The sequence below is a fragment of the Sphaerodactylus townsendi genome, linkage group LG04, assembly GCF_021028975.2.
Source record: "Sphaerodactylus townsendi isolate TG3544 linkage group LG04, MPM_Stown_v2.3, whole genome shotgun sequence".
In the NCBI taxonomy this organism is placed as follows: Eukaryota; Metazoa; Chordata; class Lepidosauria; order Squamata; family Sphaerodactylidae; genus Sphaerodactylus; species Sphaerodactylus townsendi.
The window spans coordinates 70554038-70626126 of NC_059428.1; the positions used below are offsets into that span (position 1 = coordinate 70554038).

General features: G+C 41.6%; 3 protein-coding genes across 3 annotated transcripts in view; 1 reads left to right on the plus strand and 2 right to left on the minus strand.

The window, feature by feature from the left end:
- Window positions 1-455: 455 nt before the first annotated feature.
- On the minus strand, window positions 456-28546 carry TMPRSS3 (transmembrane serine protease 3). Its single transcript, XM_048494853.1, has 14 exons — window positions 28529-28546; window positions 25749-25901; window positions 23272-23275; window positions 21892-21999; window positions 17153-17269; window positions 13754-13877; window positions 11572-11697; window positions 11035-11078; window positions 10329-10494; window positions 9034-9203; window positions 7505-7600; window positions 6852-6994; window positions 3534-3686; window positions 456-962 (listed from the first exon to the last, which is right to left on the minus strand). The coding sequence occupies exons 1-14, from the start codon at window positions 28544-28546 to the stop codon at window positions 936-938; spliced, it is 1449 nt and encodes a 482-aa protein (XP_048350810.1). The 3' UTR covers window positions 456-935.
- Window positions 28547-32263: 3717 nt separating this feature from the next.
- On the plus strand, window positions 32264-56736 carry UBASH3A (ubiquitin associated and SH3 domain containing A). The gene is made up of 14 exons (XM_048494929.1): window positions 32264-32382; window positions 33948-34001; window positions 35550-35736; window positions 39052-39250; window positions 40265-40434; window positions 42081-42289; window positions 43901-44018; window positions 44813-44921; window positions 45305-45427; window positions 46716-46808; window positions 48512-48656; window positions 53948-54054; window positions 56056-56162; window positions 56554-56736. Exons 1-14 carry the CDS (start codon window positions 32264-32266, stop codon window positions 56689-56691), a joined length of 1878 nt encoding a protein of 625 aa, XP_048350886.1. The 3' UTR covers window positions 56692-56736.
- Window positions 56737-58563: 1827 nt separating this feature from the next.
- The window catches only part of RSPH1 (radial spoke head component 1), a 21054-nt gene continuing 7528 nt past the window's right edge, over window positions 58564-72089 (minus strand). Inside the window, exons 7-9 of the mRNA XM_048492417.1 lie at window positions 66140-66311; window positions 64937-65065; window positions 58564-58943 (exon numbers count right to left, since the gene is read on the minus strand). Coding sequence (XP_048348374.1) covers window positions 58885-58943; window positions 64937-65065; window positions 66140-66311 — 360 coding nt within the window. The 3' untranslated portion in view covers window positions 58564-58884. The remainder of the gene's footprint in view (window positions 58944-64936; window positions 65066-66139; window positions 66312-72089) is intronic.

Genomic DNA, 72089 nt, shown 5'->3' on the forward strand with positions numbered 1-72089 from the left:
TTACAATAACTAAGATATTGGTAGGTCCCGATATATAGAACTTCTGTGATTTCACCATTCAAAATTACAAAATGAGGATTATCAAATTAATTTATCAATTCATTTTTTAATAAAAGCACCTCAAATCTATTAGATACTGACCATAATTTAAAAATCTTATCCTATAAGGTTATATGCCTTTCTGAACCCGTTGATTTCAGCATATTTAGAAGGGTCTACCTCTGCCGAGGACTGCATTGTATACATGTGTGCAAGTGAGCAACACCATGTATAAATACCAATCTGCTGAACAATGTATGCTGCAGAAATCATCACAAGTTTAATGTTTAAACAGAGGCAGGAGGGAAATTGCTGATCTTTGAGGTAAATCATCAGAGTCAGACAGCAATATCTGGCAATTTCATTTGTGTACATGTTCCTTTTCTGTTGTTAGTAAATATTGACTGTGTCAAACCATGCTGAAGTCCAACCATCCTTTGTACTGTGATCTTCCATTTTATTAAAGATTCTTTAGTAGCAAATATCAGAAATCATAGGCACCCAGGATCCAACACCTTTGCTGCATCACTAGCAATTTCCATGAAGGGAGGTTCTTCTTACTTTGGAGTAAGTAGGGCATTCAATAGACTCTACCTCCAAATCTTCCATTTCTTGACAGATCATGAGGGATCTTTTTTTCCCCTCTCAGCATGAAAGAGAAGGGTGGGTTAACAGAAAATGATTCTTGGCATGCAGGTATTTTTATTCCTATGTACTTGGTGAAGGCATCAAGAGAAGGGGAATGTGCTTCATAATGAGATAGGATGCATCACCCAAAGTAATAGGATTAATAGAAAAGATAACTGCAGCCACCTTTCTGTTAGCAAATGCAAAAGGTACATACAATGAATGTTGATGGTTACAAAATATATTTTCAGGAGTTGGTGGAGATGATTCTACCCTCTTCTCTTCCATTCTTCTCTCTATAAATAAAAATCAAATATGTACCTTTTGAGATACCATAATTTCTTCTTAGCAAGAAAACAAAATCATTTACTGTGGAAGTGATTTGGAAATCTGGACTTCAGGAAGAATGTGCCACAAAATTAAGAGAGAACACATGTTAACATTCATTCTGTGATTCCTGAACCAAATGTGGTTTTTAATGCAACACTTAGTCCCCTTCCATACATGCAGAATAATGCACTTTCAATCCACTTCACAATTGTTTGCAAGTAGATTTTGCTATTCCACACAGTAAAATCCAGCTGCAAAGTACATTGAAAGTGCTTTATTCTGCATGTGCAGAAGGGGCCTTAGGACTAATGGAGGGAGAATAACAGCTGCCCTCACACAAATGCTTCTTGAATATCTGGTTTTTCCATCCAGTTTATGTTCAGAGCTAGAATCATACAGAGGTACAAATTGTATGCACTGGCACACATGATTCTCCTTTGTGTAACACATTTTTTTCTAAGGATTACACCAGAACTGTTTTGAGCTACCACCAACATGAAAATATTTCTTTGATAGCAGTGGCTCAAGTGCTGCTACCAGCACAGGCATCAAAATGTTCAGATAAACACATGAAATTCACACAAACAGTGCTGCTACACATGCTCAATGGCTTCTCATGTTCTCAACGTTATCATATTAACAACTGCATTCTGAACAACTCCCAGTGACAACTGTGACTGTTTACTTTGATTACTAGTCATCTGTCTATCAAGAGTTATAGTTGTGTGTGGTTGAATTGCTTTGAACATTGGAAAACTAATGTTAATTTGTTAACTTTTTAATTTTATTAGATTTAATACCCTGTCCTTCCCAGCCAAGGCTTTAAAAAAATAAATTATAAATGATACAAGAGCATTTATAGTTCACTAGATGACTATCATCAAACTTTCATATGGGTGGTGGGGAGCAAGGCTTGGTAGGCACTAGGACCCCAGTGGAGCATTCTACAATAAAGAAGGTCCGGCATGTTGAGTTCTGTGGTGGAGGAATACAAAATCTACTAACATCTTTTTCTGAGTTAGAGTATAAGAGTGCCTGCTTATTCTTTCTTATCAGTTTTATTTCTTTTCTTTTTTTCAGATGGTGACTCCCAAAAGTTAACCATGCACTTCTCTCATGCTAACAAGATCCTCACCTGGTTTCACTTCTGCACCATAAATAAAATACTTCCATGCCATATCAAGTAGCTATCCCTAGGCCCTGCTGGATAAACTAGGCATTTCCACAAGGTCTTTGAATGCCCAGCATTCATTAGATATAGTAGTAGTAGTAGTAATAAGTTTATTATCTTGGCCACAGGCCTCACAATCTCCTCGTACACATTAGATATATAAAATGTCATCTTGGAACTAGCCTTACATGATACCTGCAGCTATTAGCAATCACATAGCCATTGCCACCAAAACTCATGACTAATAAATCATTACGTACAATCTCCTGTGCAAAAATCACACAGGAAATTCTTAAACACAGCCCTGCAAATCATATCTAATTTCTTACTATCTTATCTATAAACAGATATGAAAACATTTGGGTATTGCTATGCTAGAATGCTTGCAACCATTCAGTTCACTTATGTTTAGTTATAGCACTTGCTGTCCTATATAAAAAATATGGCTTGTTTTGCATATTTAGCTCTCATTTGACCTCTTAAAATTGAGGGTTCAGGGATTTTTTTCTTAATAAACTTAGGAGTTAGGCAATAGTTCTCAGGTCAGGCCTACCCAATAGGTAGCATAAGGTAAAGCAGCAGAATTTCTGGGTCTCCTAAATAGCCAGTTTCCCCTTATTCAGAGGTGGGATTCAGGCGGTTCGCACAGGTTCTGCTGAACTGGTAGCTAATTGGCTGGAATTCCAGGGCAGCCACAAATCAGGTTGCACACCTGGACCGGCAGTGCAGCCTCCCCCAAGGACCCAAGGTGGTGCAGCCTTCCCCAAAGGCCGCGCTACCGGCCCAGAGGCACGCAGCCTGATTGGTGGCTGGCTGGCCCCCACAGGGGGTCCTGGCCAGCTGCAGATCAAGCCGTGCACATGGCATGGCCCAATCAAAGGGCTCCCTCAAAGGCTGCGCTGCTGGCCAGGTGGGCCTGGTTGGCCACTGATCAGGCCACGCATGCAGCTGGTACTCCAGCAGGTACTCTAGAAGGCCTCCCCAGAAGACCACACCATGGGCCCAGAGACATGTGGCCTGGTCAGCCCCAAGGCAGCCGCCTGCAACTGCTCCCTTCACTCACCTCCCCTGCCCGACATTGGAAAGGGGCGGGGGCGCAGCAGCCAGGTAAGTGGACAGCAGGGGTTCATGCAGCGGGGGGCGCACGGCGGGGTGCGAACCAGTGGTTTATTTTTTAGAATCCCACCACTGCCCTTATTCCATACAAGTAAATAGAGCTAAAAAGTCTCCCCATTTTCTCCATTCACAAATTTGGAATAAGAAAAGAGGGGTTCAATTCAGAAAATAATTGAGGAAATATAACTCTCCAACTCTGTGCTGAATAACATGAGGAACACAGAGGGAAAGAAAGAGATGGAACACAAACCTCCATTTGTTCATGTATCCAGTCTAGGAATGAGGTGGTGCGACTGTAGACCCCTGGTTTGTTTTCTTCTGCACAGCCGACCCCAAAACTGGTAGTTCCTACCAACTTCCAAGAATGTGTAACTTCACATACCAGTGGTCCCCCACTATCTCCCTGAAATATGCAAGGAAAAGGAGTATTCGCCAGTGTCTCGAAAAGAAAATTCATCATACAGTGAGCATTAATTAAATCCTCTTGGTAAGTATTTATTAAAGAAGTCATAACATTTTAAAATGACACAAATTTAAGTAGGTAATGGCCTTTTTTCTATGCATGGTAAGACCAAGATATTGTGAAGTGCGAAAGAAAGAAAGAAAGAAAGAAAGAAAGAAAGAAAGAAAGAAAGAAAGAAAGAAAGAAAGAAAGAAAGAAAGAAAGAAAGAAAGAAAGAAAGAAAGAAAGAAAGAAAGAAAGAAAGAAAGAAAGAAAGAAAGAAAGACTTGAAATATGATTGGTGATTCCCTTTGAGGAATTTTTGCCTTTATTTTGAACAGCTTGTTTTTTCAATTTGTGCATTTTACTATGTTACTGCACCAAGGCAGGGTCAACCACAGCATATTATGTATCATAGCCAGTAGACAATACATTTCACATTCCAAAATGACACATTCCTGCTTGTTCTACTAACCTGTACCCATAATCACCTCTACTATTCTCACCTATACCTTCAGGCAGGTAAATTTTCATTTTATAACAAAAATCATTATTTAAGTGAATATTCTTTAAATACCCAAGAGTACTTAAAGAACTAGCTGGGGAACTGGCAGAGCTAATATCCATTATTGTCGAGGCCTCTTGGGGATTGGATGATATGCCAGATGACTGGATAAAAGGGAAATATGCTGCTTTTTTAAAAGAGGAGAAAGAATGATCCATAGAACTAGAGGGCAGTCAGTTTCACTTCTGTCCCAGGGGAAATCTTGAAGCAGATTTGAAAAAGGCTGATTTGAAGACATCTAGAGGATAACTTGGTTATAACAAGTAGCCACAAGGATGCCAGCCTCCATGTAGGACTTGGGGATTCCTGAAATTAGAGCTCATCTCCAGACTACAGACATCAGTTCCCCTGAGAAAATGGCTGCTTCGGAGGGTGGACTCTACAACATTGTGCTCCACGGAGGTCCCTGTCTTCCCCTGGTTCCATTCCTAAATCTCCAGGAGTTTCACATCTAAGAAGTCAGCATGGATTTGTTCCTAATAGTCCTGTCAGATTAATCTCATTTCCTTTTTTGATAGGCTTAGATCGTGGGGATGCTACATATATTGTATATTTGGATTTTAGAAAAGGCATTTAATAAGATTCCCCATGATGCTTTGATTGACAAGTTGGAGGACTATGGATTAAATTTTAGGATTGTTATGTGGAGAAGGAGGGATGGAAATGAGTATGTTATTGCCCAATCATGTCAGATCTCAGAAACTAAGTAGGGTCAATACTTGGAAAAAAGAACATCAAGGAAAGCTCTGCAGAGGAAGGCAATGGTAAACCTCCTCTGCTTTTCACTTGCTTTTCTGGGATCACCCTAACTTGACACTTGGCACATACATAGATGGATAAGGAATTGGTTGAATAATCGCATTCAAAAAGTGGTAGTCAATGGCTCCTTGTTTGATCAGAGGTTCATGTCTAGTGGTGTGTGTGTCACAGGGCTAGGATTTGGGCTGAGTGCTTTTAAATATTTCATCAGTGATCTAGATGAATGTGTGAAGGGATATGATACCAAATAAGGTGAGATAGTAAATACTCTGGAAAATAAAGATGAAATATAATGAAACTTGAGTACATCGGAAAAATGGACAGGTGTGAACAAGATGTGATTTAATAGAGATGAATGTAAGGTTTTGCATCTGGGTAGCAAACAATTATACACAGTTAGAAAGTACCTATCTGGGTAGTAGTGTGTGTGAATAGGATCTTGGGGTCTTGGTGGACTGCAAATTGAGCATGTGTAGCTAGTGTGATGTAACAGGAAAGAAGACAAATTTGATCTTGGGGTGTATCAGGAGATGCATAGCATCAAGTACATGAGATGTGGTAGTACCATTCTATACTGCACTAGTCAGGCCCCATTTGGAATATTGTGTCCAGTTCTGGAGGCTTTTTTATAGGTACACAGGATCTTTACAGCAGGTGCAGAAGAGAGCAACAAGGATTATTATGGGTTCGGAGACTAAGCTTTAGGAAGAAAGACTTCAGGAATTGGGAATGTTCAGCCTACAGAAAAAGAGGCTGAAAGGGGTCATGATTGCTGTCTTTTAGTATTTGAAAGGTTGTCAGAAGGCAGGGAGCTGTTCCTGTTGCAGAGGGCTGACACATAATAATGGGTTTAAGCTACAGATGGCAAGATTTTGGTGGTATATTAGGAAAAACTTAGGCAGTTCAGTGGTAAAATCAGTTGCCCAGGGATATTGTGAGCTCTCTCTCCTTGGAAGTTTTTAAGCAGAGATTGGATGATAATTTGTCAGGTCACCCTGCATGGTGCAGGAAGTCTTCAGGTCCCTTCCAACTTTTCGATTCCATGATTCTGTGAAAGCCCTGTTAATAGCATAACACATGACCTCATCTTATAGTTAATAATATCTTCCTTCTTTTGCAGTCTCAGGTGATTACCCTGTTCCTGAAGGCCTGCCCATTTCTCCAGGATGGCTCTTGTGTGGGTGCAGGGAGCTATAATAGTAAGAAGTCTGACAGCTCCTTCTATTTCTCTACTGTATCTGTGCACCTTTTTAGGCCTATTTTTGTCTCATTATACTATCCCTTCAAAGCAAAGAAGATTCAAGTTTCATCTAGCAAAAAAGATCACAGAAGCAAATTCCATTGTCTTTACTGATCTTTTATTCAATTATTCCTTCTTGGGGTTTATTATGATAAGACTATCAGTCCACAGAATCTGCATGGAAAAGTCAGTATACATGAGTAAACACATCAACTGAGGCCAAAACAGTTGTTTGCAACCAAACCTCAAAAGCCCCCCAAAGATGTTTTTTTCACCAAAAAGTTTTTCACACCAAAAAGTTTTCAGGAACTAGTTCTATAAGTGCTAGAGGGTAGCTTGTGAGTGCCTTGCTACAGGGTGCTGTGGATATATTAGCATTATCTGGCTTTTCTTTCACAGACACCACAAACTCAGAATAGAATGATCTTCAGTCACAGTGTAGGCGGTATAGACATAATAAATTCAACAGATTTTCTAACACATACTGCAATATAGAGTCACTTAGTTTATTGTTAATCTAATTAATGCACGTTAGGAAATTATAATTAAGCTATGTTCCTACCTGGCAGGAGTCTATGCCACCTTTTAAATAACCTGCACAGAGCATTGAAGAAGCTATAATTCCTCCATAAATCTCTCGTCGGTTGCACACCTTGTTAGAAATCAAAGGGACACCAGCATAATTCATGGCTTCTGAAGTGTCACCTGGTTCAAAACAAATTACATTCCCTGTACAATGTTAACAAAACTACCACGTCTTAGAAAGCATCTCTGTGTAATAGCAGCTGAAACTTATGGAATCATCGCCCCCATTTCATATATCTCTGTTAATGGCAGAAATTCAATAACATTCTTTAAATGTGGATAAGCCATTTATTCCATACAATACCTTACAAAATTAAGACATTATCTGCAAGCATATTTAAGGGTTGCAATATGGAACTGGTATTTATGTTTTCCATCTCACTAAGATCAGTGGCACCAAATATGTTAAGTTTTAAGTGAAGACATGGATTTCCCACAAGCTCCATAATTTGAGGGTATGGAGGTAGGGATGGTTCTGAATAACCATCAACTAGAAATGTGTTTCTGAGTACTGGTCACTCTGAAATCCTTCTTGTTTATAAACCAGCTATAGTGAGTATAACTATTCATACCTGACAGATTTTCAGTTAGTAAAAAGTCAGCATTCATTTCAAAGGCTAAAATACTTGCCTCCTTCTTCTGTAGCACCCCATCCTGATATCCAACACATTTTCCCTTCTGGAAAATATTCTCCAAAATTAGGAAGACAAATTGGCTCTATAAAACCTGTGTAAAAATAAAAAAACCTGCTCTCCAAACTAGCAGTTCATAAATCTAACATTAAAAAGAGAGCAAAATTTAGCTTTTTAGACTGTGTATATTTATGACACTTCCCAGTATACAAATCCTTTAAGGCTGGAGCTTACCTGTAGTGCCAAAGTGTTCTACCAGGAGGACAGAACACAGGGTGGCTTCATATGCTGAATATTGTGGTTGCATGTTGACATAGCATCTCCAGAGAGATATTATGACACCTAGGCCCATTCTGCACCACACAAATAAAATGTTTTGAGACTGAAATATAAAACAATTTCTTCTGGAATTCTGCAAACTTTTTCCTCAAAACATTTGGAAGACATTTTATTTTCCCTCAAAACATTTTATTTTGAAAATGCAAAATAGTGTTTCTTTTTCCACAAGGTATTTTCAAAATGTTCCCTAATTGCTGTGCAGAAAGCAGGAAACATTTTATTTTTCCCACCTGACTTACCAGCTTCCACTTTCATTTTCTCTGCAGCTTGCACCCACCATTTCTTGTTGTTGCAGAGATTCTCCACGCCACTCACCATTTGCTGATGGTTTCCCACAGAGGTTTCCTCTGCTTGCAGGTCATCTGCCTGCAATTTCACTGTGTAAAGTGCATGAATAAAGTTAGTTGGGACCAGTGATTCCTCGCACATGTTGTTTTTCCTTTTTTGTTTTCATTGAGACTTATTTGAAGCTATGCAGACTCAATATGAGAATCTGCAATATGTGGATATTTCAAGTTGTCATAGCTTTGAATATGCCTCATTGGAAAAAAAAAGGAAAAACGAGGGAAGATCGCCAGTCCCAACTAACTTTATTCATGTACTTTATATAGTGAAATCGCAGACAGGTGAGCTGAAAGCAGAGGAAATCTCCGTAGGAAACCTTCAGCAAATGTCCAGTGCAGTGGTGGGATTCAAATAATTTAACAATCGGTTCTGGTAGTGATATTCAAATAATTTAACAACTGTTTGTTTATAAGCACCATCTTAACAACCGGTTCTGCCAAAGTGGTGCGAACCTGCTGAATCCCACCACTGGGCCAGTGGCATGGAGAATCTCTGCAGCAGCACAAAATAGTGGGCACAACAAAATGAAACTAAGAAGCTCCGTCAGGTGGCAGGTGAGAAAAAAAAAGAACCATTTTGTCCTGAAAAGCTTTATTTCTTGTGCTGTGCAGGGGAAAAAACCCCAAAGCGGTTCTTTTTAAAACATCTGTAAGATGTTTTAAATGTTCTGTGTGGAATGTGCCCTAGTCTTATTGCTAAGGCATGAACTCCACCATATGTCACTACAAGTTTCATTCTCAGTTCAAATATATCACAGATCTAGTTCTTTCATTTTTAGTGAGAAGAGTAATCTAACATTAAATACAGAAGAAAAATAAGATACAGTAGGAGATTTTAAATTACCATTAGGTACAAGTGGATTGGCCAGCTTAATGAGCGCTATATCATTCCTCATTGTTTTGGGTTTATAATTTTTATGGTATATAATTTTGTCCACTAAGTATGGATTAACAGGGTTTTCTTCCATTGTTACAAATCCCACTTGCACACTCCAAGCACTAGGAAAATATAAACTGAAACAAATGCATGAGAAGGAGAAAATGTTAGTACCTCTCAGCTTTTAAACTCTCTGCCAAAGCTATATGACACATTTTGGGCCTTGATACCAAATCACCTATGACACAAGCCCTCATGTCCAGCAGTGGCACACATCTACAACTATAATAAAAGTACACATTTCAAGGAATTATGGATAATGTATTGAAATGAGTTCTTTTTTTTAAAGCTATGAGGAGGTATTCTTGAATACCAATTATTACACTTAAATACCTGTTGGTTTGGCTCATGTCCTGTTTGCTGATGTTTCAAAGATCGGTTTGACAGTCGACCCAGTTCATGGCTATTCAAAAGGTTGCTTCACTGTATTTCCTCACACTACATTTCCTCTTTTACAGCCCAATCAGGAGTGGGAGAGGACTTGAAGAACCGCGCCAGTGTGTTTGTCCACTTTACCAGCATAAGGGGCAAATATGCTGGTGGAGAGGGAAAATATGCCATTGGGTGGGAGCTGCTCAGCTTTGCTGTGGCTGACCTGGAAGAGACTGCCATGCCAGAGCTACAACAGCATAAAAGGGGGAGCAGGTGCAGCTGGAGGGAAGCTAAGAGCATTCCTGGGGAGGAGGCGTAGTCTCCTGGCTCCAAAGCTCCTTCAGGCCAGGAAAGTCCCCAACACAGCCCTCTGACTTATGCCACAAAAACACATGCTGTAAGTAACTTTTTTCCTATGGAGTTTTCAGGGTGGCAGTGGGTTACCTTTTTGCCACTGCTTGCTGCATTACTTGGAACTGCATTAGAAGTGGCACAGTTGTGCTGCAGTGGTGCCGTCTCCAGGGGCCACCAAACTGCGGGTAATCAGGGATGCCTTGCAGCATTATATAAGGGGAGGGGATCAGGGATGCCTTGCAGCATTTATGGGGGGGATCAGGGATGTTTTGCAGCATTATATAAGAAAAACAAATACAAATTGAGTCTGCAGAACACAATAGAGAACATATATATAGCCCAGGCATCAAAGTTCAGTACTTTCATTACAGTAAAATGAAACTGTGACAAGAGTTCATCTGAACGTATCATGAATCAAATCCTCTTATGGTAAATCAACCAGATCTGTGATAACATAGCAAGCTAAGAACACTTACTCATAAACACAGTGAGCAGCTGTGACAATCCACCATGAGGTGATGATAGATCCACCACACAAATGATATCCTTGAAACTGAAGGCTGGCCTGCCATGGCCACTGTTGGGGCAGAGATATGTTTCCACCAACAATACGTGGGGAATATCTGAATCTAGTCCCACATTCTATGGAATGAGAAGGTGGAATAATATGGGAGATGCTGTCAGTGTTAACGAAGACTTATACATATGAAATATGCAATTAAAAAATGTTACTCTTAAACTGTAACCTCATTTGAATCAGACAGTACATTATCCTTTCCTCATAGCTCATACAGAATATTTCATATTTACTTCTGGTGAGTATATATATATTCCAAATTTAACTGCTCTCTTTTCCTTCAACTGGCAGAACTCCATAGCCTTTTAAATCTTTTGCAATTTCTGAGATGTCATTACCTGGAAAAAGGCCTTTCTCCAAGATTCTGCCATAGTAAACAGGGTAACGTTTGAGCCATAGCCCACTAGGAAGTACATCTACACAAGATCCTTGCTACAGATGGGAGTGACCATGCTATTGCAAAACTTCAAATTCCATTCACTGAGCTGGTTTTGACACTGAAGAATTTTTCTATGATGCTGAACTTCCAGCTTTCATAATGTTCCTCAACTCTTGTTGCAAAAATGAGATTAGATTTAGCGCCATTATTATTCCAAGGCACTTACCTAAACATTTTAAGACAACCACATTTCCAGAGACACACTCTTCTCTGAAATGAAAAAGACAAAAAGTAAAGTCTGTTGCTTCCCACCTAACACCTGGACATTGGATTGGGTTACAGCCCAAACTTATGCAGGTTTACTCACAACTAAATCTATTATCTATCCTATCTTCAAAATATTCTGTAAGCATAAACTTTATTTCTGTAAAAGTAAAGCAATGAGTTGAACACATAATCTTTAATTTGTACTAATCTATGACATTACCTGAGCCCTTTGGGGGATGGCGGTATATAAATTTGATGAAATAAATAAATAAATAGATGAAATAAATAAATACTTCACCCAATCATTACCAATGAAGACATGGCAATGAAACCCAGGAGTACATATTCTACAAAAAAAAGGCATGAAACAGTGTTTCATTGGCAGATATGTTACATTAGAATCTGCAGTTCCTTGGGAATATTCTGGGGGAAAGCATTCTTTTCCACTGATTAGACCAGAGATATTTATCTCTTTAGAAAAGCATCCAAAACCTACCTCAAGAAAGTTGCATTCTGTGGAGATGTTGCTTGATCAGCAGATAACCAATGACTTGCAGTAACAAAATACCTTTGAAACTCATCTTCAATAGCAGTCACAGAGAGATAACCCGAACTCACAAAGCTGCAAATGAATCCAAATTAAATAACAAATTCCTACAAATATTAGCATTAATTTTATTAATCCTATTCCTATTTGCAATTTCTAGATGACTTGCCCCTGCCAAAGTGTACACTACACTGTTTTAAAAAATTATTATATTATTAAATCAGCGCGATATATTTAAATTCATGGATAAACAAACAAATATCTAATACAACAACTTGGAAATGGAAAGAGAAGGCCTAAATCAGCTGGAATGGGGCAGAACCTGACAAAGAGGCAGGCAGCTCTTGCTGCTCTTTGTAATGCTCATCTCACAGGATATCATGACATGATGCCTTTCCCCATCCCAAAAGCCCTAGTGATGTCAAGAAGGGATGGAGAAACATATAAATTAGCATATAAAGCCCTAAATGGCTTGGGCCCTGCCTACCTAAAGGAACCCCTACACCTGTATGTACCTGCCCAGGCACTGAGGTCACACGGAGAAGCACTCCTTGTGGCATCCCTGTCAGAGATGCAGGGGGTGGAGCACATGGGAGGTCTTTCTCTGTGATTGCCCCTAGGCTTTGGAACAATCTCCCCTCAGAAGTTCTTTGGGCTTCTACCCTTTATGGATTTAGGTGCCTAGTAAAGACTTTCCTCTTCACCCAGGCATTTGGTTAGTATCCTGGATGCCCCCCTCTATAATGCTGCTGGGTGGGGGATGGGAGGTAGGGTTGGGATTTTAACTTTTGTATGTTGTAGCATTTTAATGGAAATGTTTTAATGGGGATGTTTTAATGTTGTATGCTGTAGTATTTTAATGAGGAGGTTTTAGTGTTGTAGCCATCTAGAGATCTTGCATATGGGCTGGCTATACATTTAATAAAGAAATAAAGTATATAATGTTATAAAAATGGGGAAAGAGAGAAATGATTTGGCTCCATTTTGTAATATATATAGCTCTATTCTTAATCCCGAAAGGCTTGCTTAAAGAAAAATAAATGCAATCACCACCTGAGGGGGGGGGGGAGGGTCAAGGGCCTACACAAATACACAGGACAACTGTTTGTGGAATAAAAACTGGCCACCGCTCATTTGATTTGCTGGCTGAGGAAGCAGATGTGCAGCATAAGGGATGAACTTATTCTTTCTGCTGCACCCTTGTTGTCCCCCAGGTCCAAGTGCAGGGGAAACCAGGAGCAGCAAAACCCAGGGAACCATTTGGTCACTGGCCATGGAGCTAAAGAGGAAGTGGCCTGCCTTGCACAACCCTAAATGGCCAGGCAGCTCCAGCTCCACCCCCAGTTGCTTGAATCCACCTGGCCAGGCAATGACCTTGTCCTCAGGGCACCATGCAGTCCTCATCCTTCCCCATTCCCAGGTGGCAATGGCGGGCCTTGGTGAGTTCTGGGCCACATCTTCTCACACTTCTCTTGGAAACTCTTCAGGTTCAAACATTTCACTTATCTCCAGTCTTCAAAGCAGTGTTTTAAGGGACATCCATAGTATGATCTCCAGAAACCAGAGAGGGTGTTGAGACCTTGGGTACCAAATGGGTTAACATCTGAAGTAAGATTGGAGCTACTACACAGCTGGGAAACTCGTATATGAACTCATTACACTACTCCAATTCTCAATGGGACCAGTCTAATTAAGTGTCATCAGAGCCCAGATGGAACCCCTGAGACCTTTCAATCTTGGGCACCTTCCATCTTGTCCATCACTAAACCATCCCATCCTGACAAGCACAAACCATCCCTTCTTCATTTCCACACACATATACCTGGCACACGTGTGTTGCATCAAAAGCATATAATCCATCCAACAAAAGCAGAATTAAAATGCTAACCTAAGTTCTGTAAAGGCAAGTAAGGGATTCAGAATTTTACAGATGAAGACGTCATTGATGTTAATAAGCACTTCATGGTGAAACCCAGCTGGTATCATTGTCATATTTCAACCAGAATGGTGTAATAAAGGGAACTTTACTTATAAGCAACATTCTTGTGCACAATTTTTTTAAAACACCAAAGATTTATTTTAAGTCCCAGTATCATTTAGCAAGGCCTGTATTCCTGTTCCTATGCAGTACCTTGAGAAACCCAAGTATTTACATGTAATGCTCCCATAGTTGCTTTTCCAATCATCTGAACATACAGTCCTCCACATTCCAAAAGCAAACACCTGCAACACAGCCTTCTTGCCACTCAGTCTCACTGTGGGATGCAAAAAAAAAATGTGTTGGTAAGAAGCTAATAGAAGAACCAAATAATTATTGCAGTCTACATGGTGTAAAATGCTGGACTAGGACTGAAATCAAATCCTTACTTGCCATTAATCCATGAGTGACCAAAACCTAACCTACATTATAGGATTGTTGTGAGGATACAAGAAAGGAGAGAAAAACTATACATAGTGTCTTGAGCTCCATGGAGGAAAGATAGGATAAAAATGTTCAGATGTTCTAAATAAATCAATTCGGGCACCGCCCTGTTTATTTGCTCCTTTTTCATGTAACTGAACTGTTTATAGCTACAATTTGAATTATATTTATAACTAGCACTATGCCTGTGACTTCAAATAAATCCTGTTATAGCCTGAATCAATTCTATCTGAACTTTGGATCTAAGCCATCTTCATGCTGAGATTGTGAAAATCTAGCATTTCTAAATAATAAATAATTCCTTGGCCCATTCCAGGATTTTTCTGCACCTTGCATTTACCCCACATTTTAAGGTGTCGTAGATCCAATCATTTTTACACAAACTGTTTGCATGCCTCCCTTTCAAACATTGTTTTTGTTCAGTTTAGTCAGTTTCATCTTGTCCACATAGGAGGCAATTAGTTTGGTACATGGGGCATCATGTCATGAGTGACATGGGAAATGATTACCTTAATTTTTAGCACATAACCTACCTTAGTCTGCCCTGACTGTTCACTAAAACCATGGTACTGTTTTGAAAAACCATTCTTCTTCAAGATTCTCTGATCTGCACTGCTAGCCAAGTACCATTTCTATTGCATGCTGGAGAATCTCTACACTGCAAGTACATTCCGTGCATTCTCTTCAGCCCCTTTCAATTTGGAAAAGTTTGCACTCAAAATGCAAACAATCCACCATTTTGCACCACAAACCGAGGCTAATTTTGCGCAGTAAAAATGCCCCATGCTATATCCGGAAGTGCAACTGCTGCAGCGCTATTTACTCTACTGTTGAATTTGCGCTGCTCTCCATTTCTCTTCCACTTGCACCGCGAAGTCTTCGGCAATGTCTTCTATGCATGTGTGGACAACCTCGAGTCCTGCATTCTGATTGGTTGAATCTTCCCCCCTTCCACACACTCTTTCACCAATTTAGTTTTAAATGACTCCGCACAAAACAGGCACTGAGAATCGGCACCCTCGCCCCCTTGCTAAAATTCCTGCATGTGCGAGGAAATTGTGGTACTCCAACCCCCCCATCTAAACTCTTTGCATGTGCAAGGGAATCACCACCCTCCCATTTGCAGCGCCTTCACATGCCACTTTTTTGCAAGGTTTATCTAGGTTTTTGCAAGTTTTTGCAAGGGTTATCCCTCTGTGTTTTTTTATTCCACTGCAAGAAAGGGGGAAGGTGCCCATTCATTGGAGAGGCAGGCCAGAGTGTTGAGGCAGGAAAAATGGCCTTGTTCTGCTGCCCAGATTTCACAGCAGCAGAAGCCACCAAAGCAACAGAGGGGCATTCAAAAAGGTCCTCAACCTTTGCAGTTCTGGAAAGTCCCAGAACAAAGCCACTGCTGCAGGGTGGCTTTGTGGCGACAGTGCGGCACATATGCTGCAGCATTGGGAGCTGTGGAAAACTCCTCAATGTGCCGGGGAATTCCCCGTGCCAACAATAGGGCATCTTCAGCATGCAAAATCAGCCCATGGTAAAATCCACCATTATGCACCGATGCACCCCCCCAAAAAACCAGAGTTCCAGTCCTCAAGAAAATACTAGGATCTTCACAATTTTAGTCTTTTACTTCAGCAACATTAACTTAGAACTCACTCACCCATTCACACCAGTACTCTATCATTAGTCTCACTTTGATTTTTTTTAAACTGTAAAAGCGGAAAGGGAGGGAGGGAAGGGGGGAAATGGTTGACCAGAGGAAAGAGAAAATATCTGAAAGGGAGGATGGGCTGCTATGAGGAGAAAGGAATGTTCTATGTGAAATTGACAATGTTGATCAAATCCATCCAGCCACTTTGCATTTCTGCCTGAACGTAAACTTCAGAAGTTATATGTGAAATTGGCAAAACTAGTCCAATCCACCTTTAAAATGGAAGGGATGGGGAAGAAAAATAAGCTGAGCACTCACTCATCCATTTGCACCAGTGCTCTATCAATAATCTAACTTTGAAAATTAATTTAGAAAATCCAAGGGGGGAAGTGGAGGGAAGTAGGCAAGGGATGAATGGCTGATTGAAGAAAAGAAGAAGTGGCTGGCAGGAAGAGTAGACAAGGAAGAGGGAACATTCTATGTGAAATGGACCAAACTAATCCAATCTTTGCTTATCTGCTTGTATTGTAACTTCAGGAGCTCTATGTGAAACTGACAGTTGGTCTAATCCACCCTGAAAATTGTGGAGGAGGGCACTGAGAAAATGACTGAAGGAAGTGTTGGGCAACTACACAAGTGCTACAGCTTTGGTGGGGCAGACAAATAAAGACCGAATAATTATGATCACATACTTTAAAGAAAGTTATCTCAGAATCAAATTGAGCAAAACACTAGTAAAAGTGTTCATTAAAAAAACAGGAAAAAAACTTGTAACTGGAAATGTTTCCAGAACCAAATGTGAGGGTGGGGGGAGAGAATGTGGAAGACCGCAGAAAAAAAATGTAGTATTTCCTGGCAGGATACATAGTAACTTATGCGTGTGGCTTCAGACCTGGCTACAGGACACAGATGACTTTCGTCACACTGGTAGATGGTCTGCATCTATAGATCAAACAAAGCATGGCTTTCTAGGTCTTCCTGTTAGACTTTTCAGGGACTTTTGTCACAGTCAAATCATTCCATGTTTTGAATGGCTGGGATCGTCTAATGCATGGGAAACTGATGCTTTTTATGTGGTATTGAATGATTTTTTAAAAAACCCTCCAAATTTGGAAAGGTAGTTGCAAATACTTATATAAAATACTTAAAATCCCTGGACCTGGGAAATCATTATGTACACCTTCTTTTCCCTTGTCATTTTGGGGTTTTTTCCCCTCTCTTTGTCTCTTTAGTTGCATTTATTTCACACGCTACTGCTGAAAATGTATGTTTCTGATGGTGGTGGGATGCCAACTGTGACTCAGAAGAATATTCTCCACCCCATTTTTTTTCTTTTGCACAAGTGCTCTACAGTTACTGTGTAGTTACATGCAGAACGAGAAGAAAAAATAGCATTTTGTGGCAAGATATGCTGTAAATGACTTGTGCAGAAAATGACTAATAATCCATAATCGTAACAAAGTTACCACAGCGATACTCATCCTCTCCATCTTTACAGTTGAAAACACCATCACACCTTGCTGTCTGATCGATACATTTAAAGGATGATCTACACCGAAATCTCCCAATGCAGTTGAAGTATACTGATAGAAGGGAAGAAACAGACTGTGTTAACAGATCAAAACTTTGGTTACCTTGAGTACTCAAAAAATATTATAGAACACATTTCATGTTGGGTGAGTTAATTAAATGGCTGAAAGTTTATCTGTTAATTATTACATAACGCTGTTAAATGTATTAATTAGTATTACTATTCTAAACCAGTAGCTTTGTAAAGCTTAGCTATCTTTTACAACACTGTTAAATAAGGAAGATTTTCTGTCTGGGCATAGTTGGACAGGTCCATTATGCACAAGGTAGAAGAAGAGGTTGGATTTATACCCAACCTTCTCTCCTGTAAGGAGACTCAAAAGGGGTTTACAAACTCCTCTTCCTACCTCTTTCCACAGCAGACACCTTGTGAGATAGATGAGGCAGGTGGGGCTGAGAGAGTTCTGAATGAACTGTGACTAACCCAAGGTTACCCACCAGGAATATAGGGCTTGGGAAACAAATCCGGTTCACCAGGTAAAAGTCTGCCACTCATGTGGAGGAGTGGGGAATCAAACCCATTTCTCCAGACTGGAGTTCACCTGCTCATCAGGGGCAAATGTCCATTGTAGAAAGATTGTATGTTGTTTCTCTGTGAACTCCTTTAAGTAGTCATTTGAAATGAACAGTGGCATATGAGTTCCCTAAATGAATGCATTCATTATTTTATGGGCCCTTTGATCCATGTTTCCTCATTATTGAATAAGGGCCACTTATACTAACTCCTAGCTATTAGTATCATGGAGAGAAGCAATCTGATGTAGGCTGATATATGCAGAGTTCTTCATGCACTAAAACCTCCCATTCACTTTTCCAGTGTGTAGAATTTTCAGCCTGCAGCTTCAGTTTCCTGGCCCCACGGAATTGAAAAACAAGAGGGAAAAAATGGCTTCCCTATAGTGATGCTTGGAGAAATTTCCTCAGTCTCAATAGTTAAGACTATAGAGATTAGGGGAAGTAGCCTAGATGGTCAACCAGAACTGACATTTCATTCTTTCCAATCTCCACCATTCCTAGACATTGCTAGTATTTGCCAAGGCAGTGTGAGACCCCTGGCATGCACTGATTTTGGCTTGATATAGCAACTAAAAACCCAACAAGAGCTTGCAAAAAGATAATACACTATCATACATCCTGGCTTAAAGGCTGACATACTAAGAGCACAGAAGATAGGAAGATAGAGAGGATTCATCTAGTACATTTTTAAGCAATAAGTTAACTATGAGATAATGCAACATATCTTGGAGCTTTGAAGGAGGCAACAGCATGTGACTGGTTCTCTGGGAGCACTTGATTCCCCCCAACCAATAGCAGCATTAGAGCTTATTGCTTGAAAAATTGATCTCAAAAATTTAGATTGTATTCTCTCTAAGTTTAAATTGGGAATTGAAATACAAAACACACCTCCGTAAAGAATTTGGGCCAAAGGTTTTGCAATAAATAATTTAATTGTAGCTTCAACATTATGACCTCCATGGTATTATATTAGCATAAAAGTGATGTATTTTATAACTATTTTAATAATACATTTTATTACTAAATGTTATTAGTATTTAAGAATAGTTATCAGTTTTACACAATCTAGTTTTAAAGTTTTAATGGATTGTCATATTTATTCTTTTGTTCTTTAGTTCTTAAGCCTTAGTTTAGTTCTTTAGTTCTTAAGTCACATATCATATGAATAAGATCTCCTCAGAACACTAATTTTTTGTTATATATTGGAATGTGTATTGTGTTGGTTATTCAGTTTTATGGATGGTCTATGACTGCAATAAATAAACTTCTTCTTTCCCCAAACTGGGAAGATTCTGGTCTACAAAATGTCTGCAGTTCCCTCCTCAAATGGCCTGGAATTGCACGAAACTGAGAAGAGATGTCTGATCACCAGCACCATATGAACCAAATGGCAGCTGGCATGTGACCAGATTCCTATGTGTGCTATACATTTGTACACAATGACCTCCATGTTTGACTTTGGCAGCTGAAAACCAGTGTGAGAAGTGACTTGCTCACAGGCAATAATAATTATTAGATGTGCCCTTGATCAAAATGTCTCAGCAGTCTTCATACTGTGGATTATCTCAGTGTTCTTAAATACCAACCCTCTCTTAAAGATCTCACAATGAGAGATTTATTCTATTTCAATACAAATCAGAATCAAAATCTTTATTATGGTCATAGACCAGTATATATTTAAATATGAAACTATGTTAGAAGGGGTACGGTCAATATAAAAGGATAATATCAAATCTAACTCCTCTATGGTTGTCTCCAATTGAAGCTGTTACTAGAAAAGAAATACATATGAAAGAAAAACGGCCTACTTATAGAAAGTTGCTGAATTCCAAGGTGACAACTTAAACCTTTAACCTATGAACTTAAACCTATGGATGATTTAAAAGAGATTGTTAAAGAATTGGTTCCACTATTATCAACTTCTGGAAACATTTAAAGCTGATTGTTAAGATACGGGCTTTATCACACAAATGACAGACTCTGAATGTAACTTATGTATAAATGATGATAAATTGATTACAAAAATGTATAAGATGTTACTGAAGGTGGTTAAGTTGGCAATGATTAAATGGGTTAGAAATTTTGGTAGCAATATACAGATGGAACAGTGGGAGAAACTGTGGAAGAAGGATTTAACTTCATATCATATTATAACCTGAAGGAAAATTGTTATAAAATGATGTATAGGTGATATTTGATACAACATGGAGTAGGACAAGGGGGAAGTGTGCAAAGCAGTAAGAGGGAGTACAGCGGGTAAGACTAGGCAGGCTGGCTGCGGGCAAAGGGAAGTGGTCCGGAACAAAGCTGTGCCCACTGGCAAATCAGTTGGGCTCTGGCAGCGAAGCAAAATTAAAATCATGCTATAAATGGATTTGCTTGCTGTGGAGAGAGTGGTAAGTGAAAACAGGGCTAGAGGAAATAGGTCCATACAAAAAATCTTGCTGTGGCGGACATTCACCTCCACCACGCAGCGTACACTTTGTGCATAATTGGTCAATATGCTCAAAAATGGAGGGATAAAGAAATATCAGCAAAGGAAGACTGGATTTTGAAAGACACAGAATATTCAGAAAATAGCAGCCATCGAGTCACCGGTGGCAGCCATTGCGGCAGAGGTGAGCAACACGAGGCAAAGAGGAGGGGGACATTCAGCTCATAGGGCGCAGTTGCAGGGAGCTGCAATGATTGGCCCGAGCTGAAAAAGGCGGGAGCAGCAAGACACATAAAAGCGCCACGCCCCGAGCCTCGGCCTTCTTGGCTAGCCGAGGCTCAAGAGCAACGTGACTGTAAAGGATTCAATGGTGTTGATGTTCAGGACAGCCGCCTGGCCTTGACTGAATTCCATAACCCGGGCGATGGGCCAGCATCTGCGGCGGAGACTCTGGCGGAGACCTTATCTCTGCGAGGGAGATGAGGACTCCGTTCCCATGGGAATCCGGGAGGGGGGATGGGATGGACAGAGTTATAACCTGTGCTTCTGGCGGGAGACTTTATTCCTGCCACGTCGTGTACGTGAGCTTTCTAGGATGTCTGAATAAACGGTCTTTTATACCAAAAAGCCTTTTATTTCTGCTTCTATGGAATTCCTTACAGTGACCCACCCACCCTCCCGAGCTGCAATTGTTAATAGTTGACTTTTTGTAATGGTTTATTGCATAACTGTACTTTGTCAAAACCCGGCAGGTTGGCAACAGAATCGCAACATCTGGGGGGAGAAGCCAAGCTGGGTGGCCGGTCTTCTCCATGATTATGCCCTTAACAAAGGGCCGGGGGGTGGGGCGGGCCGGTAAGCAAGCCAGTAGGCTTAGCTGGTGCCCACCACCCCAGCAGGTGGGGGTGGGGCAGGCCGGTAGGCAAGCCAGTAAGCTTAGCTGGTGCCTGCTACCCCCAGCAGGAAGGGTTGACACCAGGGGGTATCCACCCCGGTGGCTCCCGGCTTCCTGCCCAATGCCCCAATGGAGATTGGGGATGGCATGATGTTGCGATCCGTTTGTCTGCCCAGCTTCTTAAGTGTTTGATGTTTGCTAATTAATAAATTGGGCTGCGGCCCAATCTATTTCCAAGCTTTGGTTTGATGTGTTTATTTGCCGGGGAAGGGTCTACACCATCTGCACGCAATGGCAAAATTGACACCTTTAATAAGGGACAATAATATGGAGAGCTTGTTAGAAAACTGGAAACCTTTTATGGAATACCTGATGGAATACCATTCAAACAGAGCAGCAATAGCAGGATTTGCAATTTAAAAGAAAACAGCAGAATGTGCTAATATATTAGCAAAACAAAAAATGGTTTTGATAATGTAATGAATCTAGAATTAACATTTAATCAAAGATGAGATACCTGAAAGTCACTTTAGTCTCTTTGGATGTGAAATGACTTGTATTTTGTTAGGTTTTAATTAGTTTTTTTTCTTTTAGTTGTTGTTGTTGGTATCCATGTATGTTTTGTGTGTCTTTGCATGAGAAAAATAAAAAATATTATACTAAAAAAACCTTTGGCAGCAGAGTGACCCTATTCTCATCAGGAGACTCATGAAAAATTCAAACTTGTGACTGGTAATTTAGAACCTAATAAATTAGTTATTTGTACTCACAAGCCAGGCCAATGGCAGCTGCTATGATCACGGTGAGTAATAAGGCAAGGATAACAGGAAGCAGTCTTAATGGAACTAAAGAATGGCACTGAGGTGTTGAGATCTCTCCTGGAAATCAAACAGAAAAGTGAGAAAGGGCAGCCATACAAAACAAGCTTTCTCACTAGAGACACTGAATAGTATTCATGGTTTCATTTTTTGAGCCTGCTGTACATTCTGATTCATGTTTATGCAATATGTTATACCAGACAGTTCTTTCCAAATAGTATGGCTTTTTCATTGCCCTCCAGCCCCTGCATAACACTGTTTCAAAAGATAATCAGAACCACGAGTAGTCTTAATCATGTTCCTGGCAAAAGCCCAGGGTGTGATCCCAGAATCACATATGCTACCCCCCTCAAACACCATGGCTAACCATCTCTAGGACACCTTGGAGGGAAGGCTGAGGAGAATGGGCAGCAACACCAGTGGGGTGTAGAGAAGGACCAGGAAGGAGCAGATACCCCTCACTTCTTTCATTAGAGCTTCTATCACCTGAGAGGCACTTGGAGGGATCAGCTTGAGAGGGGTCCATAGCAGCTCCGAGGCTGCCATTTTATCCTGGGGGCTGAGGGTGGGGAGGAGGGCAAAGGAAACCAGGCTCTTACCTGGAGGTGACATGCAGCGTGGGACATCTTGTCCACCCAGCTCCTTGTTATGGTCAAGCAAGGGGCTGCCTCTTCTTTTGCAAATAGGCAAGAGCTGCCCTGCTGCTAGAACTTCGCTGTTCTAGCCCTGGATAGGGTGAGCAAAAGCAGTTGCTAGTGCCCTGGATCCAGCTGCCAGAGCCCCTGAATGGGATGGGAACAAGTGGCCATCACTATGATTGGATGTGGCCCAAGCCCTGAACAGGGTGGACATGAGTAACAGGGCCAAAGGAGCCTTCTTTTCCTGCCCCTTTTGGGAATGCAGGGATACGGCAGGTCAGAGGCTGCCCAAGGTGCCCGTCAATCCTGATCAGAACCACTGGGATGCACTTTGACATGTTTTGGCAGGGTGGGAAATGTGCTGCCCAATCCATTATGCTCTGTCAACACCCAAAAATCAACACCAAGAATGCCAAGACCTCCTACATAGTAAAGGGAAGCTGAAAACACTGCCATCTTGCTGCAACAGAGACCTGCCTCTGCTAAACTGGCTTTCAAGGCTTTTGATAGCACCACGCCATAATCTCTCAGGAGCTTTCAGAACATATGAACCAGGCATCATACAGCTTAGTGGACCCCCTCCCCAACCTCACATACCTAGGACCACCTCTGTCATGGCTTCTAGAACATATCTGGGTGTACTCAGAAATACTTCCATCCTAGATTTCACTGAGATATCACCGTGTCTCGTTACTATTCTAGCATGGTGTAACACAGGGAAGTCTACTTCAGTAAATTCACTATCAGTAATATATAGCTAGGGCTGCTTGTGAAAATAATGAATATTGAATATTGAATTTCTGGACTGAATAATGATCAGTCCATACAGAAATTTCTGATAGCCAGTTCATAATCTGCCGTTATATTGAAATATCTGAGAACTTTATCAAACTCAAAATTTCTTAGAGGAATCTTGAAGATCAAAGCGGAAATATGGACTTGTTTTCTCACTATTGAATCCCCTCATTCTGTATTGTTATGTTTTTATGAAAGCCTTGCACAAAAACACCTGACTAAACCATCCTTAAACAATATCAATAATTTGACGTTTATTTCATTGTATTTAAAATAATAGTAGACCACCTTTGCTTATTAATGGTAAAATAATGGTGGACCATCTTTACAAGGCAAAACAACACCATATAAAGCCTCGTAGTCCTGTTTACATAGTGCAGTAAATGCATGTACATCCTGCATATATTTGGGCACATCTGTTTTTAAGAGCCAACAGACATTCATTTTACAAATGAAGCCAGGGACTACTGCTTGGATAATGTGGGGTTTAACTCACACTGAGAGTTGTACATGCATTGAAAGTTACATGAGAATTACTTAATATAACATGAGAATTACATATAAAGAAAAATCAAGTGTATTTTTACATGGATTGCATGCATATTCACTATACCAAAGACAGAGTTATATTAGCAACATTGTGACTAGTAACAGCTTAAAATCACATCATTCCTTCTTAAATTCAGCAGTGCAAAATTAGGGAAAAGGGGGGGGGGCTCCTCAGGATAAAATTACTTGGATGATCTTGGGGGTGGGGGTGGGGGAAGACAGTATAGATAGGCATTGCAAAAACAACCTTCACCTCCATTGCCATTTCAGAGCATTGGAGCCACCACTGAGAAAGCTCTGGAGCAGACAGTAAAAAACCAGCACTCTTTATTGGGAAGAATCAGTGAGGAGAACCTGATGCAAAGACCAGAGCTGGTGCATTGATTTATGTTCATTATGTTTCTCACTGAGTAAGAATAGAAGAGACTTTAATGACTGGCTGAGATTTACTTGTGCTATCTTTCTCCTGCTCAATCAACTCTAATTTTCACTTCAGATAGTGGTACTGCTATTTTATTTATTACTTCATTTTGCCACTGAACTATTATTTTACCACTTAACAACACAGAATCCCACACCGATGTTCAGCAAACACATATGCATGACAATGATGGCACTTCTCTATAGCTTCAAGATGTCAAATTCCAGGTCATTCTGCAAAACTGAGCAAACAGAAATGTACAATAATGTCCAGAATCTAGAAGGACTAAATAACAAAGAAAGAAATAAAGGATCGGTATTATATACACTAAAAAATTTCAAGCAATGCCAGAATATTCCAACCAAAAGCTGCTTAGATAGAGGAACTGAGATCTGATGCTGCCACTGAGACTGAAGATGCTCTCAAATGCGCATTTTAGCACAATCAGGTATAGAAGCAGAGGTGGGATCCAACCAGTTCTCACCACTTCTCTAGAAGTGGTTACTAATTTTTTCTGAGTGCCGAGAAGGGGTTACTAAAGCAACCTCCCTGTTCAATAGGGACTCGAGGTGGCGTGTGTGCGGTGGCAACACTGTTTGAATCCCACCACCATTGGAACCTGTTATTAAAATTTTTGGATCCCACCACTGTATAGAAGGTCTCATGGCGTATCAAAAACAGCCTACCAGCTGTGTGTTGTGGCCTGTGTTAGGAAGACCATTTTTGTTGGCCTTGTTCTCTACTCCCACACTATGTCGCCTTTTTTTTTACCACCCTGTGCTAGCTACTCATACAGAGTTCATAAAACACAATTCTGTGTTCCTTGCAGACTAATAGGAGGCCAAGTGGGAACACCCAGACTGATTTCACTTTAGGCACAAAGGTAAAATGATAGATCAATGAAGATGTTTGGCATGATAAAGAGACATAGTAACCAGTGCAAAGAGACTGAAAAGAGAAACTGATCTATTCATGTACTGAATGCTCCTGAACTATTGTTCTTAACGTTTTTGCTCCATTAAGGTGCCTTTTGGCATAGTGACCAAGCAAAAGAGACATTAGTTTTTTATTATTGAAGCTCTACATTTTATCTGTACCATCTGCCTTCATTTAATTCTCAGAGTACAGAGGACAAAAATTCCTAGATGCAACATTTGAATAAAAGGTATCTTTCTAAAAAAAAATGTTTGTAGGATTTTTATCACTTGGTCTTGTCCATGAAACTTTCCCAAGCCAAATACTTCAGAAGCAAAATAAGATACATTCTGAATTTTTGAGGGCAGAGGAGAACCACATTGGTGCATAGTATATTTGATTGCAAGACATTGTCTATAACTTACAGGGGTTAAAAGAAGCTCAGAGAGACACAGGGCCTATTTTTTGTATCTAATAGTATAAACCCACACATTCTTACCATTTTCATTTTCAGTAGAATCTTCTTTTGCTTCCTGTATGCAGAACAATTTTTTGTAATAAACACACAGGTCTACCTCTGGCAGTTGATCTTCTACAGTGGAAACAATTTCAACAGCTCCAGGACTGGAATCGGTTTCTTCGACCTGACCCAACAAAGAACACACAATCAAAGCACTGCAAGATCGGAGCAAAATAGCTGTCTCCTTGTTCAACAGAGATGATTTTCAGAGCTAGCTTATAGTTCAAAGTACTTGCCTTATGATAAATATAAAACAACCATTACATTTTCATGTGCCTATAGGAAATAGCTCCAGAAAAATCCTAATTGAGTCATGGGATGCTCAAAGACCTGTTAGTTCAGCACATGTCCTGTTCGTTGTTTGTTGGTCAGAAACATGGAGCCAATTTTATGATGTTCATCAACTTCTTCATTATTATGTAGCAAATTGCTCTCCCCCAAATTCCTTCCACAGTACATTACTGCACAATCAGCTTTTCACACATGCACTTTCTCGCACTGTCTAATTGGGTTCTCCTCCGCCCTTGCTGTACTACTGCTCGCTTAGCATGCAATTGTTGAAATAGGTTGTCTGTCATGGGAGGGATTTCCCCCCAGTGTTTTTAAAACTAGGCACCATTCAAAAGATCGACTGTAACCATCTACAACCTTATCTGAATTCCCAGGTTTATTTTTAAGTGCTGTCTATGCAAGATTTCTGTGCCATGCACAAGAAGTGACCTGATAAATAGAACTGAGCCCTTAGAGAGTAGCCAAACTTCACATGGCGGGGGGATGGGGGGGGTTAGCTTGTTAGCTTGTCACATGTGGGCAAGAAATTAACTGAGCCAGCTGATGTTCAAAATTAGTTTTTTTCAAATTATTTGAAATCAGTGGCCTATATCTTAGTCTAACTCAGTGCTGGGTTGTGCCTGGTGTACACACAACACAGACATATTCAAGGCACCAGGCGTAGAGGTATAATGAGCTCATGTGCAGATTCTGACTTGCCTGAGACTGAGTGCATTGGCCCTGCCCCCTACAGACTGCACACATTCAGCACCAATTATACATTGAGCTGTGTGTGCATTTAGATTCAGTCTGTCCCTATAACAGATGCTGCAGCAATCCTAACCACAAAGGTAGAATGTCTACATATACAAGTTGCATGAGTATAGGCTCCATACTCATATTGTGGTAACTGCAAGCAGGTAGAAATGGGAGTAATGCATTCAAATCCCATTTTTCAAAAGCTTCTGGAACTGTTTTTAAGTTGGCAGAGTTCAAAGGGATCAGGACATAATGAATGCTGTTTACTTTTAAGTTGCATTTCTTAGGTTATCAGTACATCTAATTCTCAATTCTACCAAATCTGTGGATACCTAAATCTAAAGACCACCAATCCCTCCAAGGGAGCTGATATCTGAAGATCAGTTGTAATTCTGAGGGGACACCACCTGCAGGCTGGCAACCCTATGGGCACCAGCCATTTTAATATTGTATATAGTATATATATTGTATACAATATTGTATAATATAGTATATAATACTGTATATATAGACGACTCCATGTCATGGAAATGCGCATACTCCTGGACACTGGCTGTATGCCTCCTTGAACACATCACCAATTACATGGTCCGAAAACAATTTGGCATCGCACCCATCAAGGTAAAAATTAGAGAGGCACCTGCGCTTGTACGGCCATGTCCAACAAGCAGCCCCGGACACTATCACCAGCATTACCTATCACATTGAGGTTACTGGTCGGCGGCCATGCAGATGGTCAAAACAACAATGGCAAGATACCATCAATGTGATTCTGAAAATTACAGGCCTGTAACCAGACATCAGTGGGACAACGCTACGAAGAAGATATAGTGATGACAGCAGAAGATCTAGAAAGTCACTGTTGATAATTTCTTCTCTGCTCTCATCTTTAATTCTGTTTGCCTTTTCTCTTCATACATAATTTTTCCTCAGTTCAGTCTGGCTTCTTCCTTCACAGCTAAGCTGTACTCCCAAGGGTCTGAAGACCACTGCTAGGTTCTAGAGAATGTGCAACACCTCTTATTCTCCTTTATCAGTCAGATATAGCAGCAGCCTTTTTTGTCTGATCACTCTTGGGGAGGTTCAGCACCTTCTAGCAAATCTTGGGGGGGGGGGGTCTACCCTCCTTTTCCCCGCCTATTTTTCAGGCTCCTTTTTGCATCTGGCCATGTATGCACTTATGTCATGTATACAGGAATAATGCTTTTCTGTCTGCTTCCCTACCCTACAAATGTGCCTTGTCCCAGTATTTAAAACTGTAGGAAAATTAAATCAGATGGTACATTTCCAGGCACCACTGTGTCCTGATAGTACTATTTTCATAACCCATGCATTGGGATTTTCCATTCTGAAACCAACATTGAGATATATATTATTCTAGGAATATCCTGCTTGAACATCTCCAGTGAAAGAAGAAATAAATTTTGAAAATAAATTCTGTGCTCTGGCACAACTGGCCTTTAGCTTAACCTTTAGATGTTCACAGAGATAACCAGAAATAACAGAAGGGTTGAGGCACACAATCAACTGAATTGCAATACATTTCTCAGACCTTGCCTTCCAGCCATACAAAGAAAACTCTTCAAGTGAGCTCAAAGAGAACTGCCCAGGTTTTTCAAAAGAGAATTACCTCATCCTTGAATGAAACAGCTTTCCACAATACAGCATGCAACTGAGGAGCAGAATGGAAATATTTAACCCCCCTCCAATACTTCTACTTACCTCTTCCAGTGAATCCATTTTTACAAGTACAACTTGTTTCTGTTTTCATTATAAATGTTAGCCAACTAAAAATTCTACAGTCTGTTTCTGAAATATTTTCATTGAGCCATCCAGAATTGTGAGCTGAATCATTGTAGTAGAAGGCATTATTACTGGCGTCAATGTAATTCAACCAGTCTATACGTATCAGGTAGCCTAGAATGGCATCAATCCAAAGGACAAGAAGGTAAAAAGGCAGGAATTCCTTTAATTAACAGTAGTCAGGGAAAGTAATGTAGGTTTTGCAAACATTTTCAAAAAATCTCTACGGAAACTATATGGTGGGCCATTTCTTTGCATTCAAAAAGGTTTACTATTTCTTTGTATTCAAAACTGATCACACTACTTTGGTTAGACGACTTGTCTTCATTTATTCAGAAGGGCCTGCCTGTGGTGTATCAAAAGGCAGCTTAAAAGATGTTTCTTAGATAATGAAACATTTAAGTAACAGAATAGGAACTTTCTTCTAGAAATACTAAAAATAGAGCAGGATGCAGATTTCATCTGCTGTAAACTTAGAAGAGATATTTTCAGATACATATCAAGATCTAGTGAGGGCATTCCATAAATACAAAAAGTTTTCTGTAAAAAAATTTCTGGGGCTGGAGCACAAAGATTATCTTAGAGGGTGAAAATGCTCTGTCCAGTACCTGGGAATGGACATATGATGTTCTGCCTACCAATTAAGATCCTCTTCACAAGTCCTGCCCTTGGTGTTTCTACCTACAGAGTTGAGGTGGTAGAAGCCATAGACAGGGATTTTCAACAGTGGCACCTGACCCTGGAATGTGTATTCTGATGAGATTTGTCTGGTATATACTGCATATTACAGGCCAGGTCAAAACATTTATTCTTTTTACATAAAGCTTTTAACTGAGTGGTTTCATACTGTTTATGTCAGATACTAGCCTGAGGATAATTTTATGGATACCATTTTGACAAGTTTTATGGCTTTTTATGTCTTGTTTTTAATGGCTTATTTTAATAAGCCTCCACAGATAAGCCTCCACAGTTCAAGTGGCAGAGTGGAGAATCAAACTCAGTGTCCCTAAGCATATCTCTAAAGCAAAGACATCATAAACATTCTCTAAATAAGAAAATTCCTTTGAGATGAGTCTGTAGGGTTACTTTCATTTTTTTTTAATTGCATGTGATCTGATGATTCTTCTGTTTCTTCTGTGCCATTTTTGTGCTGTTTTATGCTACTGGAGCAGCAGTGGCATAGTGGTTAAGGGAAGGTGCACTCTAATCTGAAGGAACCAGGTTTGATTCTCCACTCTGCCACTTGAACTGTGGAGGCATCTGGGGGAATTCAGATTAGCCTGTGCACTCTAATACATGCCAGCTGGGTGACCTTGGGCTAGTCATAGTTCTTCTGAGTCTCTCAGCCCCACCTACCTCACAGAGTGTTTGTTGGGGGGGAGGGAAAGGAGATTGTCAGCCCCTTTGAGTCTCCTTACTGGAGAGAAAGAGGGGATATAAATCCAACTCTTTTTCTTCTTCTTATATGTTATACACCCTTTATATATATATATATATATATTATACACCCTTTATATATTTTCCAGTTATATTTTTGCATCAACTGTATTTAAATATATATATAAATATATATATATAAATCTATCAGTGCGTTTTTCTGCTGACAGGTAATCTCCCAAACTACTGGACCGATTGCTTTGAAATTTTCACACGTCGCATTCGTGTGCGGCCAGGTTTCCATACTGTTTCCACACCTCCTGTTGTGTACATGTCACAACTATGCCAGTTATTGTGTACATGCCACACCTGTGACAGTTGGAACCACAGTTCTGTTCAGCAACAGCACCATCTGTTGGCCGTCAAAGCAACACCCTCTGATACAAGGGAAACAACCATGCCTTCCTTGAAAACCATTGCCTTATGGAGTGAAAGGAATGGGTTCCGCCATCTGGACATGGCCCACCCACCCGAGCAGAGGAAGGGGAAGGACCAAACACTCTGAAATTTGAACACAACGTAGCTCATGCCTCCCAGTGTGTTTTACGCTAGATAATTCACCTGCAAGGGAAGGGAGTGAAAGGGACAGGGACCTGGACATTGCCCGCCCACCCTAGCAGAGGATGGGGAACTTTAGGGAGGGACGGGGTGGGTTGCCATGCAAGGGAACGGGAGAGAGGGAGGGGAGCAAGGGGCCCCTTGCCCCTCCCCTCCCTTGCAAGCATTGTGCAATGACACATGTTCGAACCGTTCGCTTCCCCTTTTCTTTCTTTTCCACTTCACCAGACTTATCCACAGCAACACGTGGCCAGTTACATATACATTACAGTTGATGCAAAAACATAACTGGAAAATATGTGGATATTTTAATGAGGAAATTCATCACAGGAAAGAGAATTCATTTATCACAAGAGAGAAACAAAATTAAAATGGAAACTTAATCCCTAGAATTCCTGTATCAATGCACACTCTCAAACAGATTACCCATGTTATCATCTCTGACAGCACAGGTATCCTGCTTGAGAAGGAATGGGACTGATGCTGGCTGCTCTGGTATCATGTGTCACCTTTGTCCGGCTTCCAAAGAAGGGGCTGAGATTAATGTTGGTCCCTTAAATGGCCTTCCTCTGCCCTGCTCCCAATACCACATGTGAAGGCATGCCATGTCAGGCTACCTGGTTCCACCTTTCTGCTGGCCACAGCAAATTCCACTCATTTCCCCTCTCCTCGGATGGGGTTTTGGAATCGCACTGTCCCTTTTTTTCTCCAGCACATGAACTTTGTAGTCAGAGCTGACAATACTAACGTATGTTCAGCATACTGGGAAGAGACTTATATACAAGAATATGGTCTTTGCTTTGCATGAAGATCTCTGGATCTCAGCCATAATCTTTGGCCAATTATGTACAATGTGTCTGAGGGATAATGTTCGTTGCAGAAAGATTTATTGTATGAACATATTTTCTCAAGCTTTGCTTTCATTTTCCATTGTCTTCTCAGCAAGCAGCACCACTTCTAGCATAATTTTGATTTTCTTCACCGCCAGAGTGGGGCATATTTGCCAGTGAGCACATCTTCCCTCATCCCACAGCCAGCCTGATTCATCTCCACTTTTGCTGCTGAACAGCAAGTAAGAGAATAGGACTTGGCTGGCTGTTTTTTCCATGAACAACTGCGTTGATGGGTACCGAGAAAGGGAGGAAAGGAGAATGGTATTTATCCATACAAGTCCAATCAACATTCAGTTCTGTTTCCTGCTAACTAACTTTCAGCTCTTCCTCTAGAGTGGTGGCAGGCAGTCTTTCAAAACTGATGTCTGCATTAAATGAGGCTCTCACTAGGCCTTACCCTATACTATGATCTCATTCATGCTGATCCAGGTAGTGTTTTAGGTACATGAAATCTTGATTTGGGAAATGCAGATATAATAAATGGCTGGGCCCTGCAATTTTAAGGGTGCACAAAGTCCAAATGTGATACACAGTTTACATAGATCTACCACCCCCAGTTTTAGTACATCAAAACTGTACTCTCTTTTTCCCTTTCAGCCTTTTTACACTAACAATTCTAAGAACCACAAGTTGGTGTAAAAACAGGATATCAGTTTGTGTCAAGCAGATCATAGAAGGTTTTGAGGTTTGGCTTTTTTATCTCAGCAGGCTCTGCCTCTCTTTCTCTGTACATTTGGCTACATGCACTTCACTGAAGAAAAAAGAGATGGCAGAGACAGAGACAACACTCTACGCCAAGATTTTGAACAAGTACAAAACCAGAAGTATCCAGTCCCAGTCGTTACTGGAACCTCTCTTGGCAACTGGGGTCCCTGCACACACAGCGTGAGTACCTATTTCACAACATAGTCTCCTGTCTGTTTATAAAAGTCCAAATCTAAAAGGCCTTTGGGAATATGAATATTTCATTTCTAGAATCTGGTTTGGAATGGCACTTAATTCTACCCTCAGGTAAATCTACTGCCTTTATCACTAACCACTTCCTCTGAGCTGAACTTGTTCCCAGGGCAAGTAAAGGGAAGGTCTGGTATCACCTTGCTTATGTCACTGCCAGATACCTCAGAGAAGAAAATGGATAGACAGGTGGTGATAAAGAGCAAGGGATAAAGCAGAGTTAGGAGGCTCCAGAAATTGGCAGTAGCCCCTCTGCTGAGATATGGGGGTCTCAGCAGTTGTCCAATCATGTCTTTCCATGATGGCAGTCCAGATTTTTATTTTTATAGCACCAACAACTCACTGCATTATGAAATAATTTTGAAAGGCAGGTCTGAAGCACAGACTCAGAAAGGGTATTTCATTCTACCCTCCTTGACCAACATTAGTGGAGATGCCTCCCGAGGAAGAGCTGGCAGAAACAGGTTTTAGAATGATTTAATATCCTGAAGCAGTACAGTGTGGGATTGATGAGAAGCAGAAAGCAAAATTCAGTTCTAAGGATAATAGTGCTAAGGATAATAGTGACCTGTGCGCCATTAAAATCCAGAGAATGCTGCTGACCTTAGTCAGTGCAAAAACAGGTTAAGCAAGAAATGTTTAGAGAAGAAAAACAGTCTATTATCTTTCACAATATGCTTCCTGAGTTATGACATCACAATGTCCATGTCAAATGATTACAGCTTGGATCTAAATCTTAACGTGGCAAGTTCAGGATTTTAGATTGTTTCCCTGATCTTACTGACCTTTTTATATGGCTCTTTGGTAACTTGCATATTCATTATAAGAATTACATTATACTTTCACACTTGGACACTTTTACACTGGGAAACATATGGCACGTAACCTAGAAATGCATAGATTTGCTACACTTCTAAGTATTCTGTTTCATAGCCTAACATGAAATAATGAAACAGGTAAACATTTCCTGACATTCAGTTAATATGATATGAATAACTTTACTTTACTTCCTTGTGTGTGCTAGTCTGCTTTTCAAAGACACAAGCTTATGGTAAGAAAAAAAGATGGTAACCCAAACACAAAATGTTTTGCAGTGAATGCAATTAAAGCTTGTGTATCTGACAACTCCATAACTTTTTGTACTTTACTGGCATGCTTGTAATCAGAATTTTAAAAGTGTCCCCAATTAATTGAGCCACAGATTTTTTTAAAAAAATTGAAGTCTGTCTTGATGTAACTACTTACAAAATGCAACCATAAGCAATGATAGAATTAGTTAATCATATGATTAATCAACTAAAATGTGATATTCATGGCATTTAAAAAGTTGAAAAAAACTAACTTGCAAACACAAGAGAAGAATCTAAATTTAGCTAATGTTGTAAATTGTATTTTAAAAGTTTCCACTAAGCTGAATATCTGGAAAGAAAACATGGGCAGTTGAAACGCGATTGTTATCTTTCTTTCTAACAGTGAGTTCATTGCAATTTTCTTAGGCTAAAAGCTTTGGCAGCTACTGGACAAAAGACAGTGGAAGAAGCAGCAAAATGGTGAGTCTGGTAGAATAATTGTATAACTCGCATCCATCAAAGTCATTGCTTAGGTTTTTTCCTCTACAGAGTCTGACATCCTAGGAGATGATACTCCAAAATAAAACCAGACTTGGTATATACTCTGTGACTGGGGAGGCTTGCCATGAAGAAGCTAGAAAAGATTCTTCAGTAAAGGGATGTGTCACTGGTGATCAAGGTCAAGTTAATTTGTGTTATAATGTACCTGATTACTATGTATGGGTATGAAAGTTGGAAATGAAGAAAGCTGACAGGAAGAAAGTTGAGTCATTGGACATGTGGTGTTGGGGGAGAGTTTTGCTGATTCTGTGGATACCCAAAAAATGAATCAGTGAGTTGTAGATCAAATCAAACCTGAACTCTCCCAATAGAAGCTAAAAATGACCAAACTGATGCTGTTGCACTTTGGTCACATTAAGATAACACAAGAGTCACTGAAAAATACAATATTGGTAGGGAAGGCAGCAGGAGAAGAGGAAGACCCAACACGGCTTCCAGTTTACAAAACCTGAGAAAGGCTGTGGATATAACATTTTGGAGGACATTATTCATAGCATCGCCAAAAATCAGAAGTGACTTCATCACACGTACACATACCTTGCCTTTCTCTTGACGCAGTCATGAACCAAGACAGGTGACAGCAGTAATAAATAGAATGCAAAAATAATCATTCATAAAAACCTTAACCACACAGTATTGAAACAAAAAAATAAAACAGATATGCCAGAATTTTTGTCTACTATAAATTTCCAGCTGCCCCATAAGCTCTATTAAACAGCTGCATTTTAAAGTCTTGCTGAAAGACCTCAAGGAAGGTATCAACTTTTCCTCTTCTGGTAAGTGGGAGAATAGGGCTGCCAATTCTGGTTTGGAAAATACCTAGGCGGATTCTGCACGGGCCAAAAACAGCATTCCTGGAACGATAAAAACACCGTTCCAGGGGCACTGTTCACATGGCTGCTGCCTCTGCATTGTGGCAGTGCTGTGCTTTTTCTCCCCAACAGCGATTCTCTGCCAGCACTGTACAAACAGCACCAGGTTGGAGGCGCCACTTTCGATGCCTCCATTTCCCCCCCACCTCCACTTACCTTTTCTCCCTGCAGTGCTCCGCTGCCCTTCGACCCCCAGGAAGGTGTGCAAAGGCACCTCCATGGGCTGCAGCCACTCTGGGGCGGCTCACACTTCAGGGTGCGAAAGCCCCAGGGCTCCACCAGCATCATGTATGCCGATGGGACATTGCTTCTCTGGCCCATGATTTGGGGAGTGAAGACTGAGGATGGGGAGGGATATATGGGCTATAATACCATAGAGTTCACCTTCCAAAGAGGCCATATTCAGCAGGGGAACTTACCTGAAGATCAGGAGTAATCCCAGGTCTCCAGCCACCACCTATGGAACAGCAACAGAAACCACCCAGGCTGTACAGGATTGTACTGCTGAGAGTAAGAGAACTGCTACACAGGAGACCTTGTTGCTTGCATCATTTGAATTTTTCATTGGCTTTGTATGTTGCCCTTTTGCTCACAGGTTGCATTCCCATTGCAATGACCCTTCTTTGGATGATCCAATTCCTCAGGAGTATGCCCTGTATTTGTGTCCAACTGGGCCTTTGAATGACAAACTGATGGAATTCTGGGAAGAAACCAAACAACAATGTGGAAAAAACAAAGCACAGGACATTTTCCCACACATTACTCTTTCTGAATTCTTTACAGTGAGTTAGACTTTCATAATGTAATAATGGTGGTAGAAGTGATATTATGGATCAATAATGCAACCAGATCTCTTTTGATTATATAGCCTTTATGTGCAAAACTTGTAACCCAAGTAGAGGAGGTCTTAGATGTTCTGGAGACTTTGGAAAGTCCAGGATGGGGCTCCAGACTACCACCCCCAGTGAGATTGGTATGAACCACCACTGCTAGGAGTCAGATGATTGAGAATTGCCAGGCAACTGGTGGGAAGGTTATGGGAAGGTTGTGGAGAGCATAGCATCATGGGATAATTTTAAGAAAAAACAAATACAGCCTCATGTACTCACTGGAAGTTGATACAGGAAGTGACAAGGGCAGCTCTAGGAATCACCACACACTTAAACCATAGAGTTTCCAGTGATTCCTAGAGTTTATGACTTCCTCTTGTATCAAATTCTGGAAAGTATTTTTCTTCCTTTATTTTTTTCTCCCTTTATTTTTCTGCCACCACTGCAATGGGGCCTGGGGGCAAGGGATTAACAACCTTATCAACAGGGCAGTTAAGAGTAGCCACTGCCACAGAAGTGGCTGCCTGAGCCTTAGATGAGCTGATTGTAAGTGGCCTTTGCTAAGTCAGCTGCCTAACCCCTCGACAGGGTCAGTGCAAGCCATCAGCACTGTGAGCGGGAAACCTAAGACCTAGAGTTTCCAGCCAGTGATTGGCAGCCAGCAGAAGTCTGAGGGAGTGTGGACATTGGGGCATGTGATGTCTGGTGCATTATGTGCCAACACTTTGTTTGGATTCGAAAGTTTGGGTTGACTTTGACTTTCTCATTTTCCATTACTTTCTCTGGATAATGTTCCTACCAGTTTTTCGTTGTCCTAATGTTGTAATTCCTGCATAAATTCCAGTGGATCATTTTGGCCACTGAGTTGTGCATCTGTTTGTACTCAGTCTGGGCAATCTTTTTGCAGCAGCTGAGGACATGATCTACAGTTTCTTCAGCTTTCTTGCACAGTCTGCACTTTGCATTATCTGGGGATTTTTGATTCTGTCCTTGATTGTATTTTTCCTAATGGTCTTACCTTGAGTGGCTAAAATCAATTATTCAGTTTCCTTTTTCAGAATTCCAGCTGTTAACCACAGCCAGGTCTTTTCAATGTCCACCTTGTCCTTGATCTTCTTCAGAAGCTAACTGCAGTGCTTTGTTGTGCTAGCTTTCAGTCCTCGTTTTGATCACATTTTTCCTGTACTCCTGTTTAGTTCTTTGGGCTTTCAGTAAATGTCTGTTCTTCACTTCAATCAATTCCTGTTCTTGACTTTCATTTGCATAATCAGCCAACGCATGTTTCTCCTCCTCCACTGTTTGCTTTACTTGCATTAACCCTCTGCCACCAGATCTCCAGAGAAGGTATGGTCTATCAGTATCACTATATGGGTATAGTGTAAATTTCGTTGTGCGTGCACAATGACAATAAAAAAATGCTTATGCTATAAAGCATAGTGTCCTAAGCTTCTGAGTTTTTCTATCTAATGTATCAAAATCAGTCTGTGTCCAGTTTATGATTGTGGTTGTGTACCTGATGATGGGTATGACTCAAATATTGATGGCCTTGATGGTATTCCCACCATTTAATTTGGATTTCTAAATTTTCCTGGCCCTCTGGGTGTATTCTCTGCTGACCATAGTCTTTGCTTGTTTGTGCTTGATATTATCCAGCTGCAAAATGCCCAGGTATTTATAGCCTTTCTTTGGTTGCACGATGTTGGCCATTAGGCATTTTCAGAGGTGGGATCCAGCAGGTTCTCACAGGTTCCCGAGAGTAGGTTACTAATTATTTGTGTGTGCCAAGAGGGGGTTACTAATTGGTGATTTTGCCACGTGATTTTTGCCTTAGTTACGCCCCTCCTCTCAGCAGTAGCACGCAGAACTTGAAGCAGTCTAGCAGGAGGTGCACCGGCGTGCGTGGCAGCCTGCGCCTGCGTGCATTCATTTCCCGCCCAAGGACCGGCGCAGTGGCTGCATCCTTGCCACAGCCCCGCCCAGGAATGCCCCACCACTGGGCATTTCCATGTCATCACTCTCAGTGATCTTGCCCCTCTTTATCACCACAGTGGCATACTTTTCCAGGCCAAGCTCCATTGAAATGTCTGTGCTGAATATTTGAGCCGTCTTCACTAGTGACTGGATTTCTGTGTCTGATTTCCTGTAGAGCTTCAAATCATCCATGTAAAGCAAATGTGAGGGTTTTTTTGAGACTTTGGCCATTTGATATCCCAACTTTGTTTTCTTTACAATCACTGTTAGTGGGATCCTGGCGATGATAAACAGTAAGAGCGATAGTGAATCATCTTGGAAAATTCCGTGCTTAACCTTGACTGTTCTATAGTTTTCATTTGCAAGTCAGTTCAGTTCTCCACGGTCTCATTGCTTTTTCAGTGAATACTCAAACGTTTTTGCTGACACCAATTGTTCCCAAGCATTCCATGATCCAACTGTGAGGAAGCAAGTTGAATGCCTTTTTTTGTAATTGATTCAGACAATATGCAAATTCATTTTACGATTCTCGCAGTTCTCCATTATCATTTTGTCTATCTGGTGCTGATTTTTTTGTACCCCTGCTCCTCCTTTTGTTCTCTTTTTGCTCTACTAGCAGGAGTACTTGTTATCACCATGTACTCCATGATGTATCCGCTATTATGCTGGTGAGCAGTTTGAACATTGTAGGCAAGCATGTTATTGGCCTGTAGTTTCCAGGGCAGATTCCATGGGTGGGGACAGCAGCGTTCCACCGGCATATATGATGCCGGTAGAGCGCTGGGGCCATTTGCATGCTGATGTGGCCCCAGAGCGGGAGTTGAAGGGCAGCATGGGCATGCCTCCCTGTCCCTGGGGAGCTCGGCAAGGAGGGAAGGTGAGTGTGGGGGGAATGGAGGCGCTGAAAAATGGTGCCAGCAGGGAAACGCACAGCTCTGCCTTGATTCAGAGGTGGCAGCCATGCCAACAGCACCCCTGGAATGGTGTTGATGATGAAGATGAAGATGAAGATGATGATTTTGATGTATTCCCCACTCTTTACAATAGTCTCAGGGTGGGTATTTGAAGCCCTCCTCCAGTCTAAAAAGCTTCCTTAAACTTTAGTGGTTTTCCTGAAGGAGGAATTCTCTTTCTTCTAGTCTAAGGTAAGTTACTGCCCACTTTCTGCATTTTTAATCTATACCAGCAACTTGCTCTTTGCCCTATACCCTCACTAAAACACATATAATACTATGAATCAACCTGAAGCAGGATACTTCTTTAAAAGTCTAATTGATTCAACTGGTTTTCTTTCAGTGTGAAGACCAAAAAGTTGATGGCTTGTACGAAGCTTTAAGAAGAGCCGGTGACAGGTTTTCAATCTGTTTTCCATCAGTCATATCACTATCACTGCATGCATCCAGCAGCTACATTGGCTTTTTTGTTAGTGATGGGCCAGCAAATACAATCAAAGCATTTGCTGCAGCATTCGCCTCAGAGGCAACAACTTTAGCAGGTAAATCTGTTAATGTACATTGAAAGAAATTATTGTCACATTTAGGTTTAGCCTGTTTCAAAACTCCCATGTGTGCACATATGAGCAGAGTCTGCCTTTGCTATTTCAAAGGGGGTAGGGAATCCTGCATGGAAATCTCCATTACACGTGAATTCCTTTTGTCTGATAGTAAAGCAAATCTTATAAGCAGGTTGGAGCCTCTATTTGTGTATTAAAGTCACTGAACCAAAGCTATTGTGTAAACTGCTGAAAACTGGAGAATTGAGCACCATGTTCCTGACAATGAACCCAAAAAGCAAAGTTCTCTGGGAGATGTAGTCTAGAAGGTATCATTTCTTAAGTACAGAGGGACTGACATAAATATAATTCCCAGAGTCCTTCTCACTCAGTCAGTAACACTTCATAAAGCTCTGCAGTTCTTGCAGGGCTGTCCTATTCCTTGCCTGAGTCAACTCTCAAGGCAGTCAGTAGTGAGCCCAGCACCAGCAGCCAAGTCTGATAAGGCTACCCCTGCCCAGGGTGTTTGGAGGGGAGGGGGAAGTCCTTGCTGCACCCCAAACAGCTCCAGCTAAAGAGGTGAGAGCAGGTCTATGGGGGGGGGGAGGCCTCACCACATCCACCCAGAGCACTGCCAAGAATTGGACTGGGGGGAGGAGAGAGGCTCATTCCGCACATGCAGAATAATGCACTTTCAAACTGCTTTCAATGGCAAAATCCACTTGCAAACAGTTGTGAAAGTGGTTTGAAAATGCATTATTTTGCATGTGCGGAAGGGACCCGAGTTTGAGTAGGAGCAGAAAGAGAATGAATGCTGGAGAGAGGCTGAAAGAGGAAGAGAGAGCTGGGGTAGGTGACCAGAAAGAGAGCAAAAGCTGGTAGGGTGGCAGAAACATGGAGAAGAGAGAATTGGGATAGAGACAGGGAGCCCATTATATTTTCTCACACAACTGGTTTTATGGCTCGTCTAAAGATAATCTCATTCTGCAATGTCGTTGGATATTTGTATTGTCGTAGATTGCCAAGTGAAACCTTCAACAAAACAGCTCCACCTCACATTGGCCAACAAATTTTATCCCCATCATCAAAAGACTTTGGAAGAACTGGCCATATCAATCAATCCTAAACAGAGTTGCCACTGGACAGCAACCCTGTATTCTAGAGACATGCGTTTTGTACATTATCAGGTGTGTCATTAAAATATCTTTATCTGGCTTTGAAAAATGAAGTAGGAATTGATGGGTTTTAGAAATGAATTACTTTGTCCTGTTTGGGGGGGGGGGGAGGAACAATATCCTTTCTTTTGGTTGGGTTCATTAAATCATAATGTATTTTTAAAGAACCCTCAGTTACTGATGCAGAGGAAAGGCCTCCAATATCAACATTCCTTAGAGCAGTGGTTCTCAACCTTCCTAATGCCGTTACCCTTTAATACAGTTCCTCATGTTGTGGTGATCCCCAACCCTAACATTTATCCATTTTACAGATGGAGAACACTGATGCAGAGTCTTAGACGACCCCGTGAAAGGGTTGTTTGACCCCCAAAGGGGTCCCAGCCCTCAGGTTGAGAACCACTACCTTAGAGTATTGTTTAATGCAATTTTTCTCAAATGTTAAGCTGCTATGTCACACTTTTTCTGAATTAAGATTGGAGGCACATTTCCCATTTTTACCCCAATATATTTACTTTTAGTGTGTGGAAGAACAAGAATTACTGCTTCCTGAAGATCAAGCTAATGTGTTTATTTATGAATGACTGCTTTTGCTGTACCTCCTGATTAGAAGGAGGCAAGTCTAGAGACAGATTCACGTAGAATTGTAACAAGCTGCTCTTTCTCAGGATAAGTAATTCTACTGCATGTCTGCATCAAGAGTTGTTGATTGCAGGATTACTAAGTGGAAGCTGATTGTAACACAACAAAGTCAAGACAGCAGAGCATGCAGAGATACAGCAGGCAACCTCTTTTCTAGGACTGAGCCCTTTGTGCTCACTGGATCCTTTGATTATTACATTTGTTATTTTGCATGGCATTCAACCAGTTCAGTCAAAGTGTGACCAGTATACTGTTTGGAAATTACTGGTTTACGTGTATTTTGTTTCAGAGATAATAGTTTTGTAATAAATAGCCCAACTGGCCTCTCTTTTTTAAAAAATTTTTAAACGTTTAGTATCAGTATTTAATTTTTTTATGTTAAAGAGGTTTTCTGGACTTTTAAACGAACACAATTAGCAATACCTTAGAAGTGGATACTTTCTCAAATGAAGATTTAATTTAGCCTTCATCACAGGAATGTTTTAATTTATTCTCAAAAGCAGCATCCAGCATTGCTCTTGAAGATGCTGAAGATACAGAATTGAAGATGCACATACATTTGATGAAAGCATTAGATCTGTTTGATTCTCACTAATGGATAATTTCCCAATATGATAACACACTTGATCCCTTGATGACATGCCATAAGCATGTAATGAGTGCATCAAGTGGCAACTGCAATTATTATCATATGAATTATCTGGCATGTGAATTGCCCCATATTGCTCATAAACAGAAGCATGTCTTCAATTCAGTACCAAGGTTTTTTTCCTCCTACAAGTACAATTTGTTTGCTTTCTCACTGTGGCCTGAATCATATTGCCTTTTTGTCAATAACTTCAGTTGAAATTACTCAAACCTTCTTTTGTATGATTTTGCTTATTCTTTTCATATCCATTCCTGAAGTGAAAAGTTTGCTGCAAATGAAGTGAAAATGCAAAGCACACTTTTGGCTTATTCCGGGCTTTAACAAACTATGTCTTATTTTTACTGTCTTTATTAAACATATATTTTACCAGGTTTTGAGGGCACTGTTCCAGTATAAACCTCAGAATATTGACGAACTGATGCTAAATGCTGGGGATTTTATATATGTTGACCGAGCACAACAGAGTGAAGCTTGTAATGGCTGGGTTATTGGCATCTCCCACAGAACTGGGGGTAGGGGATTTCTTCCTGAAAATTACACAGAGAAAGCCAATGAGTCTGATACCTGGGTCAAGCACAGGTTAGTATTATTCCACTCCAGATTTCTTGATGAGACATGTGCACCATTGTTAATTTCATTGAATTTATGTCTCTGCTGATATAATAAGATAGCAAGAGAGTCTTATTATCCTTTGCCATATGTTTGCTGGCTGGAGATTTTGGAGGAAGAGCAGGATTAAAAATATACTAGGCAGCCCTATGCAAAAACCTCTTCATTATACAATATATATTCTGTAATTATGTAGTAGGAAAATCATAGTTTGACATTATGCAGAATTCAATATTTTGAAAATCTGCCCTTTTACCTTTTAAGAAGACAAGGTTCTAGCCCTTATGATTGTAAAGACAAAATCGAAAGTGTGTAGGCAATCCATGATGAAAATACCTAGGGCAAAAAAGGGCTCACTAGGATTTCCAGTAGCCAAGGGGGGTGGGGGTGGGGTTGTGCAGCTCCTTGCAATTAATAGAAGCAAAGTAAATAATGCAAAATAAATAGGCCTGAAATGTTTAATTGAATGATAGAATTATTTGATAAATTAAAACCCTTTCAAATGATTTTTAAAACCATCCATCATTAACTGGACATTGTTTAGAAATTCCATTTTCTAGCTTCCTCTTCTAAAATGAGCCCTGCAATTTCCTTCCTTGCCTCCACCACCAGTTGGGCAATTGGTTGGTAGATGCAGGCCTAGAAATGTGGAGCATACTCTCACAGCATGCTGTTTCTTGGTTTGACTAGGTTTGGCAAGAACAAAGTCAGTTAATCTGCCTGACACTATTAAGGAACAACATAATTACACCAGTGTTGCTGTTAACCTTGAATGATTCAGATATCCCTGAGAATAGACTCTCTTGGAGTCAGAGGGAAAGAAATTTTTTATTTGAGAACAGGAAAGGTACACACATCTCTGGTAATAGTCTCTGAACAAAGACCACATTGAGGACAATTATCAGAGATCAGCTCACCTGTCCAGGTGCTCACCTTTTCTCCTGCGTACAATGTGTATGTTTCCTTCCTCATAAGGAAAATGGTCCTGTTAAAGGTGCCCCTGAAACTTCTTGATTCTGGGAATCTGGAAATATGATATGGTATGAGTCCATGGAGTAAGAATTATTTCAATAATACATGAAATATTGTCAATCCAAGGAGTCCTATGAGTTTAGTTTTCTTTACAAAGGCTGCATTCTTGAGGACTAGTCAGGTTGGTCTGTTGCACCCAAAACAATATAGAGTCTTATGGCACCTTAAAAACTAAGGATGGTGTCTTTGATCAGAACACTGCTGAGGAAACATAACTTTCTCACTTCTCCCTCTCTTCTGAATGTCCCTGTATCACCCTGAAGGTCAGGGGACCACTGGAACAATGCAGGTTGCAAAGCAGGGTATCTGCTCCTCACTGACTTCTGCTTATAAACTAGCACCTTTGGATCCAACATTAAAGATTTATTGCTGCATAACTTTTCATCAGGCAGAGATGATTTCACAAGAGATGCCTTATATGGTCTTTTGTAAGTGTCTTTCCATTCAGGATGAATCTTGAGTCTGACTTCAAGGAGGCATAAGCCTCGTATTCTTAATTGTTTATTTTCTTTTTACTCATTTTCACTGGCATAAAGCTTTTCCTTGCAGAGAATATGTGTTCATTCCATCATCAGGACAACTTCCCAAGAATCAAACTAAACCTTACATTAAATTGAAAGAGCAAAGTCCAATGCCGAGAAATGTGGTCAAAATGCTTACTGTTCAGGTAACCAGCTTTTGAATGTCATGGCTTTTTGATGTGTTCAAAGACACCACTGCCAGTAACACAGGTTTATGCACAAGTAAACATTGGTGCAGTGTTTTTATTGTTTCATCTCTTGAGTTCTGGATTAAAGAAATAGTGTTATCCTATCTGCTTAGGGATAACCCCCCTTTTCAGAAATAAAAAATATATTCTCCAAACTATATGGCCAATTCATACAATATATGTTAAGTGGATAAATGCATTTAATCCATAGGTATGTAAAAAGGATACTGTATTTTTTTCAATGAAATTACCATAAAAGAAAGAAATGGTTAAGTAGAATGAATACACATTGATTGAAGCTATGAAGCATATCAAGATATGTAACATCACATCCATGTTTGTACCTATTAGCCATGGAAATTAATGGAGCATCCATATTTAAAGGCAATATATATCTGATTGCCAAATGCAGTGGCAATCTTTCACATTAAACACACTTCTGAGTTTCCCAAGGATATCTAGTCAATTTCTACTGAAGACAGAAGGCTGTTTTAGATGGTATGATTTGGCAAGTCTATTCTTGAATTGTTATCATGAACAAAACTCCCTCCGCCATCAGGTAAAGTAATCCTGATGAATCTTACGAATAGGTATGCCAACTTAGTATCTCAGAAAATGAAGCTACATAATTTTCACAGTGACACAAGTGCCACTGACCCTACGTGAACTCCACTCCTGCTTATTTAAACTTCTGATTAACTAAAAGAGTAGAATCATTTTAATACGCAAAACTGTAATGTAATTTCTTCCAGCTTTCTACAAAAACTGCCAACCGAAGAGGATTATTGGTGATGCGCCATGGAGAAAGGGTTGATCAGGTGTTTGGGAAGTCCTGGTTACAACAATGTTTTAGTGCAGATGGTAAGACTGGGGGTCTGAATATTGAACTGAACTTAAGCATAACTCTATATTATGTTAATAATGCATATGACAAAAAATTGATTTGTGCACTTCCCACAAATGCCCCTTGCAAACAGAAATGATCTCTCTATCCAAGTCCCACCAGTTTTCTTTCAGCTTGAAATGGGATCATCATGAAGTAATAAAGAATCACATTTTTGAAATATGCATCATTTTTTTCATATCATGATTTTTTAGCTAACATGGGGTAAAATGTGTGTTTTGGAAATGAATGATATTGTAATGGTAATCATTTAATTGCAAGATCAAAAGGGACACAAGAGTGGGTGCACTTGGCTATAAATGCTTCTGCACCAGTGGTAAAGCATTATGTCTTGTTACAGGTGAGTACTGTCAACCAGACCTCAACTTCCCTGCTAGTCTACCAGACCGCAAGGACAGCATTAAATTTTTTGAATGTGATCCTCCTTTAACATGCTGTGGTATATTCCAGTCTAGACTCATAGGTAAGCTATTTGAGGAAGCAAAGGATAGGACTGTGAATCGCTAAGGGGTTTATCTAATGATACAACTGATGAGTTTTGCCAGGGGTATCCCAATACAACTCCTTCTCCTCTTCTTCCTTTTCTTCTTCTTCATCCTCACATTCTTCCCCTTCCAGTATCCTGGATGGTACTGTGCTATTATGAAAGCAAACAACATAGCAAAAAATATTGTTTAATTTCACATTGTGACGGACAGAAGGCTGTCCTGTCCCTGAAGGGAAAATCTTCCACTTAGATGAGCTCCCAGGAGTGCTGCTCCAGCATTCAGTAACCTTCGAAAAGTGGGATGAGATGTTGAAGGGAACACAGGAGAAGAGGGAGTGGAATTCTGCCTTAGGGAGAGACAGCTCAGTGACAGCTCAGGTCTGGCTCAGGGAAAAGAGTGAAAAGTAGCTCTCCCTGGTAGTGTGGCAGAGCAGTTTAGCTCTATCTCTGGGACAGAAGAGAGTACTCAGTTGTAAGGCCTGATGACGAGCAGACCTTGTACAATTTAATCTGACTGTTGGGAAAGGGCAGGCTGGTGTGGGTGGAATCCTGTGTGTGAGAAAGGATCCACCCTAATGGCTAGTCAATAAAAGTCTGTGCCTGAAAGCATTGTAGAAAAGTCTAACTATACTTTGAAGTCATAATATGTTTAAAATTCTGTGCCTCAGCCAAGTTTCCATTTTGACTGCCTGCCCTGGAGGCTTGTGCTGCTGGTTTGTTCCTTTGAAACCAACCTATAAATTGAGAAATCTTGTTAGTTTATGTATTAATTCAGCTTCAGTGATCTCCACGATCTCACAGCAGTGAATCCAAAGCCCACAGACTTGCTACCTGTAGAACATCTGGTAACTGAGGGGAAGGTTTATAGTTCAAAATGAACCTAGATCCCAAAACAATCTTAAGGGGCTGTGGGCATTCCCATAGTAGAAAAAAAAGCTTGTTACACACACTAATAGAAATAATATGCACTATGCTATCATAACTTTCTGGGGTATCTTCAGGCATTATTAGGGCAGATATTATTTAATGAGATTTACATGATTCAATCAAATTTTTGTGTAGATTCTAAAAGTTTCTCTTTATTGTTTCTTTATTCAAGAAGACAATTCATTTAGGAGATTATGTATTGAAAGTAGAAGAGTTCAAGTGAAAGCAAGATATTTGGATGCCGCATGGCAAAAATCAAGCTGATACATGTGAGAAGATAGTGTACCTCTCCTCTTCTTTTTGTGAAGAACGATCTGTTATTTTTCCCCACTTCCAGGGGAAGCCCTACTAGAGAAGAAGGTGAGCATTAGCTGTGTATACTCTTCCCCAGCGCTTCGCTGCATCCAAACTGCACATCATGTGTTAGAAGGTAAGTGAGTCTTCCCAACAGGAGGGATGTCTCAAATTTACTTTTGCTTGTCTATGACTTGCTGGAGTTATTAACAGTGGTGGGATACAAATATTTTAGTAACAGGTTCCCTTGGTGGTGCAATTCAAACAGTGGTGTAGCGCCAATGGGGCTGGGCGGGGCACAACGGGGGCGTGGCTGGGCATTCCAGGGGCGGGACATTCCTGGGCAGGGCTGTGGCAAGGACACAGGGCATGCGCACCCCAGGTGCAGTTTGTTTTCCTCTCTGTCGCAAAGGCCTCTGGGAAATGTAGTTTGTTCTTAGCATCACTATGGCAAGCAGTTGCAGGGGAAGGTTAGTGCTGCGTGCACTCTGAGCAGATGAACAGTTACTCACTGAAGTGAAAAAGCCGCCTGGGGAAAACCTCCAACGCTGTCGTTCTCCCGCCTGAGCGGAAGAGGAAGCAACCTGAGCAAGGAGGGTACCAGAACGCGAGGCCATGGAAGGTTGGCCTCAATGCGCATGCGTTCCTCCCGGACGAGCAACGAGCCTACTCTTCCCCTGTCCCCTCCCTATTGGTGAGATAGTGGGATCCGTCATCTGTGCACGTACGGGGAAAGCTTCCCTCGGCGATTTGGGCATGCGCGGCTCGCCTGGAGTGGCGGAGGGGAGTGATACTCTGGTAACGGTTCCGTTCCTTGTTGCGCTTGCGGGCTGTGGGTGGGGCTGGGCAGGGGAAGAGTGACTCATCAGCCTGCAGGCTGCTCGGCAGCCTCGGCTTGTGCCGGCCAGTGGCCACACTGTCCAGAGTGGGCGTTTGTGGGCAGGGCCACTCAGAAATTGTTGCCCCCCCCCCACGTGACATACAATTTCTTCGCCCAAGACAGCTGCCTCTCTGAGCAGTAACCCTCTCTCGGCACACACAAATAATTAGTAACCCACTTTCGGATCCCACCTCTGGTTATTAACAACATTTTTATACAAGATTTAAAATAGATAATATGGATATAATTACTCTGAAAAAAATCTGTATTAGAATTTTGTGCAAGAGGAAAGATACACCTTCCTAACTGAAAAAAATAAAACACTCCCAAACGCTCCTTACCTCCAGTCGCTTTCTTTCGCATTGTGGAGGCCAGGGGACACGCCCCCCCTTGCCAGAGCGACAACGCTGGAGAATGAGGCCAGGGGGCATGTCTCCTGGCCTGCACAATGCGACAGAAGGAGACCGGAGGTAAGGAGCGTTTGGGAGGGCTGGGAGAGAAACGCCGGCTTCCACTCGGTGCTGTTCGCATGGCACCGAATGGAAGCCGGCGTTTCCAAAATACTTCGCTCCCAGAGCGAGATTAAAAAACACCATTTTGGCAGAAGCCGGGCACCGCTGCAGCGATTTGGCAGCGATGCCTGTGCGAGCAGTCCCCACCAAAACGCTGTTTTACCGTCCCGCCGCCGCTGCTTTTGGCCCATGCGGAAAGGGCCATAGACTCCAAATTGGTATTGATCTTGGAATATCTGGAGAAACATGATGAAAAGAAAGCTGCTTTAATTTTTTAAGATGCAAAGAAAGTGTCTGATAACTTCAACAGCATAATTTTTTGATCCATTGACAGGCTGAAATGACACCCACTAGTAGTAGTTGTTACTTACTGAGCATAGAACTCAGATGTAAGTCCAGGGTTTTGAATGAGTTCCTCTGTTGAATTTTTTTTCGGTATTATTGCAGGTCTTCAGCTGGAACAGAAAGCTAAGATTCGTATAGAACCTGGTCTCTTTGAATGGACTAAATGGGAAACAAGCACAATTGCTCCCTCTTTTATGACATGGAAGGAACTGGCAGAGGCCAAATACAGTGTAGATACTACATACAAGCAAGTACTACATTTTTAGTGTCTTACTAGGATGGTGTCTAAATATAAAAAAAGAATATGCATATAAATAAATGTTATGATGAGTGACCTAAGACAAATAAACAACACTGAACCAGATAATTAAATACTTTCACTTTGTAGTGAATTAAAGGTTGGCATACCCTCCTGACTTCATCCCATATACTCCCCACATCTATTTATTGGTTCAGAAGCTAAATGGTACCAGAAGGCTGATTCTGAAATATGCAACCTAATACTATGCCTTCTTGCAGTTTTTGTGGCATCCTGTGAGAGAAGCCTGGCAAAACTAAGCTTCACTAAGCCATGGAGTAATCTGTATTTCAGGCCATTTGTGCACATACCATTTACTGTGTGATTGATAGGCAGTTGATCCTCAATCTTTGCTTCACAATGGGTTTTTTCTGTTTTGTACTATCCTTTTCCCCTATTTTTTTGTTGTTATGCCCCTCCCCCCCCTGCTCAAAATGCAGCCCAACCTGCCATTTTACCCTCCAGTGTCCTTTGTTGTTGTGCATTCTGGAAGTTGCCTGCCAGCTTTTAAAGATTTTATTTGAGGCTGTCTGGTTTATCAATAGTTTGCAGACCAGGAGATTTTCAGCAACAGGCATACCACAGAAAATGCCTTCCATTCCTCTTCCCCCCCTCCCCCTTGCCGCCTCCTTCCCCTCTGTACTCAGCAGGGCAATCATAGCATGATTGCTCTTGCACTTCAGAGAAAATGTCATGTCATTTTCCCCTCCTCGTCCTCTGAATCCAGCAGGGTGGTTGCAGTGCAATAATTCTTGTATTCCACAGAAAACATCCTCCCATTTCTCCCTCTTCTCCTTCCAGTATTGTACTTAGGGAAACCTGTCAGTTGGGAAGCTTGAGTGTACTTTCTCAACTAAGTGAGCTTTGGTCAGGGGCATAACGAGGCAAACTGTAGCCCTGGGCAAAACCTGAGTTGGATGCCCCCCCCCATGGGCGGCCACTCCACCACGACCAATTTTTTTTTGCACCAGGACATTGGTGCGGGCAGGGGGTTCATTTTTAGACATATCAGCACTAAAATTTCAGTGTATCATCAGGAGACTGTCCTTATGCTACCCCCCAAGTTTGGTGAGGTTTGGTTCAAGGAGTCCAAAGTTATGGACTCCCAAAGGGGGTGCCCCACCCCCATTGTTTCCAATGGGAGCTAATCCCCAAATTGCATGCCTTATGCAGCCCTTTGTCTGGAGTTAGGTCAAAACTCCTTGGAATCAGCCTCTTGGCTGAGGGCTTTTAGATTCTGGCTGCGAATTCACTTTCTCTCAGACTGTAATTCCCTGGTCCACCATCTGCTCTCTGACACCCATTCCAACCCCTGGTTTTCCATAATTGAAGAAAAATGGCCTCTATTGGACTGTCAGTGGATTCACTTTGCCCTTTGTCCTATTTAGAAGCTTATAGAAAATTAAAAGGTCAACTATTGGATAGAGAGTTCTCTACCCTAATCACCGCAGCCAAGAAAACGTGCTCCCCCCTGTATTTTTCTCTCCCACTTGGCACACTACCTGTATTGCTTAATAAACCCTGCTCAAAGGAGAGCCATAATGCTCGCCAGGTTTAATGTTATGCCTTCTGCCTTGTTACATGGCAGATTTAATAAGCAAGAAAAGGCTAAAAGATTGTGCCCATGTAATGATGACTCAGTTGAATCTCTGGCCCACCAATTACTACACTGTCTCAGATTCAAGGAAATCAGATCCAAGTATGTGAATCTTACTCCTTTACATTTACCCGATCTCCCCGATTTAATTAGATTACACTACTTGTTGGACAATCCTGATCCTTCTCTCTGTATGATAATGGCAGACTTTCTCCTGGAAATTACTAAACGCCAGTAGATTTCCTTCGACCTAACATTTATTTCCTGTATTGTATATGCTTTTTAATCCTTTTTTATTGTTGTTGTACTGTTGTCTATGGGCCTTTCCCCACTCTCGTTGTTCCTGTCTATGCCGCACGCTGCTCTCAGCGCGCAGCATCCCAGGCGCGCGCCCAGCCGTCCCCACGACCCCGCGCTCTGCGCAGGGCCATCAAAAGGCGCTGTTAAAAAGAGTGCCTGGGATGCTGCGCGCTGAGGGGCGCGACAGCAGCAGTTTCAGGGCGGTTGCACTGTCGCCGCCCCTCTCAGTGGCGAGTGCCGAGGGACCCCGCGCTACTCTCCTCGAGTAGCGCAGGGCTTAAGGTAAGTGGGGAAAGGCCCTATGCCAATAAAGGCTTGGTTTAGGGGGAGATGGGAGCTTCCCTTTGCTAAGGAGATGGGGGCTACCCTTTTGAGGGTCCATAACTTTGGACCCCCTGAACCAAACTGCACCAAACATGGGGGGTATCATCAGGGCAGTCTCCAGATGGTACCCTGAAATTTTGGTGCTGATATGTCCAAGAATTCCCTCCCTGCAAGAACATCCCGAAATTTGCCCAAGAATCTTTGTTCTGCATTGAGTTTTCTGCATCGCTGTCAATGGGGGTTGCAGGCTGGAGGGGGGCACATTTCTGAAGGCACAGTCTCAAAACTTTCAGGGTCTCATCAGGAGACTGCCCTAATGATACCCCCCAGGTTTTGTGCAGTTTGGTTCAGGGGGGAGTAAGTTATGGACCCTGAAAACTGTAGCCCCCATCTCCTATTAGCTCCCATTGGAAACAATGGGGGATAGGGGCACCCCCTTTGGGACTCCATTACTTTGAACTCCCTGAACCAAACCTCACCAAACTTGGGGGGGTAGCATAAGTACAGTCTCCTGATGATACGCTGAAATTTTGATGCCGTTAGCCTAAAAACTTCGCCCCCTGCAGGCCAAAAATGGAAAACCCAAAACCTAAAAATACCGAAACCTAAAAACCTAAAAATACCCCCAAAACGAACCCAGCATTTTGATGCCCCCCACAAAGTGATGCCCTGGGCAGCTGCCCACCTTGCCCAATGGGCATTATGCCAGTGGCTTTGTTTCAACACACCATCAATAGACTGCAGTGTGAATTTTTGTTTTTTTAAAAAGAATTCCCCTGCATGAACCTCCCCAAAACTTTGATTTTCACAAAATGGAGGATGCATGGGAGGGAGGTGGGCCATGGAGTAGAAGGAACTGCTGTGGAGAAAGCAGTGAGAGGTGGAGAAAAAAACTGGGGAAACCTTTATGCATGCTGGTCTCCTTTGCTTTCCCTGCAGAGGAGAAAAACGTGTATCTACAGAGGATTCATAAAATGTAGGGATTCTCAAATCTGATTACAGGGTCAGTTCTAAAGAGGCGGAAATGTGTGCATAAATGAGAATCTAACTGCAAGGGAAAGTATGCTGAAATCGAAGGAGGCCACACATGCATAAATGGACTCAGGTAGCACAAGGAGACCACACATGCATAAATGGACTCAGGTAGCACAAATCCAGTATGTAACCATTGGTTTTAGAATGGGATACAAGAGTCTGATAATAACCCTTTCTTTTGCTTCTACTCAACTAAACAACTGTTTTTATGATACAGGCTGCTGCCTTCATGCCCTTCTTGTGGACTTTGTGGGCATTTCTATTTAATAGAAATAGAAACAGGATAAACTGCTGGAAATAGGATAAACGTAGATGAAGAGAAGTTATTTAAAAAATGTTTATGGGAAATGGCAGTTTAAAAACAGTTTTAATGTCACCATATAATCTGTATTCAGTGGCAGCAAACCATTTCCTAAGAAATGCTCAGAGACCAACCATTTGCAGAGAAGAGCCATTAGTGGGGAGATAATAAATGGTAAAAGCACAGCAACTTGGATTGCTTTCCTTCCAAAAAGATTGCTGTAAAACAGGTCCAGGGAAGTATGCATTGAGGAGGAAGGAAACCAGAAAACATGTCATTTACAGCACATTATATGGCAGTTCTTAAAATCAAAATCAAAACAAAACTGGGGGTTGCACTAGATGGTCTGTATGGCTTCTTTCACCTCTATCATTCTATTATTCTACTTCAGTTTGGAAGCCAAGGCAGAGAAAATCTATATTTGTAAACAGCTCCTTACCTTTTATGGCAAAGCAATTTTGTGGTTTAATGCAGTTTTGAAAATTTGCAAAACCACAAACAGAACAGGAAATATCAGCAGGAACTAGACTGGTGTAGTAATGTACTTTTTTCCTGGAGTCATATTATAGAATATTCATGGTGCCTCTGAAAACAGAGGTTATTTTGGCTAACAGCCACTAATAAATTCATAATAAAACTGTCTACTCCTCTTAAAATGCCTACTATGCTATTGGCCATAAGGCACTTTATGGCAACTAATCCTACCAATGATAATTCTATCAAATTGCATAGAACTTTCAGACTGGCAATTTACAGTTTATGTCATTAATTCTGACAACATTACTGTGAAATATAGCATACTATTCCAGTTTTACATGAGGCTCTAATGCCAATTACAATGCCAGTTCACCAATTTAATTTATCTAATTCCAAACTGCAGAATAGAGGATATGATTAACAGATCTGCGAAATGGAGCTGAGGCAGATAAGGGAGATTTCTCTACAATAGATACAACAATGGGGGCAATGTGAAAAATCTAAGCATCAACTATTGCACTATGCCCACTGGCCAAAATCCAAAACAATTAAGTAAACTATACAAGGTGATTTTAATGTAAAAAAATTCCAAAATAAAGCACCAACACAGAAGAACAACACAGAGAACAGAGTAAAACAAGAGTGCTTGTTTTTGTTCTGTTCTCTGTGTTGTTCTTCTATGTTCTATCCCATCTTGTTCCCATGTCATATCTCTTGGTGGAGGAGGACTTGCAGGGACAGACCCAGCACTGCTCACCAAAGGCTCACTGACCACACAACCAGAACAGGCCATGTGGTAGCCCAGTCTGCCAGCACAACTGGGGCAGACTTTTCCTGGGGAGAATTTGCCACGAGGGGAGGGACGGGAAGCAGGGCAAGTTAAAGGTTGGCTGGTGGGTAAGAAGGAGAGAAGGAAGCAGTAAAAAGCGGGAGAGGCTATGGGAGCTGCCAAGAATGAGGGAGAAGAATTAGTGGGGGAGGGAGAGGGGGAGGTGTCATCCATTTCAATGGCAAGGGCAGTTCAGTACACCCACTCTGAAGCCCACTAAGAACACATAAAATATTGGCTGTAGATAGAGAATGACAATTGGATGAGGCCTACCAAATGGATTCAGAGGTGTTGCTGTGATTGGAAATGTTCCAGCCCCCATGTTTATTATACAACATATCAACAAATGTTAACCAAGTGAATTATTTCATTAACAGATGTAATTTTCCTCTTTCTTCTCTGATACCATCTGAAAGCTATGAGGACTATGTTAACAGATGCTCAATAAATATCAAACAGATTGTTGGCTCCTGTTCATCTGAAGGTAATTCTACGGAATCTTTTGATTTCACTACTTTGTACCTTCAGTGGTAGAATCATCAGCAGAGGAATGCTATATGAACTTCTCTTCCATGTGCTAGAATAACAGCCTCCTGCCAAATATCACTTATTCAACTATTTTTAAAAATTCATGTAAATATTTCTGGGTCCCCATAGGCCTCAAATATACCAAAACATCTGTATTTGCCTAGTGTAATTTAGCCTGCTGTTGTGGGAATTTTGAGTCCAGGAAAGTTTCCTGGAACTCCAGGTTGCCCTGAGTTCATGGGTGGGATAGATTGAGTGCCTAGATGTCCAGATGAGATCTGGAGAGAGAACTGGATAATCTACAACTACTTGTTATACCACAAAGCAAACTGAAAAGAAACCTACATAGCAGCTACACTAAAATAAATTGATAATGCATTATACAGTAAGAGTAATAAGAACGCAGGTGTATATAGCAGTTACTCAGATATAACTGGTATGTATGTTTCTTTTCAGTTTGCTTTGTGGTATAATAAATAGTTGTAGATTATCCAATTCTCTCTCTCTGTTTCTCTCTCTGGATCTGATCTGGACATCCAGTCACTGACTCCACTTGCTCACAAACTCAGGGGAACTTGTAGCCCCAGAAAACTTTTCTGGATCCAGGATTCCCGGGATACACACCTTTCTCCAAGGAACTCAGTAGTGAGCATTGTTCTCCATCCCCATTTTATGCTCACAATCATAAAAGGGCATCACTCGGACAACTTCATGCTGTGTGTGTTTGTATATGTTAAGTGCCATCAAGCTGCTTCACATTTATGGGGGCCCTATGCATTAATGTCCTCTAAAATGTCCCATCATGCCACCAGATGGCCATTCTTTATAGAGCCAATCCATTGCATTTTAGATCGTTCTCTTTTCCTGCTGCCTTCAACTTTTCCTAGCATTTTTATCTTCCAGTGAGCTTGTCTTCTCATAAAATGACCAAATTATGGTAGCGTCAGTTTAATCATTTTAGCTTCAATAGACAGTTTGAGCTTGATTTGATCTAGAACCCACTTATTTGTCCACAAAACTCTTCTGCAACACCATTTTTAATGAATCAATCTTCTTCCTGCCTTCTTTCTTCATTGTCCAATTTTACACCCATACTTAGTAATGGGGAATAGCGTGGCATGAATTAACTTTGTCTTGGTCACCAGCAACACATTGTTACATTTAAGAATCTTTTCTACCTCATGGCTCTGTATCACAATTGACTCCAGGTCTTGTTTTAGAAAAGAGAACAGAACTTCTCCATTTTAGGCTTCTGATGATGCAATCTGTTTGATTTCTGTAGCAGCCATCTGATTATATCCACATATACAATCATTTGTTTGTTTGTCTGAAATATGCATACAAATTGAAGATTGTTATCTTCACAGAATTGTATGAGCTGCTGTCCTGCTCCATTTTGAGCTCCTTGCTCCTAGACCAAATCTTCCAACAATGTTCGATTCATTCTGCTTTGTTTCCTACATTTGTCTTCCAGTCACCTAGGATAATCAATACATTTGTTCAGGTGTGTGATCAATTTCTTCCTGGACACTCATATAAAAGCTTTTCGTTTCTTCCTCATCCGCATCTGTATTTGGGGCATAAACTTGAATGATGGCAATATTGATAGGCTTTCTATGACATCTGATTAATAGTATTCAGTCACACTTTGCATTGTAGCCCCTAACTGCCTGTGCTACATCTTGCCTCACTATAAGAGCAATTCTGTTTCTTTAATGTATGTCATTCCCTGAATAAAACACTTCATATTCCTGCTACAGTGGAGAGTTAACCCAGGAATCCCACAAGACTCTAATCTAGTCACTAAATGATGCTGACTTTCTAATGCAAATTTGCAATGGTATCCTAGGAACACTTTCCTGAGAGTAAGCCGCATTGAATAGACCTGTGTAGGATTCTGAATAGCCCTGTTTAGGATTGAATATATTGCACTCAGAATCCACATTTCTGATGACAGGCATCATCCTGATTGTGGGCCATGGTTCATCCTTGGATTCCTTCACTCGACCATTGTTGGGTCTTCCTGCCAAAGGAAGTGGCGACATTGCACAGCTTGTTCGAAAGGTAAGGCATAAAGCATGATACTGCAGCTTTGTGACTTATGGTTGCCCCCTCCCCACAATTCTGTGCATAATACTTAAAGATTGGATACTCTTCTTCTCAGTCATATCGATTGGCATGCAGAATCTTTAGTGACCTATGGAATCTTTTCAATACATTATCTCAAGAAATAAACTCCTAGCCTAATTAGCAAATCCCATGAGCCTCTTCAGACACATTTTCCAAGTATTGGTAATCCTTTATCAGTTCCGTAAAATAATCTCAAATGATTTCTCTTTAAGCTCTCTTGGGTAATGAAAACTATTCAATTACAGTATGATGCCATGCCATATGAAGTGACTTCCTTGCTTGTACTAACCAACCTTCCCCCTTGATATCTTCTTTCCTTTAATAGATACCATCACTAGGCATGTGTTTCTGTGAAGAATTTAAAGAGGAGAAACGATGGCAAATGGTTGCCCCTCCAGTAAATATGCTAACTCATGGATCAAATGATGCATTTAACTGGAGAATTATACTTCAGGACAACTAAACTATACATAATCTTGGATTTTTCCCAGGTTCAACAATATTTCAAAGTCAGTCCACAGTTCTTTCCTGAATTCTCTTTAGGATTAGGCTCTTATAGTAAGACCCTCTATAGCACCTGTATTTCAAGCATAAGTGAAATGTTTTCAGATTTTTTATGATTATCCAAAATTAAGAATGCAGTGCAGCCAAGTTTGCAACAAAATAGTAAAAGTTAAGCATTTCTCTTGTAATTGCATTTCTAACCTAGCTAAGTTGAGTTATATTGGTGCAGACTCCTGCTGCCTTCATCACTTTCCTTTGATTAGTTACACAGCCATCCTAAGCACCCTTCTCACTGAAGGCAATAGGCTTAGAAGGAAACTATGCTTAGGCTGTAAAACATCATTAAATTACCATCAGTACAATTTGAGAAAGAGATTATTATTGTTTTGTTGTTGCTATAACTGTGCTCTGTGATAATATTAATTTCATATTTCAGTTAATTATCTGATGGAGATTTCCTGAGATAGCATTCATGTGATGAAACCACACTTGACTGTATCCTCATGGTATCAGACAATACACCCATACATTCTCCTTCTGTCTCACTCACTTACACTGTCTCTTCTGCACACACAAAAACAATTCAATATCCCACCACCCAATCCTTCTGTCCGGGACAAAGCAGCGCTTGGTTTAGGGAATACTATGGATCAAGCCATTTAAGGCATTATCGATCAAGACCAGAACTGTGATATGGGCTAGAAAATAACTGGAACCAACATGGATGGGACAAAACAGAGAGAAAAGTTCTTGGCACCTTGGCCTTACAAATAATCAAGCAACCAGCAGCAGCAGTTTCCCAATTTTTTTCAAAGAAAGCCCACCCCACCCACAAACAGCACGTTATGGAAGGACATTCTAGATAAGGTACAGATCCTTTTTATTCAGGAAGGGGTTTAGGTAAAGTAGATAAAACTGGTAAAAACAATATTTCAATGCCTCTCTCATATCACTTTCTATATTCAAAAAACACCACTGCCTGTCTTCCCTTCAGTTTACTGGCATATATCAGTGAAAAGGTTTCTTTTTTCCCCCATGTTCTGTTGTTGCTCCAGTGTCTTGGGCTTAATCAGGCCAAGACTGCCTAGAATAGCAGCACTTTGTCCCTCAACAACGCTCTTTCCCCAAAACACACCAAACTTTGATGGGCTTCAATAACTATACTTTTTCCAAAGGAAACCCTTGAAAATTCTCCTTGACAGAAAGTTGGGTTTATGCCAATTTAACAGAAGCTATGGGGTACACACAATGGTAGGTGAAAATGAATGCTGGTGTAGCCCAGTCCTGAGGCACAATAAAGACTTTCAGATAATGGAACAACCAAGCCCAACAGACACTGAGAACTAGTGCCTAGTTTTTAATGCAACAACAATCTATAGTGACATCTAGTGGGAAAGAGTAAAAATGAAAAAAGCCTGGTCTGAAATAAGTTGGTTCTGGGCTGCTTCACATGCTGCAGCTGGAAAACACTCTGGGTGTGTGCTGCTGTGGAGGCCTACAGTACAGCATGCATGTAAGCTGGTTGTTCTCAAGGGTTCCATGACGCTGGGAATACACTTTCCTAGGATCAGACAGGACTGCTAGAGAGAAGGGAATGTGCCAAGGATCTGCATCTACTGGTGCATTTTGCTGGTTGATTGCTGGATCAAATCCTTCAGATGGGCACAAATGAATGCTGTTAACATAGGCCAGAAAGTGGCAGGGATTAAGTTTAGTCAAAAGCACATTTCAGCCCATAGGGGTTACTTACGGTATTTGCATAAGTAATGAAAGGGGGGGAAAATAACCCAACAAATGTGTCCTGAGTTTAACTAGATTGGATTACAATCTGTAACATAGATAAAACAGACCCATACATCTTTTATTCAAAAGCTTCCAAACTCATTCCAAGCATTCAAAAAAATATATTCAAAACAGTTTAACAGGTGTTAGAATTTTAAAAGAATACCATCCTGATATAATAAACTGATTTCAAAAGCATGAACACAGCCCAGTCACCACTGAGCAATTTTCAGTCCTAGCGATTTCCAAGGAACAAACAGTTAAGCACATGCTTAACTCTCACAAATGAAATAACTGGGACTTAACATTGCTTAGCCTGGACTACATCAGGCACCCTTTCTTTGTATGTCGCTTCTTTTTGTTGTTCCTTTTACTGTGGACCCTCAGCTTCCTTTGCTTCCTCTTCCTTTTCTTCTGCCCCAGCAGCGGCTGTGAGGGGAAAAATGAAATGGAAGAACAATGATAGCAATATGCAAGTGTAACCCCCATGCTCAGAATGGGTTGACCCAGAAAGGGGTGGAGACTCAAAGCAGCAGAAGGCTGCAGAGCTCTTTGGAGGAGACAAGGCTACCAGACTCGGACCTTGATTGGTATAAGCCCTTAACAACTTGTTAAGGGTTTTCTTTTTTATGTTTGTAATGGGTGAGAGTTCTCCTGGAAACCTTCATCATGTTGAATCCTGTTCATCAAGCCCTTGGAGTCTTCAGAAGCCAACCCACTTGCAAAGAAGAAATGGACTTGGCATTACAAGACTGTAACTAGAAGGACTTGAAAATGCAACCTGAGCAGGACCTTGAAGTGTGATGTTAAATGTTGATGTTATATGTTAAGAAAGTAAACCATTTTGTTTTTAAAAATTGTTGTTGCAAACTCATTCCAAGTTCTGCCCCACAGAACCCACAAGCTGAGATTACACAAGCACAAAATATAAAAATAATAACCGCTTCTAAAAGCATTATAATCAAATTTAGATGAGGTTGAAAAGAAGGAGAAGAAGAAAAAGAATTCACACAGGCATTCATATGTAATCTTTGGGGGAATGGGGCTGTGTTCATCTAAACAAAAGAGAAATTTGGAAATGAGACCCTCGCTGCTATAACCTGCAAAGAAGCTCCAAAAGTCAAGGATAAGAGCAAACAGTAGAAATTCACTTTTGCCCTGAAAAATTGGAAGCTATGTCCTTATAGTAGTGCAACAGAAAGTCTACCCGCCGCATTCACCTCAAGAGACAATACAGCTCTGCCTCTCTAGATGAAAGATTCAGAGCTAGTTCAGCTATGAGTTTGGCTGAACTCATTGGTTACGACTGAGTATGTAGCCAATTCTATTCTCCCCCACCCCTTCCCCTTTTCCCGGCTATAACCTAAAATGCTGCCTGGTCACCTCTTTTGCCTCTTCTTCCTGACCTTGGAAAAGTCTGCAAGATGGTGCTGCCATCCTGAAGGTACTAGTTAAGTCACCAGAATGGCCTTGTCTTGAATAAGACAAACCAACGGCACCTTTGAGATCTTTCCCAAAATAGGAGAAAAGGAGAGAGGAGGTGGCATCTTTGGCAGCAGTGTTCATTGACTGGAGGAAAGAAAGGTGGCAGAAACAGAAGAAGCAGATTATGAGCCACAGCTTTTAAAACAGTGTTATTTTAACAGGGGTTATCTCTTTTTCTCCTTCTAAGGCTGCTGAATCTGGAAGGTGGGGCTTAACAGGGGTTAACAGAGTTCATCTCTTGTTCCTCTTTGTCCTGAGAGGTGGGGCTTTTGTCCTGAGAGGTGGGGCTTTAGTTCAGTCTCTGGAACCAGCGGCGCGCGCAATTTTAATTTAATTTTTTTGTTTTTTAAATTAATAAGGACATATTTGACAGATAGTACGTGCAGATAGCTCCAGGGGGGCAGTGACTAAAAGCTTAATATTTAAATATCTAAACAAATCAGATATGAAGGCAGAAAGCCAGCAGGGGGATGGGGGCTTTCCAGTGTTTTGCACTGAGTGTCACATGTATGACTATCTGCCACTAGGACAGAAGTTGTGGGTGTGCCCTCGCTGCAATGAGCTCCTGGCACTCAAGGAACGTGTGCGTTCTCTTGAAGCCAAGGTGGCAAACCTGGAGAAGCTGAAAGAGGCAGAGAGGGTGACAGACGAGGCTTTCAGGGACCTAACAGCCGGGTCCCACTCCCAAGGTGACATCTCTTCAGATGTCATGGAGAATGAAGGCCTTGGGGATGGAGGGTGCCAGTCTGAGGTGGGGGAAGATGCTCCCTTAGATGGGATCCCTTCCTTAACTGGTGATCAGCTATCCTCTTCAAGACTGAGGATACCCCTCGGGGAGGTGGGGGGCTCCTTGTAGTGGGTGATTCGATCATTAGAAATGTAGAGAGTTGGGTTTATGAGAGGCATGATGACCGCATGGTGACTTGCCTGCCTGGTGCGAAGGTTGCGGATGTCACGCTTCGTCTAGAAAGGCTTTTAGACAGTGCTGGGGTGGAGGCAGCTGTTGTGGGCCCAATTGGCACCAACGACATTCGGAAATGTAGCCGGGGAGGTCTGGAAGCTAAAGTTAGGCTGCTCGGAACCAGGTTGAAGTCCAGGACCTCCAAGGTGGCATTCTCAGAAATGCTACCCGTTCCACGCGCAGGGCGAGCTAGGCAAGCGGAGATACAGGGTCTCAATGCGTGGATGAGAAGGTGGTGTAAGGCAGAGGGTTTCAGATTTGTCAGGAACTGGGGAACCTTTTGGGACAAGGTAGGCCTGTACAAACGGGACGGGCTTCATCTTAACCAAAGAGGAACCAGGCTGCTGGCGCTCAACATTAAAAGGTGGCAGAACAGCTTTTAAACTGATCACTGGGGAAAGCCGACAGAAGCTGAGGTGACTTCGGTTCGAATACAGTATCTATGGGGATGCAGACAGAGAGGGAGGTTTTTCTAAATCAACCACATACAAGCGAGGAACATAGCAATGTGCATGTGACAAGGGATAGTGTCTACAAAAGACTTGAGGGTAAAGCACATAAATCCCAGGTTAAGGACAGAGACAGGGTATACAGGTGTCTCTATGCCTGATAGTAGAAGCATTCGACCTAAAATGGGGGAGCTAGAGTACAGAGTTTTGAAGGGGGACTTTGATATAGTGGGCATTACAGAGACATGGTGGAATGAGGAGAACCAGTGGGATGCTGTTATACCAGGCTACAGGCTCTATAGGAAGGATAGGACAGGGCGCATTGGGGGTGGAGTTGCCCTTTACATCAAAGAGAGCATAGTATCACATAAAATAGACAATGCAAGGGGAGCTGGTTCCCCTACAGAATCACTGTGGATATCAATACCAGGTGTGAAGGACAGTTTAATATTAGGAATATATTATCGTCCCCCCTGACCAAAGTGCACAAGAGGATTCTGAGATGGAAAAAAGAAATTAGAGAGGCCAACAAAAAACAAAAATGTAGTGGTAATGGGTGATTTTAACTATCCCCATATAAACTGGAAAAATGCATGTTCAGGTCATAGTAAGGAGAGAGCATTCCTGGATATGCTAAATGACTGTGGCTTAGAGCAGATGGTTGTGGAACCAACCAGGGGAGAGGTGATCCTAGATCTAATTCTATGTGGGACCCAGGACCTGGTGCAGGAAGTCAGTGTTGTTGAGCCTATAGGGAACAGCGACCACAATGCTGTCAGATTCAGTATCTCAGCATGCGAACAAGTGGCAACTACTAATGTAGTTACATTCGCCTTCAGAAAGGGAAATTTCTCAAAGATGAGGGGGATAGTAGGAAGCTGAAAGGGAAAATCAAGAGACTCAAAACTGTCCAGGATGCTTGGAGGTTATTTAAAAACACAGTAATAAAAGCTCAGCTGGAATGTGTTCACTTAGCAGGTTAGAAAAGGCAGCACCCAGTCCAAAAGAAAGCCACCATGGTTAACAAGAGAGGTTGAGGAAATTATCAGAAAAAAGAAAATGTCTTTTAGAAAATGGAAGTCCAGTTTGGCTGATGAAGAATATGAGAGGGAACACAAATGGTGGCAAAAGAGAAGCTAGTTAGCTGTTAAGGGAGGCAAAAAAGGATTATGAGGAGCATGGCTATGAACATCAAGACCAGCAACAAGTAGTTCTTCAAGTACATCAAGAGTAGGAAGCCAGCAAAGAGAGCTGATGAGCCCATTAGATGACAAAGGAACAAAGAGGTGTGCTAAAAGATGGCAGGGGAGATTGCAGAGAAGCTGAATGAATTCTTTGCATCTGTCTTCACTCAAGAGGAGGTGAGGAACATTCCTGCACCTGAACCAAGCTTCTTAGGAGAATGGAATCTGAGGGAACTAAGCGAAGATAGTGGTAGACAAAGGAAGAAGTTCTGGCAGCCATTGATAAACTAAATGTTACCAAATCCCCTGGCCCAGATGCATTCACCCAAGAGTTCTTAAAGAAGCTCAAGCATGAGATTGCTGATCTTCTCACTTTAATATGCAACTTATCCCTGGAAATCAGGCTCCATCCCTGAAGACTGGAAGATGGCCAATGTCACACCAATCTTTAAGAAAAGGATCTAGGGGACCGAGGAAACTACAGGCCAGTCAGTTTGACATCTGTTCATGGTAAATTAGTAGAATCTATCATTAAAGATAAAATTATAAAACATGTAGAAAAGCAAGACCTGCTGAGAGAAAGAGTCAGCATGGCTTTTGCAGAGAGCAAATCCTGTCTTACAAACTTACTAGAGTTCTTTGAGGGTGTAAACAGGCATGTGGACAGGGGTGAACCCGGTGGACATTGTCTGCTTGGATTTCCAAAGGCTTTTGACAAAGTTCCTCACCAGAGTCTGTTGAGAAAACTCAGCAATGAAGGAATAAGAGGAAGTCCTCCTATGGATTAAAAACTGGTTGAGAAACAGGAAACAAAGAGTGGGTGAAAATGGGAAGTTTTCACAATGGAGAGATGTAGGGAGTGGTTGTCCCCCAAGGATCCGTTTTGGGACCAGTGCTCTTTAACCTATTCATAAATGACCTGGAAGTAGGGGTGGGTAGCATGGTGGCCAAGTTTGCAGATGATACCAAATTATGTAGGGTGGTGAGAACCACAAAGGATTGCGAAGAGCTCCAAGCGGACCTTGATAAATTAGGTGAGTGGGCTCCAGAAATGGCAAAATGCAGTTCAATGTAGCAAAATGTAAAGTGATGCACATAGGGGCAAAAAATCCAAACTTCACATACACGCTACAGGGGTCAGTGCTATCAGTCACAGACCAGGAAAGGGATTTAGGCGTCTTAGTTGATAGTTCCTTGGGAATGTCAACTCAATGCATAACCTTTGTGAAAAGAAAAGGCAAACACTATGCTGAGGGATCATTAGAAAGAAAGGAAGTGATAATAAAACTGCAAAGATTGTCATGCCCTGATATAAAGCAGTTGTGCGACGCGCCAGAGTACTGTGTCCAGTTCTGGTAGCCGCATCTCAAAAAAAAGGATATTGAGGGAGATAGAAAAGTGCAGAGAAGGGCAACAAGGATGATTGAGGGACTGGAGCACCTTCCCTATGAGGAGCTGCCGCGGCCTTTGTAACTCTTTAGTTTGGAGAGCAGGCTACCGAGGGGGGATATGATTGAAGTCTACAAAATTATGCATGGGGTAGAAAATGTTGACAGGGAAAAATTTTTCTCTCTTCCTCACAATACTAGAACCAGGGGGCATTCATTGAAAATGCTGGGGGGGAAGAATTAGGACTAATAAAAGGAAACACTTCTTCACGCAACGTGTGATTGGTGTTTGGAATATGCTGCCACAGGAGGTGGTGATGGCCACTAACCTGGATAGCTTTAAAAGGGGCTTGGACAGATTTATGGAGGAGAAGTCGATTTATGGCTACCAATCTTGATCCTCTTTGATCTGAGATTGCAAATGCCTTAACAGACCAGGTGATCGGGAGCAACAGCCGCAGAAGGCCATTGCGTTCACATCCTACATGTGAGCTCCCAAAGGCACCTGGTGGGCCACTGCGAGTAGCAGAGAGCTGGACTAGATGGACTTTGGTCTGATCCAGCTGGCTTGTTCTTATGTTCTTATGTTCTTATGAGTAGTGATTGGGCAACATCCAGTAGTGCAGCATATAGTAATGGCCTCAGCTTTGGGGTGGGGATCAGCAGATCACACAGACTGATCTTTGAAAAACTTTTAGGTGGGTGACATTTGCAGTTAAAGGTTGGACCATGTTTCCAGTGTGAATGGACCCTACTGGTCATCTGTTAAAGTGACCACCTTATTTGCACATTCCCTTTGGCCCCTTCTGCACACACAAAATAATGCGTTTTCAAACCACTTTCGCAACTGTTTGCAAGTGGATTTTGCCATTCCGCACAGCTTCAAAGAGCATTGAAAGCAGTTTGAAAGTGCATTATTCTGCATGTGCGGAATGAGCCTTTGTCTCTCTCTCACCCTGATCTCCTTGGTCTTCTTTAGCCCCCTCTTCCTCTTCCTCAGGCTCTTTTGGTGGTGAGGTAACTTCAGTGGGCTCAGCTGCCTCTGCAGGCGCCTCAGCAGGAGTTTCCAAAGGGGTCTCACCAGCTGAAATGGGAAAAAGGAAACTTTAGGAAGAGCAAAAGCAATACATGCTACTTTATGAATATTTTAACTGGATGCAGGCCTCCCCTTTAAATCAGGAATATGCTATACTTCCTTCTTCGTAGTTATTCTAAAGTGTTGATACAAGCAAGATGGAATCTCAAACCGAAACTTCCCCCACAGAGCCATTACAACTTTTCCTCTCTGAGTACTTGAATATAATAAAGTTAAATTTGTAGCAGAAGGTTTTTCCACAGCCTCACTAGTATATGCTGTCTTATATCTAATGAGGTTATATCTAATACCAAAAAAAATCCATGTAATGTGTTTTAGGTTTCATGTGGGCCCATATGGCTCCTTGGAACTTAAAGTTCTATCACAAAATTTTTCTCCACTGGCTAATCATGTCTATGGTTTACCTTCTCTGTGGATTTTGTCACCTACTGTGATTTCTAACGGAAGCATTTCCATAGTTCAAGCACTTACATGGTTTTTACTTGTATGAGATTGTTCTCTGATAGGTAGTATGTCCAGAAATAAAATCTCTTTTTATAGGTTCAAAATAGTAGCAGGTTTTTTTTTCTTCTACATGTTTTGTTGTGCATAGTGAGATTTCTTGAACTCTGTGTGCTCTTCAATGTTTTGATGATCTTGGGTGGAAGGCTCTCACCCCTCATCTAAGTTTGCATTTAATTTTTCTCTTCAATGGACCTCCAGGTGGCTGATGAAGTTGGACTTTCAATTTTAAAAATGTTCTACAAATCTACATAGTATAGTTTCAAAGGGCATAACAATGTTTAATATATAAAACTCCTGTAAACGTTTTGTCATGTTTAACAAATATTTTTGCAAAACAATTCCTATAGTCTGAAAATTGACTCCCCACATTTTAAAAAGCCTTTTTAATCTATTCATTTATCCACCATTCTCCATCAGTATCCTAATATCTCTCTACAGATCCTCTTTTGAACCCAGATTCTGATTCCATAAAAGAAACACATTGAAAGGACATACAAGAGACCCATTGAAAGGAAAACAACAGTGCTTGAAGGATTGCATCTGTGGCAAAGTACAAACCTGGCGTCTCTGACTCCTCAATTACAAGAGGTTCTTGAATTATTACAGTGGGCGTTTTTACAGGAAGTGGCTCTTCAGGTGCCCACAGTGTTAACTCGGTAATTTTTGTTGCTTTCCACTTTGGAGCAGTTGATGTCAAAGCCTCTTCTTCCTCCTCTTCCTCTCCTTTGTCCTACCCAGCAAATAAATATCCAGCACAGAATTTGAATGGAACAGAAATGACTAGGCTGCTTCATGCCTCAGAAGGAATTCATACAGTCACAGGCATCCCATGTTGCCTTACAGCCCCCAGCAATACACAGGTCTAGGCTAAAAGAATGGTTTTTATACCCAGAATAGTGAGAGTGTTATTGTAGCCTCAAATACAGTAATGCAGAAATTATCATGACATTTCAACCTTTCAGAAGAAGTCATCACAAATGCAATATCTGCTGCCAGTTGTACTAAAAAGAATGAAGCTATGAACCCACAGTACAATCCACTAGAGAAGAATTAAGGACCAACTGGCAAATCTGTGCTAGAATGTGGACTATAGAGCTTTTGAAAAGGAACATCCACTCCAAGCAACATCTATCCGTGGTGGATGACCTCAGCACAGTTTCATTAACACTGCTACATCTCGGAACAAAGAAAAATGATCCTTAATCCAGAAGTTGGAATGCTCTTAGATGGACTATTTTCATGTTGAGTAACCCTAACACTCTCTGTCTTTTCCCAATCCTCTATCCTTTCTCTATCATTGCAATAACATTATAAAGTGTCTATTTTAATGGCACAGTGTTCCTGACATAGCATGCTACTCTTACATTCCATGCACTAGTGCCTGTTTTCTCATGATTAGTGTGGCCATTTTGTTCATAAATGCAGAACCATCTCTATCAAACTTTAACCATTTGATTGGCACTTGGCACAATTCTCTTTCCCTTACTTGGGAATTGAATCTTGCTAGGTCTTGCTAAAGTTTGAATTTCTGAAACATCAAAAGGAAGAATAAGAACCATGCATAAAATATAATTTTTATTAGACATATAAATGTGATGTCAGTGTAGTAAGAATTCTACTACACATGAAAATGACTGACTCGTTGGGTTGAATGGAACACTTCCATGAACTTACAGAAAGAAGAAGAAGAAGAGTTTGGATTTATATCCCCTTTTCTCTCCTGTAGGAGACTCAAAGGGGTTTACAATCTCCTTGCCCTTCCCCCCGCACAACAAACACCCTGTGAGGTAGGTGGGGCTGAGAGACCTCTGAGAAGCTGTGACTAGCCCAAGGTCACCCAACTGGCGTGTGTGGGAGTGTACAGCTAATCTGAATTCCCCAGATAAGCCTCCACAGCTCAGGTGGCAGAGCGGAGAATCAAACCTGGTTCCTCCAGATTAGATACACGAGCACTTAACCTTCTACGCCACTGCTGCTCCTTAAGTTAACATACTTATTTTTCCCTTTTGATTGATGAAATGTTTATTGGTACAAACTTCAGAAATAAATGGTACAGCAAGCTACCGCATCATACATACATTTAGGTGCAAGTAAGTCCAAGTGAACTCAATATGTTTAGCTCAGAGTCACTGTTACTGCTGCCTTGGCTCATGGATATCAGTGTCTGTCTCAAATTAACTATTGCAATATTAAACAAACGTAGCACAAATACTGTTTACTGTGCACTTGAGGACCAGGATTCTGCCTCCTTTTTTTACATATGGAAATATTTTTGACATTGACAGATATAGACTAGATTAGTACAGAAGTTCCAGATCCTCAGATCCACTCTATTAAATTATCCTCTATCTTTGGACTCTATGCTCTGGCATTACATTTTTCATCTGCTGATTTTTGATAAAGAAAACTGCAAAAATAGAAGTATCAACATTGGTACAAAAGCTATTGAGGTTTGTTGTTAGGGACACGATGAATTATTTTCCCACCAATGAATAAAGCAAAAATAAAAGTTCTATGAAAGGAAAAAAGAGATGATAAAATATTCAAAGCCGTTTTACTGAACAGAGATACTGAAAAAGTATTCATGCTTTCAGAAGGCAGAGCAAATGTACAGAAACTAATATTCCAAAGGTATTGCTTTTTCTGAAATGCCTTTCTAACTGATGTCACACGCAAGCAAACCATGCAGCACTCCACTTCAAAGCCAGAGGGCACCTCTGTTATTCTAGACTCCCTGAGGACGAAGGCTTCAATGATTGGTTGCTTCTCATAGCTCTGATCAGATGGCAGTTTTGTGCTGCCTCTTTTCTTGTTCTTGGTTTGCATCAGCTAAGCAAAAAAAATCAACGAATTCAACTGTATACAAAAAATTTCAAACACCATATGCATGAAAAATGGAAGTTTCCCAAATTTTCCAAAGTAAGGGAACCTGCACGCATGAATTTCAGAACACGATCTAGCCAAAGTATAAACAGTCTGAACATATGAACTTCCTAGAAAATCAATGGGACTGAGAAGCAGTTTAACAGAACTTTGAAGGATTGTGGTCATAATCCTGGTTTCTAGGCACAGCTCACAAAATCACTTTAGCAGCCCAATCCGGAGGGCTCTGGCATCTGGAGACAGAACCACTGCCACATTGCTGTACCACCTCCAGAGAGCTTCCAGGTGGCACAGGAAGGCAGCAAACACCAGAAAATCCCCAGCTGCCTGAATGCCTTCCATAGAGCAAAATGGACTTATGCCACCGTTTTAGACAGTGTAAGTTGGAGGCCTGGGCCGGGAGCCCAGTGGAATCCAACTAAAGTCAGCTCACCCCTGGAATTCCCACTAGTCTGCCTCCACCCATACCGGTGTCCAGTTTTAGGCCAACACAGCTCTTCAGACGTCAGACTTTCAGGATTGAGCACCAAGGCCAACCTTTGTGTTTGCTCTCCCCTCTGGCATCCGTGCCACTTAAGCTGGTGGAGTGGGCAAACACACCGATGGAGTTTTGTGCCAATTCCAGGAGCTGCTCTGCCCCCCGCCCCTCTGGTTTGGGCTACCCAAAGTGATTGTACAACCACAGAATATTATATCACTCCTAACTACTGTTTTTACATGCAGGACCCAAGCACTGAGTCATTACTGATCCATGGGGTAATGTCATATCACAGGCTATGTTAAATGGGATGGTTTGCCATTCTCTTCTCTGTTCATCTACACTTTACCTCCAGCAAGCTGGAAGAATGGAAGTGTGCTGCCAGCAGGTGCTAACTGGGACATGGCCAGACAGACCAGAGTCCAGGCAGGCAGCTAGTGAGGGGATAGTCAAGAAAAGCTGCAGGCAAAACCATAATCCAAAACAGTCCAGAGACAGGGCAGGCAAAGGCAAGGTCAAGGCAGGCCAGAGTCAAGGCATAGGCAGGAGATCAGGTAAGCAGAGAGCCAGAGGTCAGAGGAAGACCTGACACATGGCGCTCGCTGGAAGTACACTAACTGCACCCAGGCAGATCCATGTCCCTGACAGGGTTTATATAGGTGGTCTTGGCTAATGAGGCTGGGATCCTGCAAGGACTCAGTCCTCCTCAGATGTAGATGCCTCCATTTCGCAGAGCCTTCGGCCATACCTAGCAACAATGAGAGCACTTTTCCTTTTACTCTGTAACTGTAGCCTCTGCCTCTGTCTCCTTTGTGCAGCTGGCTCATTACTCTGCTCTTCTGGGATTCCTGATGGCTCTCCCAGCTGCACAGCATCAGGGTCTGTCTTGGCTTACAGGGAAGGGTCTAGAGCTGGTTCTGCTGCCTACATCTCCTTGTGAAGAGCCAGTTCTGGCTCCACAGTGTCTTCAGTATCCACAGACTGGCTCATGACAGGAAGGCTGAGTCAGCCTTGAACGAGCTACCTGAAACCAACTTTTTTCAAACTTAGCTCATAAGCAGAGGTTTGGCTGCAGAACTGCAGCTTACCGTTCTGCATGATAACAAGATAAAGTTCAAAGAACTGGCAGCAATTCTTTTAGCAAGTTTAGAGAACTATTATCCTTAGAAAGACAGATTTTCCTCTTTCTGCCTGGGGAGCAGAGGATGTGGCTCTTCTTTTAATGGCTGCACAGAATTAAAGGTTGCATTACTGGCAAAGGTCGAATTCCCACTGGAAAATTTTACGCAGATCAAAACCAGTTTGTAGTGAAACCATGCCCTCTTCATCGGAGTTTCTACCTCCCCACCACAGCGAGCACACAGCAGACACACCCGGTTCCAGAACTCTTAGCAATCCCGACTACCAGGTGATCTCGCTTTGCCAGTCTCCCCTGATTGGCCGGTGTGCCTTGATGGGGCGGGACCTTTTTCCCTGCAGAAACGTACCTTGTTCAGGCGAGACCGCAAAAAAGCTAACGTTTTTAAGTTTAACATTTAACTGTGAGAACACTTAAAGATTCAACAGTTATATGTTTGACTGGTTAACGTCCTTCCGCATCCCCTTCTGCTCTCGCTCGCCAATTGCAAAAGCAAAAACTAAACCCAGGAAAGGCTGGCTGCGCGCGCATTGCTTCAGCGCTGGCAGAGCGCTGACTGGTTGCCCGATTTTTGCATCACGCTCCACGGTGGGAAACAAGTCAGGGTTTCAACCCTTGTCCCTCCCCTCGGATCAGCTCTGAACCGTGCCAATGAGGTTTATCCCACTTGCAAGCAAGTCCAGCCGGGAAGCGGAATAAGGAGGAGAACAAGCACCAGAAACGGGAAGAATCCATGTCTGCCACGCAAGCAATGGGGAGGTCGTTCCTGAAACCTGGTTAGTTTGTGTCCTGAAACCTGGCTAAGAAGATAGTGGGGATTCGACCAAAGAGGCAAATCCTCAGTGAAGTTCTAAGCAGGTCTGCTCAGAATCCTACCAAAGTCTACTCAGGGAAGCTTTCTCCCAGAGAAGTTATTAGGATTGCACATACGTGCAAAGACATAAACGTCTTATTAACTATATCAGAAATATACTATGTTATCACTGGATGGGTATAAGGAGGTGACAATGAAATTGAAAAAGGAACTCCAGTATTGCAAAGAACCCTCCTTTAAAAAAATCAACTCAACAGAGCCAAAGAAAGAGAGACCTGGCCTGGCCACATGCTAATCAAAGTCTGAAGAATACCTTCTTCTGATCTCTCATGACAGACTGGTGAACGCAACCTAGATTACACGATCAGCACTATTAGAAATAAAAATTGTTACTACCATACTTCAACAAATGGGGGACTCACTTAGGGGTAGGGTTGTCATCTCACGGTTGAGAAATAAATTGAGATTTTGGAGGTGAAGACTGAAGAGGGCAGGGTTTGAGGAAGGGAGAGACTTCAATGGGATATAATGCGATAGAGACCACCTTCCAAAATGTCCATTTTTTTCCAGATGAACTTATCTCTGTTGCCTGGAGATCAGTTGTGATAGTGGGAGATCTTCAGCCACCCCCCTGGAGGTCAGCCGGGGGACATCTTATTCTCTCCTCCTGCACTATTTCTTCTTTCTCTCCCCCAAAAGCCCCTATAGCGTTTTATGTTTTCCTGCTTCCTTCTTCCCTTCCCACTATCCAGTCAACCTATATTTATCTATCCTCATCTTCAGCTTTTTCTCCTTCCCTCCTTCTGGCAACCTCACCCCAGCAAAACTCTGCATGGTGCAGCTGCTGGGCTCAGCCGGGTCAGCCCAGTTGCACCACACTGGCTTTCATGGGATGACTGCTGATGGATAGTAGCCAACTGCCAGGTCTGGACAAATCGTGCATATCAGGGGGTAGCAAGTTTGTAGAAAGACCTGTTCATGGCTCTAATATCCAGATGTAAGTATCCACAGATGGGGCCATCTTGAGATACACAGATATCATAAATGAAAGCTCATCCTTCCTAAACCAAATGTATTGCTTCAATCCAAGGCTCATTCCGCACATGCAGAATAATGCACTTTCAAACTGCTTTCAGTGCTCTTTGAAGCTGTGCGGAATAGCAAAATCCACATGAAAACAGTTGTGAAAGTGGTT

What these genes read in the sequence shown, in the direction of transcription:
- TMPRSS3 (XM_048494853.1), bottom strand. An exon ending in GGTTGTCTTAAAATGTTTAG is followed by an intron (nt 10,495 to 11,034) that starts GTAAGTGCCTTG and finishes CTCATTCCATAG; the next exon opens with AATGTGGGACTAGATTCAGA. An exon ending in GTGGCATAGACTCCTGCCAG is followed by an intron (nt 3,687 to 6,851) that starts GTAGGAACATAG and finishes TGCATATTTCAG; the next exon opens with GGAGATAGTGGGGGACCACT.
- UBASH3A (XM_048494929.1), top strand. Translation starts at nt 32,264, where the DNA reads ATGGCAGAGACAGAGACAACACTCTACGCCAAGATTTTGAACAAGTAC. An exon ending in AGAGGCAACAACTTTAGCAG is followed by an intron (nt 39,251 to 40,264) that starts GTAAATCTGTTA and finishes GTATTGTCGTAG; the next exon opens with ATTGCCAAGTGAAACCTTCA. An exon ending in TGCGTTTTGTACATTATCAG is followed by an intron (nt 40,435 to 42,080) that starts GTGTGTCATTAA and finishes ATATTTTACCAG; the next exon opens with GTTTTGAGGGCACTGTTCCA.